Below are 72,089 nucleotides of genomic sequence, written 5' to 3'. Positions count from 1 at the left end.
TTTACAGTTAGAATTTTAGTTCCTTCATGTTGCTGATGATCATCTGAAAGAGACCCCTAAGTGCACTGCATTCCTTCTGTATAACTGCCTCCATTTTCCCACCAAGTCAATAAATGCAAAGTAAATCATTTGGTCAAACCCAAGACTGGTCTTTTGCAAACTGTGGTGAAAAACTGTTAAGCCCTCTGAACAGAAAAAGTCTCCTTTCCCCAGTGTAGATGAACACTAACAGTGATTCATTAGAGTTTCTCAAGCAGATGTTAACCCAACATTAAAAGCCAGGCTACCTGCCGATACAGCAATATTCATTTTTGCTTAGGAAGAATGCAGTCACCATGCACACAACAGCAGCTGTCATCGTGGTCCAGCTAAATAGAATAGTTAAACAGATATTAAAGAGAGATACCCTTCATATAATTATAATTGCAATTAACATCAATAACAAACAAACAAATACACAAATATGAATGCTGCAGCAATGGTGCAAATTAAAGATCTGTGAAGGTCATATGGCTGTGCTAAAAGATAGAGTGAAATATGGTAAAAATTAAACTGAAGTTGTGTCAAGTCAATTTGATGGTGCAATGGGTATTTGTGGAAACTCAATAGCTCCACCTTAACCTGGACGGTTCCTGAGTAACAAGCAGCAGGAGCCCACGAGCAGTGTCAGTGAAGCAGTATAGGCTAGTTTTTTGGCAGTAAGAGGAGTATTGTCACTCACAACAGAATGCTATGGACAAATTAAAGAAAGAGCTGAGTGACCAAAATGACAGGAATGTGCTCAAGCCCCAAGGAGGTAAAGACATGGTGTTATTCACTATCGTTATCTCTTTAGAGCTAGAGGCTATCTGAAATTATGTAAATCTTCCATTTTTGTATTTGAGCTATTGTACACTGGCAGTTGCTGCCAACAAGGTACAATTGAGTTATGGGAACTGACTTGTGTTTTATTTTACATCGATGTGCATGTGGAAATTGAAGTTTCAATTACCCCTGATTACAATAATAAAAGTAGTTAAATAAAAAATAAATTAAGGAAGAAAGGTTGGTGTGAGCAATCAATATGAGAGTTTGGCAGATATTTATTTGTTTCTAGGTTCTTGATAGTGTGGTTGTGAGGCTGTTTTCCTAGTAGCTGGGAAAGTGTGTGCATAATAGGTGATGTGTTTACAGCCAGGTGTAACCATTCTTTTATCACTTCAGACCAGGACCCCCTCCCCCAGCTTACTTTGTTACTAGCCCACACACTTCCCTTCATCCCTTGGAAAGTTTATTCCTGTCTTTTAGTGGCAGGTACTAGCAAGATACTAGGTGTAAAGTACAGCTGAGCTTTTGTTAGATCACTGATTGATGTGTGCGGTTTGGGAAATACTTGATTGGGAAATGTAAAAAGTATGGCGATTGACAAAAACGACTATAATTTTTAATAATGTGATTTGTGAGGCATCTAATAGGTGCCCTAGATATTGCAGAAGGTGCATGCTCTCTCCACATCTATTTATATGTACCCAAACACCCACATACCTGTAGTTATCCAGTATACACATGCACACACACATATGTATACATCCATACACGTGTGTCTGTGTTTATGTCTCTGTATTTACACATTTTTGCATTCATGCATATAGATAGATTTCTATGCTTCTACACAAACACTGAAATGTATGCATTTGTGCATGTATATATATGTGTCATACGGTCCCATACCGCTCAATCTCTAAGAGCAAGAAATCTGGACAAATCCAAAAATAAAGGTGGGACAAAGGCCCAAAAACAGGGAGAGCTTTTAAATATTACTCTGTAAATTCAGATAGTTGCTATAACAGGCTTTGCATTATTTTGTATTTTCTGAGGGATATAGAGTCTGAAATTCAAATGTCTGCAATTATTTACTATTATTAAGTGACTTCAATCATCATTGTGGTATCCCACAATTCCACTGGGGTGGGTGGGTTTACATGATTGTGTATACAAATATTATGTTAATCAGTGTCACAATTTTTAGCCAGTTGTACCTACTTTTCATGGGCCTTTGTCCAGATTTTTGATGTTTTCAGGTTGAGAGGTATGCTTCTGAGATTACATATGCAGCTGAAAAAGGCCTTGTTGTACTTGTGAATACTCTAAATTCATAACTGCCTTTGCAGTATACTACCTGTTGTGTACCAGCAGTGCAATTTTTAGATGATTTGTATAACAAAGAAGATGGGACTTCTTTGTAAATGACTCTGAATATTTTTATTCTTTTTTAAGAAAAATTCAAATTACATGGAAGTGCCAACATACATGCTTACTTTTGAATGAATCACAATTCTTGTGATGGATGGGAACAGCCTAATATGTTTATTCATGAGACAGTAAAACTCTGAGGAATGTGCAGAAACAAGTGTGCCTTCATGTATCCATTTGTTTGTTGGACATGCCAGTGATGATTTCCAGGATAATGATATAATGCAATATGCTAGATTTTGAATAATCCCAAAATATGGCATAGTCCTTATGGGTGGGGAGGCTTGTATTAAGAGCAAAGGTTACAACTAGGTGATATGAGTTACCCAGTGAGATGGTACAGGAGGGGGAGCAATAGGGGAATACAAGATAAATGAGGTTTACATACCTGCTAGTGACAGAGACAACTTGCATTAAGGATTTGATGTTTACAAAATTGAGGAAACTCTGGGATAATTTACTGGTAGTTGCATTGCTAAGTCAATTGATTTAGGGATACATAAATTCAGTTATTACAAGGATATTTAGCTCAATAAGTATTTTTGAATGTAATTAGATATTCAATTTACTCTGAAGGGGACACAGAAGAGGTTTGTAAGTTGACAATGATGAGGTAACTGTATTATGAGATAAACTAAGACCTTTTTTAAGTTTTTGATTGGCATTGAGAAAGATTTGATGTGAGGTGTTCATAATAAATATGGATATGCTCCCACAGTTTCAGAGGTCCTAAATGCATGGTAAGACAAATACTTCAGTGAAGAGGGAGTCATATTGTTGTTCTAATCCCAAGTTTTGATAATTACACAATTATGGATGCTTTCAAGGATGAAACATAGCTGATACTGATAGACAAGGGTGAAGAGTGACAAGGGAGATACACAGACATGGGGTGTCCAAATGTGATGGAAAGGCTTGGACGACAAATAGGCAAGGGTGAGTGACACAAGAAAGGGGAACACCACAATAAGAGACAGAGTGGGGTCACAGGGTCACAGATGCCTGCTCTGCTGATGTATCAGGGAATGGAGGGAAAGGGGAACACCACAATAAGAGACAGAGTGGGGTCACAGGGTCACAGATGCCTGCTCTGCTGATGTATAAAGGAATGGAGGGAAAGGGGAACACCACAATAAGAGACAGAGTGGGGTCACAGGGTCACAGATGCCTGCTCTGCTGATGTATAAAGGAATGGAGGGAAAGGGGAACACCACAATAAGAGACAGAGTGGGGTCACAGGGTCACAGATGCCTGCTCTGCTGATGTATCAAGGAATGGAGGGAAAGGGGAACACCACAATAAGAGATAGAGTGGGGTCACAGGGTCACAGATGCCTGCTCTGCTGATGTATCAAGGAATGGAGGGACTCCATCAATGGCAGTCCAGTGGTCAAGGCTGTGTAGCTACATGACTCCGACAGTCAAATGAAGATGCTGTCTGTGGTGCCAGTCCACATCTCCAGCCACTGACTGACCTCAATCCCAACCAGTCACCCCATCTTCCCCCAGATAACGCAAGTAGACCACTCTGTTTCACTCCCTGATGAGAATCCTATTACCTCCTACAGAGGAACAGCACCAGAGGCTAACAGAGAGCCCACCAGGTTACCTTGTACAAAATGACTTTTGTCACCATGATGACAGACTGGCCTGGGTACTGCTGGGAGCCCAGAAGCTGGTGTGGAGGCTAGTGAAGGGAACGGTGTCTGCTACAGCATATCCTGCTCAACGGCTTAGATTATGGAGTAAATGAGCATAAACAGAGGGCAGTAAAGCAGCAAAATAAAAATGAAAGAAGAAAATGAACAGGAAAAAAACAGTTGTGGTCAGTATGATGTGGTACATGTTTGAATAACAGGCTCTAGAAGAAGAAATATGCAATCAGAAAAGCAATGGTGGTATATCCAGAGGTGCAAATGAGACTTCAGTGCTCCAAACACACATTCAGTGACCTTCTGTGTCTTTACCAGTGTGGTATAGGTTAATCCTAGGCTAGCTGCCCTTGTGGGACATTTTAAACCTGTCCAATTTCCCTTTCAGAGGTGAGAATCAAACCTTGTACCTTGTGTCTGTGAGGTAAACACCTTAACCATTATACCAACTCTAAGCCTCTGGTTCCGTCTGGGAGCTGCTGAGGCGGGGGGCATCATCAGCAATGACTTCAAGCCATATGTAGCATCACCTTAACACACAACAACAAACACCTTGTGTGTGCAATCAGTTTCATATTGCCATATCACAGGACCATCATGGACTCTGGGGTTGATAATGTGTGCACCTACCAACTAGATGGCCCTGTGGAAAGTCCCCTGCATGAAACATTATTTTAAGTTGCACATGTGCCAGATGTGGAAATCATGGTAACTGACTGTATGGTACACAGTTGTATTGTATATAATATTCTCTGCATTTCACACCGCCTTGCAGTTGATGGAATGGTTACTCTTTCAACTGATATAGCAGGTGCCCTGTGGGCCAGATGGCCCACAATGGCAATGTGTGGGCAGTTAATGGCCCTGGGACCTTAGGGAACTGAGCTATATTGCAGAATGCTTGAAGGTGATGGCTCTCTCATCTCCTGTGGGAACTGCATTTGCTTCTGCACATGTATCAGCATCACATCTAGGAGCTGTTGCAGGATTTGGGAGGTCCCTGCTTGTGGCACTCCTAGTATGTCCCCTGTTGGATGTTAGACGGTCCCTGAAGCAAGAATGGTTAATGCTACACAAACCATTCCATCCACTAGGACAGGCATTCCACTTATTTCCCTTGACCTCATGTGAGACAGCACCAGTCAGCCAGTTCCCGTATGCTACTTCTGTCCACATGGTAGCAGTCAATTATGTTCTGGTAATGAAGGTGATAACACGTCAGCTACTGACAGATCCTTCGATAATGAAGAGGGCAGCGGTATATAGCACTGTGGGGAATGACATCCAAAACAGCTGCTAACACATTTCAATCACAAAAGAAGATGATGCTCCTAACGTCATTGTGCAAGCGATAATTGTGTTCCCTAAGAAATTTGCAGAAAAGCTGAAGGCCACTGCTAGCCATGCTATCTTTGTATATTGTTGAATCATGCTGCATGTCTGTTTGGTATCATTTGCATACAGAATAGATCACATTAGTGTAGTCATAATCATTTGCATATCATTATGAGGTCAGTTATATGTGATGCATACAGTCTCATTTTCTGTAGTAGCACAGTCACTCTGTATCTCTCTCAAAATTAGCCTCTTCCTGATCGCTGCACTATTTTGCATAACACAGTATGCTGTTTCTGAATACCGACTACTTTGTATTTCATTATCTATGTATGTCATCATGTAAAAGTGTGTCCACTAAACTGTCAGTTTCAAATTATGTCCATATACACACTATTTGCTATATCGACTTAAAACATTCTGATAGTGGACAACTAAAATTGATACTATGTTGCAACTTTTGTGTTTGCATGTAACTCAGTACGAAGAGAGAGCGAGAGAGAGAGAGAGTTTAAGCATAAGAGGCTACCTGCTTTCCTTGACAAACTCTTCATTAGATTTCAGCTTCACAACACCAGTTTATAATTATTACATTTAATTGTGGAAAAATAAATGTTTTATCTCATTAACAGATTGTTATAAACAGAAGTGTAAACAGTTAAAAACATCCACATATAAAATGTCATTTATTACACAAACGTATGAACTAGAAGACTATTAGTCTTTGAAGTTCTCAATATGTTTATAAATCTGAAAACTTAATTGAAAATAATCTGAAAAAAACTCTTAACTTAATGTAGTGTTTTACTGATGTGAAAAACAATACATAGTTGCTGTAGGAAAAACTGAATAGATCACAGATGTTGGATTTCTGAAGATGGTTGCGTGTTTGTTTGAACCATTAATTTATCTTCAGTTCATTTATTAAAATTTTTTTTTCTGATGTGATACAGGGCTTCAAACCTAAGAACTGCTAATGAAATATGAGCTTCCCATTAATAGGATATTAATTACATTGGTTACTACAGATGGATTGTTGTACTACACACACATACACACACACACACACACACACACACACACACACACACACACACACACACACACACACACACACACACACACGTTATTACCCTAAAATAATTACTCTGTTGCCTGAGGGTAAAATATCTGGTTAATAACTGGGGAACAAAGTACTGCAAAACAGATGAAAGAGAACTTCTAGACTTTGAGTCAAGTTCAGCAAAACAGGTGGATACAAGCTGATCCATGAAAGCATGCATGCAACATCTGTAAAAGTATATTTAAGTATTGCTTTCTTGTTTGAATTACTGAAAAATGATAGGCCCACTCAGATGTGGTATCTGTCATGCAGAGGATTTGGGAGGGCTTTTGGATGCCATTAGAAGTGCAATTAAAAGAACAAACATCCTTTGGTGTGTCAGTAGCGGGATCAGCAGGAAGTACAGCTGCCACATATTACCTTTTCAGTCCAATTCATATCTATAGATATATAGAGATATCTATTAGAGTCAAATTCATTTATATATATCTATATATTTATATATGTATAGACATATAGATATACACAAGTGATTCAGCAAGAAAACGTTATTTCACAGATGACTACGAAAGATATATTTTTCTAGTTGTTGCTTGAAGCATTATACATGAAACACTAATTTAAATTCTAAACTGCCATTTGTTATTTGTTCTGATTAAAACCTGACTCCTTAGAGCAGCACACTTCTGGAAAGAACATAATTATGAGACATTAAACCGAAGTCCTACATGCCAGAGATGGTGGTAACTCAGGTGGATGTAAAAAAAATCCCATGGCACTTAGGGAAAATAGTAGAGGAAGTTCCCTGGAGCCCTGGCCATCACTCAACAATACACGTATAAATAAATAAATAAATGAATGAATAAAAACACATGTATTTACTAAAAAGACCACAAAGCTGTATACATTTGCCTTATTTACTTCACCGAATACTAACAAGATAAGGATTAGTTGCTCACAAAATACTCCTTTCTCAGAGAACAGGACAGTCTAGTTTAAGGCCCTTTTGGTTTTTTTCATCAGATCCTTCACTGTTCATCAGTTTTTCATGTTTGTGTATTGCTCTAACTTTGAGCAGGTTTCCAGGTTTGTATAAACAACAGTCACGCTGGGTACTTTAAACATTTTTCTAGGGTAAATATTGGAAACTTTTACATTATTAAACAGAAACGCACAAATGTAAGGAGGTGTGAAAGCTACGATGGTCTAATGGAGATCATATACTGAAATGAGACTGAAAAGCTAATGAAATGAACTTTGACAATCACCTGGAAAAGATTTATAAAGTATATGTCCTGGAGATTTTATGTAAATGTTAGTTGATGCAAACCACTGGAAGTGATTTTGTTGACTAACAGAATGAAAGTCAAGGACTGGATTATATTACACACATGTTCGTGCTCTGGTCTTTAACAAATATTATATACATCATGATCTAATTATTATTCATATAGATATTAAGCAGAACATTACAAAAAAAAAGCTCTGCATGAGAACTGTTTACCGTTGACTTTAACATTTAGCAGGTGACTTCAGTTTACTTACTATTTTATTAATTTATACATTACTTAACCAGATAAGACAACTGATCAGAAGACCCTATTCAGCCATGAAATAGGCCACAGACACAAAGTTATAATATGTACATGAAGCATGTCTAGATAAAGCTGCTTTTTGCTAAGTGGAGAAAAGTAATACAGATTACAAAATTAGCAAGATTAAAAATTGAACAGTCTTCTGATTACAGCATTACCACAATTCTTTACTGTACACAGACTTACAGATGTTTAGAAAAGAGGCTTAGAGAATGACAATAAAAAATTAGGTACTTGATGTTCCAAAAGTGTGAATTTATAGAACCAGAATAGAAATCTACAAGCAGAAGACAGAAAGTAATCTGCTTGCACTTTTCCACGCTGTTTGTTTATTTATTGAAACAACAATTGCTGTAGGAAAACAAAGCTGGCATGGAAATATGCTAGCTGAAGGCAGCTTTCTGTTTAGCTTCTTCTGTTTGTACTTTTCTGCTCTGGTTCTGTTTTCTTTAAAGCTATGGTTAGTGAATCAAAATATATATAATTGAGAAAAAGCAAGCTGTACCAACTGCCATAAGACTAATGAGTACATGGACTTTTTAAGTACTGTAAAGGCAGTGTGGCTGTCTGTCTCACTGAGACCAGATCAAAATCAAATTGTCAAGGACAAATAAGGTATGTGATTGCAAAACACTTTGTGTGCATGTGTACATGTGTGTGTGTGTGTGTGTGTGTGTGTGTGTGTGTGTGTGTGTGTGTGTGTGTGTTTGTGTATACAGGTTTACAGTCAAAAGGTCGATGTTGACATGTCTGACAGCCACCTCCTTCACCATGGTAGGAGCGGCAGTCAGAATTTCGACGTTCATGTGTACGTCCATTTAGAAGGACGTACACAGGTCAGGGATTCACAGCATTGAATGGGGGATTTAGAAACTATGGTTGACAGAATTTGTCGACTTTGTTGCGTTGAACATACAACCTACTTAATATGTATGAGTCGACGTTATTTGTCGCGGAAATCACCGTTTGCGTAAGTGATTTTCGTGTTTTGATAATAAACCGTGTATACATGTGGACATCCCCATTCATACGTATGCCTGGATGCAGTTGCATCTGCATGCCCGAGAAATAGAGTGTCTGTGTGTGTGTGTGTGTGTGTGTGTGTGTGTGTGTGTGTGTGTGTGTGTGTGTGTGTGTGTGTGTGTGTATACATGTGGACATGCACATTCATATGTATGCCTGGGTGCAGTTGCATGTGCATGCCCGAGAGAGTGTGTGTGTGTGTGTGTGTGTGTGTGTGTGTGTGTGTGTGTGTGTGTGTGTGTGTGTGTGTGTGTGTGTGTGTGTGTGTCTGTGTGTGTGCGCGCTCGTGTGTGTGTGTTTATGTGTGTGTGTGTGTGTGTGTGTGTGTGTGTGTGTGTGTGTGTGTGTGTGTGTGTGTGTGTGTGTGTGTTTGCTTGCAGTTGCATGCATTTAAGAGAAATTTTATGTGTAACACCAGTGAAAGCAACCTATATAATGCTGTTATGTATCAATATTTGGTCGTACTCAAAAAATATAAATATGATATGACAATATGATGATTTTAATAGGTGGATCTTTTTTGCTTTCAGTTCTCAGAAATATAGTTGCATTTGATTTAACTGTCAGTTTTCCAAAATGTCCAGTTCATAATGCTTCATCTTCCAAGGCTGAAATGCTCTTTAATAAGGTATACCTTTCACTTTGTTTGTTCTACTTTAAATCATGTCCACATGAAATCTAAATACTCATATCCAGCCTTGGAATCAGAAACTGTGGTGCAACAGTTAGCATTGTTGCCTCACAACAAGAGGTTGTCCAGTTTGATTTTCAGCTGGACCGCCTTCTGTTCAAAGTCTGCATGTCCTCCCTGCGGTCAAGTGAGTTTTAAAGACATGCAGGTAGGTGCATGTGTGTATGTGCATGCCTTCTTTGAAGGTCGGGTGCTGGGCTGGCAACTTGATACCATACAAACATCACTGTCAAACAATCTGTGGACTGGTGATCCGCTGTGGCAACGCCTAACCAGGAAAAGCTGAAAGACAGTTGTATATCCAGCCTCAGACATTTTTTATAGGTTCATAAGTTCAGAGGTTGTTGCTGGGCATCAGACTGGGTAGATCATTTGTGATCTACCCACTGCAGTTCCCACAACCTGCTACCCCTTTCAAAGAATATTTGTGAGGTGAGAAGGTGTGTGTGTGTGTGTGGGGGGGGGGGGGTATTTGCCGTTATCCATCTTGTCATCCTGGCTGTGCTCAACAAGGATAAAAGAACTACTTTGTTTTGTTTTTTTTCAAAACCAAACACAAGCAGGTTTCTGGAACTGGTAGAAATAAAATTCAATAACAGAAGGACAACCAGCTTGTCAGCTAGTCAGCCGATCCCAAGAATTCTAAAAACACTTTTATTTAACCAAAATGCAAAGTCAAGGTTAAGCACTTTCATCTACTTACAAAGACATCGTCCGAACTGTGACTTTCAACTAAAACTCATCCCTTTCAAACTACACGACCCCCACAGCTCTCAATCAAAAAATATGACATTAATACTAATTACTTAAAGGGCACATGCAACAGTTAGTTAGAATCATATCCTCAGTAAAAATAAATAACTCCAGGGGACTATAGTGACACTATAGAAGCTCATTTTTAGTTCACTTGAAATTAAAATGTTGTCTGGGTGGATTGGCTGCATTGAGTCTAATTTGCCAATACATTTCCTGGTGCAAGAGTTTATTTTGCCAGTACACCCCCCCCCCCCCCAATATGGTTTGACCTGTATTTGTTCCAAAATTAAGAAAACAAACTTGTTAAAATCAGAACATATATTGAATGTTTGGCTAAAGCACTATTCATGTCTTGATGTTTTATACTATATAGAAACAAGCGTTCAAGGCATTTTTGATTTTGCCTACATAAAATGCAATACATGAAGTACATGTAGCCAAATAAACAATTCTCTGTGTAGCACAGTTGTGTCACTATACATGTTACCAACAATTTTGTTCATCAAATACCTTGATAACTCATGTTAATATAGGGGCATTGTGGGCAATGATCACACTTCTGTGTTTCTGAAACAACCTTAGTTACAACTTCCAACCTCTCAAAGAAATTTTTGATGTTTCCTGTATTTTTATATGTAGGATTTTCCAAAACGTAGTTCTTAATGGACTCATCACACTGCAACATGTGCCAGTTCTTCCGCACGATAGATTCAATCTCCTTGGTGTCCAAGATGTAGTGCCCTTGTTAATTAGCTGAGGAAAACAGTAGGACAAAGGACAGTTTTAATGATCTACTTATGCTGAGGGATCAGTAAAGGACACAGTACTGAGATGGCCTTTACCAAGGATTTTAATGATCTACTTATGGTGAGGGATCAGTAAAGGACACAGTACTGAGATGGCCTTTACCAAGGATTTTAATGATTTCCTTATGGTGAGGGATCAGTAAAGGACACAGTACTGAGATGGCCTTTACCAAGGATTTTAATGATTTCCTTATGGTGAGGGATCAGTAAAGGACACAGTACTGAGATGGCCTTTACCAAGGATTTTAATGATCTCCTTATGCTGAGGGATCAGTAAAGGACACAGTACTGAGATGGCCTTTACCAAGGATTTTAATGATTTCCTTATGCTGAGGGATCAGTAAAGGACACAGTACTGAGATGGCCTTTACCAAGGATTTTAATGATCTACTTATGCTGAGGGATCAGTAAATGACACAGTACTGAGATGGCATTTACCAAGGATTTTAATGATCTAATTATGGTGAGGGATCAGTAAAGGACACAGTACTGAGATGGCCTTTACCAAGGATTTTAATGATTTCCTTATGGTGAGGGATCAGTAACTGACACAGTACTGAGATGGCCTTTACCAAGGATTTTAATGATTTCCTTATGGTGAGGGGTCAGTAAAGGACACAGTACTGAGATGGCCTTTACCAAGGATTTTAATGATCTACTTATGGTGAGGGATCAGTAAAGGACACAGTACTGAGATGGCTTTTACCAAGGATTTTAATGATCTACTTATGGTGAGGGATCAGTAAAGGACACAGTACTGAGATGGCCTTTACCAAGGATTTTAATGATCTACTTATGGAGAGGGATCAGTAAAGGACACAGTACTGAGATGGCCTTTACCAAGGATTTTAATGATCTCCTTATGGTGAGGGATCAGTAAAGGACACAGTACTGAGATGGCATTTACCAAGGATTTTAATGATCTCCTTAAGGTGAGGGATCAGTAAAGGACACAGTACTGAGATGGCCTTTACCAAGGATTTTAATGATTTCCTTATGGTGAGGGATCAGTAAAGGACACAGTACTGAGATGGCCTTTACCAAGGATTTTAATGATTTCCTTATGGTGAGGGATCAGTAAAGGACACAGTACTGAGATGGCCTTTACCAAGGATTTTAATGATCTCCTTATGGTGAGGGATCAGTAAATGACACAGTACTGAGATGGCCTTTACCAAGGATTTTAATGATCTCCTTATGGTGAGGGATCAGTAAAGGACACAGTACTGAGATGGCCTTTACCAAGGATTTTAATGATTTCCTTATGGTGAGGGATCAGTAAATGACACAGTACTGAGATGGCCTTTACCAAGGATTTTAATGATTTCCTTATGGTGAGGGATCAGTAAAGGACACCGTACTGAGATGGCCTTTACCAAGGATTTTAATGATTTCCTTATGGTGATGGATCAGTAAAGGACACAGTACTGAGATGGCCTTTACCAAGGATTTTAATGATCTCCTTATGGTGAGGGATCAGTAAAGGACACAGTACTGAGATGGCCTTTACCAAGGATTTTAATGATCACCTTATGCTGAGGGATCAGTAAAGGACACAGTACTGAGATGGCCTTTACCAAGGATTTTAATGATTTCCTTATGCTGAGGGATCAGTAAAGGACACAGTACTGAGATGGCCTTTACCAAGGATTTTAATGATCTACTTATGGTGAGGGATCAGTAAATGATACAGTACTGAGATGGCCTTTACCAAGGATTTTAATGATCTACTTATGGTGAGGGATCAGTAAATGATACAGTACTGAGATGGCCTTTACCAAGGATTTTAATGATCTACTTATGGTGAGGGATCAGTAAAGGACACAGTACTGAGATGGCCTTTACCAAGGATTTTAATGATCTACTTATGGTGAGGGATCAGTAAAGGACACAGTACTGAGATGGCCTTTACCAAGGATTTTAATGATCTACTTATGGTGAGGGATCAGTAAAGGACACAGTACTGAGATGGCCTTTACCAAGGATTTTAATGATTTCCTTATGGTGAGGGATCAGTAAAGGACACAGTACTGAGATGGCCTTTACCAAGGATTTTAATGATCTCCTTATGGTGAGGGATCAGTAAATGACACAGTACTGAGATGGCCTTTACCAAGGATTTTAATGATCACCTTATGCTGAGGGATCAGTAAAGGACACAGTACTGAGATGGCCTTTACCAAGGATTTTAATGATCACCTTATGCTGAGGGATCAGTAAAGGACACAGTACTGAGATGGCCTTTACCAAGGATTTTAATGATCTACTTATGGTGAGGGATCAGTAAATGATACAGTACTGAGATGGCCTTTACCAAGGATTTTAATGATCTACTTATGGTGAGGGATCAGTAAAGGACACAGTACTGAGATGGCCTTTACCAAGGATTTTAATGATCTACTTATGGTGAGGGATCAGTAAAGGACACAGTACTGAGATGGCCTTTACCAAGGATTTTAATGATCTACTTATGGTGAGGGATCAGTAAAGGACACAGTACTGAGATGGCCTTTACCAAGGATTTTAATGATCTACTTATGGTGAGGGATCAGTAAAGGACACAGTACTTAGATGGCCTTTACCAAGGATTTTAATGAACTCCTTATGCTGAGGGATCAGTAAAGGACACAGTACTGAGATGGCCTTTACCAAGGATTTTAATGATTTCCTTATTGTGAGGGATCAGTAAAGGACACAGTACTGAGATGGCCTTTACCAAGGATTTTAATTATTTCCTTATGGTGAGGGATCAGTAAAGGACACAGTACTGAGATGGCCTTTACCAAGGATTTTAATGATCTCCTTATGGTGAGCGATCAGTAAATGACACAGTACTGAGATGGCTTTTACCAAGGAGTTTAATGATTTCCTTATGGTGAGGGATCAGTAAAGGACACAGTACTGAGATGGCCTTTACCAAGGATTTTAATGATTTCCTTATGGTGAGGGATCAGTAAAGGACACAGTACTGAGATGGCCTTTACCAAGGATTTTAATGATTTCCTTATGGTGAGGGATCAGTAAAGGACACAGTACTGAGATGGCCTTTACCAAGGATTTTAATGATCTACTTATGGTGAGGGATCAGTAAAGGACACAGTACTGAGATGGCTTTTACCAAGGATTTTAATGATCTACTTATGGTGAGGGATCAGTAAAGGACACAGTACTGAGATGGCCTTTACCAAGGATTTTAATGATCTACTTATGGTGAGGGATCAGTAAAGGACACAGTACTGAGATGGCCTTTACCAAGGATTTTAATGATCTACTTATGCTGAGGGATCAGTAAAGGACACAGTACTGAGATGGCCTTTACCAAGGATTTTAATGATTTCCTTATGCTGAGGGATCAGTAAAGGACACAGTACTGAGATGGCCTTTGCCAAGGATTTTAATGATCTCCTTATGGTGAGGGATCAGTAAAGGACACAGTACTGAGATGGCCTTTGCCAAGGATTTTAATGATCTCCTTAAGGTGAGGGATCAGTAAAGGACACAGAACTGAGATGGCCTTTGCCAAGGATTTTAATGATCTCCTTAAGGTGAGGGATCAGTAAAGGACACAGTACTGAGATGGCCTTTACCAAGGATTTTAATGATTTCCTTATGGTGAGGGGTCAGTAAAGGACACAGTACTGAGATGGCCTTTACCAAGGATTTTAATGATCTCCTTATGGTGAGAGATCAGTAAAGGACACAGTACTGAGATGGCCTTTACCAAGGATTTTAATGATCTCCTTATGGTGAGGGATCAGTAAAGGACACAGTACTGAGATGGCCTTTACCAAGGATTTTAATGATTTCCTTATGCTGAGGGATCAGTAAAGGACACAGTACTGAGATGGCCTTTACCAAAGATTTAATGATCTCCTTAAGGTGAGGGATCAGTAAAGGACACAGTACTGAGATGGCCTTTACCAATGATTTTAATGATTTCCTTATGGTGAGGGATCAGTAAAGGACACAGTACTGAGATGGCCTTTACCAAGGATTTTAATGATCTCCTTATGGTGAGGGATCAGTAAAGGACACAGTACTGAGATGGCCTTTACCAAGGATTTTAATGATTTCCTTATGGTGAGGGATCAGTAAAGGACACGGTACTGAGATGGCCTTTACCAAGGATTTTAATGATTTCTTTATGGTGAGGGATCAGTAAAGGACACGGTACTGAGATGGCCTTTACCAAGGATTTTAATGATTTCCTTATGGTGAGGGATCAGTAAAGGACACAGTACTGAGATGGCCTTTACCAAGGATTTTAATGATTTCCTTATGTGAGGGATCAGTAAAGGACACAGTACTGAGATGGCCTTTACCAAGGATTTTAATGATTTCCTTATGGTGAGGGATCAGTAAAGGACACAGTACTGAGATGGCCTTTACCAAGGATTTTAATGATTTCCTTATGGTGAGGGATCAGTAAAGGACACAGTACTGAGATGGCCTTTACCAAGGATTTTAATGATCTCCTTATGGTGAGGGATCAGTAAAGGACACAGTACTTAGATGGCCTTTACCAAGGATTTTAATGATTTCCTTATGGTGAGGGATCAGTAAATGACACAGTACTGAGATGGCCTATGGCCTTTCCTAGGGACTTTAATAATTTCCTTATTAGTGCCATGTATAGCTACAGTATAGATTTGCAGGTTGTTAACTTAGTAAATACGCAATAAAATAATGTATCAGTTGAGTAACATATTCGCTTCTCCTTTAAATGATTTAGTCTTTACACATCACAATTTCTTGGAGTGTGACATGCCACCTGTAAACTACAAAAACTTATTTCTTCAAACATACATAATTCAATCTGTGTTTATAAGCAGTGTATTTCTAAGCATAACTTTTTATAGCATATAAATGCAGGTAGACACTGGCATGTGACTTATTCCAGGATTTTCTAACATAAAAACACAAATACAACATGCATGTACCAGCTTGTACTACAGTACTCCCTCCCCCCATTCACACCATCACTAGCCTTCCTACCTTTAAAAAATCACTCCACTCATACCTAACATCCACATGGAAGTGCTCCTGCTCCCACCCCACATAATCATTCTCCACTTTCTGCAGTCTTCCACCTCTCACTTTCTCTACTGCAGCTAGTAATCAATTTCTTAATAATACCTATCATCCTGAAAGCCTTCTGCATCTATCTACTCACTTTCAAAAAATTATTTAAAAAAAAAAAAAAAAATTTTCTTTTTTTTAAGATATAATTTTGTTTCTTTTTTTTTAAATTTTGTTTTTTAACTTTTCTGATTGTAACCGCTGTACCTTGTTATGTCTTGTATGCTATGTAATGTAAATCTCTGTAACATGTAATCTTTGATGGAGCTTTTCTCCCCAGGACTCCATTGAAAAAGGGTTCATTTGGCCCAATGGACTATCCTGGTTAACCAACAGCAAATAAATAAATAAATAAATAATAAATTGCTTATTTCATTCAGCAGAATTATGGGCATATAGATCTTATTTAACATTAGAAAGAGAAATACATTGCTTTGTGACATCTAGGCTCAGGTAAAACAAATTCTCACCATTATGTACCCTTTCAAAATGCACAATTTAATAATATTGGCAGACTTCTTAAAATGTTCTTTAAATTATGCTTTTTCTTAAAACAAAAATGGGGTTTAGCATTCACTATATGAAGAACGTCTGTATCACCCTGTAATATTTTCCAGTTAGTTTCTGTAATGTTTTTAATACTGCTGACATCAAAACTTTTTTCTAATGTAAAACCTTTGCACATAATTAAAACCCTTACATTTCAAATTCCATTCTACATCCATCTACAGGGTTATTTGAAACATAGACGCAAATGGTCCATAATATACTGATGTAGTGATGGAATTTTCTTATCTGCAATTTATCTCTTATATCCCCTTATTTCTTCAGCTCAGTAGTGTGTTTATTGAACACCCTATCATTAGTCGACAATGCAGATGCTTGTACCATTTGAGACTTAACTTCATTAGTCTTCAAATTGGAAGGATGCCTGCTACCTGAATGTAAAAAAAAGTATTTACTATCTCAGATTTTTATACAAATTGCATTATTTTTGTGAAATATATTGTCCAAAATTAATACACCTAGCATTTCATAAGAAAAAAATTACAGAATTAATATAGGTCTATATTAAATCAGCGAAGGCTTAAAATAGCGAACACTGATTTATCAACCCTTTAAAAGTGAAAGCTTGAAATCCCGAAGAGACACGGAACAGCAATTTCTTTCCCAGGGGAAAAAAATTGCTGGGCCATTTTCGGGACTTTGCCATTTCATCCACTGTGGTGCAATCTCAGAGTTGGTATATTTAAGTGTGGGGGGGGTGAACTTTTTTTTTTTTGTGGAAAAAAAATCGCTGTTCCGTGTTTTTGGGATTTTAAGCTTTCACTTTTAAAGGGTCGATAAATCAGCGTTCTCTATTTTAAACATTCACTGATTTAATATAGACCCATTATTATATCAATAAAATTTAACCAGTGCCTCCATGGTACCATTACATAAAATAAAAATGTCACCAAGAAAGTGAAAATAGTATCTGAAATATTAAAAGAAAACAGAGAATAAAATAAACTATTTATCCAAAACTGCCAAAAAACAGTTTATACATAATTGTCCCCAGTCCAGTGCCATAACGGATGGTAAAACTTATCATCAAAAACAAAAATTCAATTTTTTAAAATGAATTATAAAAGCACCTATATGTATTAATTTCTGTATTGAAAACATTCACATATTTTATGTAATATAACCCTTACTGAGACAATGCTCATATCATGGTGTAATAAATTATGTAAGGCCTCTACATTCAAAACAGCAAAGTACCATTCTGATGTATCAAGTCCTTTTATTAAATCCTGTATCTTATAGTTTCTTTCAAAACTGCCCAGTGTCCCATATTAAAATGCAGTGTTTGAACATATTTTTGTAATTTATGTTTAGTGTAAACAGATGTTTGGCCACAACTGGAATGAAGGTAGGGTCTTTTTTGATAAAATTTAGCTAATCCTATCATTATGGGAATTACTACTTCATAAATTTCACTTTCACTCTATAATTCTTTAACTTGTTTAATCAATTCTGAAATCGCTGCACCTTGGGGAAGTGAATTTTGTCCTGCTGTCATCACTGCTTGATTTTGACCAATTGTGCATTACTTCACTGGTCATCTTACAACTACACTACTGCAGTTCTAACCTCTAAACCTACAGACTTGAACAGCTTGACCAGTGATGTATATGGCTGGAGTTTTTAAAAGTCATTGTTCTTGCTTTTTACCTTGATTTATGGCACTCCCCACCCATCGAGTAGACAATCTGACAGGACAAGAAGTGAATAAATGTAAGGTGTTGAATGAAGCTAGGATATCCTGCCTGCCTAAAAAGCAAGGCTAGGAAGAAAGACTTCTGGGAATGAAATTCACAAGGAAAGCCTTGAAGGTTATGAGGGGAATACGTAAAATGAATCAGCTTGCATTGATTCAAATTTTAATTACTGCTGCTCTAAATGGGTCACATGAAACAATATCTGGACTGTTGTGCTTTGTGACTTCTATGCCCTAATTAATCTTCCTGCTGCCTGCATTATTGACTACTTAGTAATGATTTTCTGCTTATTAACAGAGTGCTGAAGAAATCCTTCTGCTTGCTCAATGTTGTATAAAATGATATGTCACCTAAATGAATGAGCATTTAAATGTGTAAAGCCTTAACTGTGATCCCATGAGTTCAGTTTTCTGATCCAACATCTATCTACCCTTTCTTCTGTTATACCAATGTACCATCACTCATGAATGTCTTAACATTGCCACATTGCCACAATGATAAGCTTACTCCCAAAGGGTTCCTAAAATTTCCATTTAATTTGATCAAGCCAGCTTGTTATCTGTTCTATTCTGCTGTTTAAATGTTTCTGTGATTAACACATTAATCTTCTTTCTGTTATTTTTATTTCTAGCACAGCTGTATATACAGCAAGTCATAACTTTATAAAAAACTGGAGATCCTTCTTGCTCTTTGTATCCTTCTCTTACACACACACACACACACACACACACACACACACACACACACACACACACACACACACACACACACATAGATACACGCGAGGGCATGAGCGAATACTCACACACAGACAAAAAAGTAAAAGGTTAAAGATCTTTTGACAGTGCAGGGTGAAACATGAAAGGATTCTTAGCCTCATAAGGCTAACAAATGTGAGGATAGAGAACTGTATGCACTGGAGTTTAACATGTTAACAACCAGAATGCAGGATCTTATGCTATTTATAGTCAAACCATGTAAATGCATTTTAATGTCAGTGTAAGATGCATATTTCTAAGTCCTGCTGTTAATAAATACAGAATATAAATTGCAACTATTTAAGCTGCTGGTTCTCACACCTTGTTATAAAAAATATTTATGAATGGTTAAGCTTAATTTTTAAATGATTATTTGGACAAATTCTCAATACGTTGTCCTGTTTGCATTAGGAGGTCCACTCATTCTGTGCAGCCATAGCAAAAGACAGTTGGATCAACAGGTTCTGATATTAAAAGATTGAAAATAGTATAAACATAAGCTGAAAATGCAAATCACTTCAATAAACTACTAATGACCTCTTTATTAGAGAAAGCTTCTCGGAGTATACTGATGGAAACTTTGCAGCCTTCCTGCTTTAGGATAAAATGTGTCATTTCTTGGTACAGTTCCTTCTAATAGGACTTGACTTACATTAAGCTCACCAAGACTAATCTTTAATTTCACAATGATTTATTAACTACTCCACCTTATTTATTGTCCCTCTTTCAGAAATACATTTTTTAACACAAGAAAGCAGAGTTAAGGGAGATAATGTTATATAGCCACAGATAGACTAGCAATAACTTGGTAAAATGTCGGAGCAAAGTATCATTGCCCCTTTAACAAATGGTTAATTGTGGGAATAGTGCCATTCTCTCTTCTATAGGCTGTTAATTATGAGAACTGTAGCACTCTCCTGTTTTAATTTCTCCAAGTCTTTTGGGTTTCTAATACCATGACAGGAATGAGCCCCATTCCTAAGTCAGGGTACAATCAAAGTTCACAAAATTAATATTGTTTCAGTCTTTTATGTTAGTCAAAAGTGCTCTTCAGAGCACCCGCAATGTGACCAGAACTGACTTCTTCTATAATTTATATGAAGTTACATGTACTGGTTGTACATCAAATTTTTACTGTAAATTATTTTTTATTAGACTTGTTGCTCCTACTACTATTAAAACTGTCTGGATATCTTTCTTCCTCATTGCTCTCATTTCTGCTTGCTAATCTTTGGCTTTGTGTCTGTCTGTGTTAGGACATTGTAACCACTGGTTGTAGCAATTTCAATGATCAGTGCTCCTTTTGTTTTTTTTTGTTGTTGTTTGCTTGTTTGTTTGTTTTTTTTTTTGTTTGTTTTTCACATTTCTTTTTTGAGCTGTTAGTAATGGGTGATCCCATGTAATATAAACATCATCATTCTCTATAATGCTTTGTGGTCCATGTTTCCAATGCTTCTCAGCTATTTCTACATTGTAAAGTTTGCACAATCCGCAATGCAACAGTCTTGCCACATTATTATGTCTTTCAGTATACTGGCCCTCTGCCATTAGTGTATCACACCCAGCAACAAAATGTGCAACTATTTCCAGTGATTTTTAACAGAACATGCATTTATTTGTTTCTCCCACATGTTCATTGGACTTTGTAAACAAATGTGCACATAGTCTACTATCTTGGGCTGCCATTCTTAGCCTTTCATCTTTTGGTTTCAGTTCACCTCTCCTTAACTATTACTGCATCAAGCCTTGGTCAGTATGAGGTTATTCCAAGAGATCTGTACTTGCTGCTATATTTATTGATTTTCCAGTTTTCTTTTCTTTTTTATCTGATCCTTTTCCTTACATTCTTTCTTTTGCTGTTTGGCACATTCAGTTGCTGTCTGATTTTTGTCTTCTTCTGCTTTGATTTCTATTCCTACTTCACACTAAAACAATTCTAATAAACTAAGCAAGTATGCCATTTTAGACTTATTTTCCTTGAGTTTTAACATTTTCACTATGTTTGAATCAGGTGAAGTCAGCAGATATGCATGCAGGCCTAAGACTGCATATTTATACATGTAATCAATTTCAAGGGGGCCCATACCTCCTTCAGAGGAAGGAATATATAATCTTGGTATAAATTGACTTTTATATATCATTTGATAAGTGTGAACCATATTTTTTGTTTTCCTGTCCAGAAGAATTTAGTACTATAAGTTAGAACAGGAAGAGCAAATTGGTTTGCAGCTTGGACTTTATTCCTAGATGTCAGGGCATAGGTTCATAGGTTCATAGGTAGGTACTTGGCTATCAGCCCAAGGGCCTAAGTAAGCCTAGCCAACAAGGTTCCCCTGGCTTACGCCACCCAAGAAAGTTATTTTCCTGTGCCCCTGTTGAGCAGAGCCACAGAAGTGATTCCCGGGGTGTATTTCCTATTTCCCATCCACTCATCAAAATTTTTCTTGAAGAGTGCTAATGAGGAACTTTGCTTGACATAGATGGGTAGCTTGTTCCAGAGTATGGGAAGTCTCTGGGACAGAAATGTATTCCTCCAGCATGTCCTGTTTATTGTGGTAACAAGGTTTAGGTCCCTAGCGCATGTAGCTTGGAGGGATTGGGATTTCTTTAGGTATAATGTCCAACAGCTCTGGGTTTGACATAGCTTTATATGTTAGGCAGAGATCACATCAGAGTAGGCGATATGCTATGGAGTATAGCTGGAATTTTGTGAGACGGTCAGTGTAGGGCATCAGTTTTAGGCCAGTAATCCTCTTTGTGAGGTACTTCTGTGGCCTTTCCAGCTGCTGCAGATGTCTTGTGAGGTACATTCCAAAAGGGGCATTGTACTCTATAATGGGTCTAAAGAGTGTCGTGTAGAGGGAAACAATGACCTCTTTTTTCCTGGATGAAAACCCTTTTGTGATGAGGTGTGCCACGCAGAAGGATTTCCTGACTACTGTGGCAATGTGATTATCAAAGGAGAGACTACTGTCCACCTGGGTCCCAAGGTCTCTTATCACACATTCAGCATTAATTCATGGGTACAGAGTTTTTACCAAAGGGGATGACAGTGCACGTTTTGGCATTGAGCCTTAGGCCATGGCTCTGACACCATGCATCTGTCTCAGTGAGGCTCTTCTGTAGGATGTCCACATCATTTGGGAACTTGACTATGGCTCTTAGTTTGTAGCCATCTGCAAATTTTGTCTATACACACTGAGCCGAGTGGAGGAGGGACATTGACTACAACTCTGCTCTGAGATATATATAACAAAAAGTATCCTGTTTTTTTTGCTTATTTTTACTCGTTATTGCTTCTAGCAATTTAAATATATAGCAGTTTTTATTGCCTACTGCATACTTTTTACCGTATTTTATTGCTATTAACTAATTTACACGGTTAAACTAAAATTGTCTGCCTTACAGGGCCTGATAACTAAGGTTTTTACTGTCGCACTGTTTGTAAAGCTTTTTTAGCTATTTTGACTGTGTGAAAGGTATTAACGGGAATTTTTCTGTACTTGTTAAGCATCTATTTGTTTGTTCTGATTTCCTGCCAAGGAGTGTATCATATAACTGATTTGTTTGCAGTTAAAAGCATGCTATTTAGTCTCCTGGCTCCTTTATCTGTTTAAAACTTGCATTTTGTGGCTCACTGATGTTCTTCTGCTGTGATAAACATTTCTGTGGTGTTTACTGTCTAAAAGAGTGTAGGCTAGTAGCTTTAGTATTGTCCCAGTTCAGATTTGCTGTCTCTGGGCCAGTTTATTTTTGCAGTGGTTGTTCTGAGGACATGACCAGGCCATCTTGAATTAACAGAAGCCTTTCTTTACATTCATGGCAGGATTGTGTTGATTGGCTGCTGGCTGGTGGAGGTTGGATGGTCTAGGGCTTGGAGTAAGCACTCATTGGTTATTTTGAGCTGTTTTTTTAAAGGTCTTTAAGGTTGTATCTTCTGGTATTTAAGCCCTAACTTTGAGAGGATTTTTGTCTATACACACTGAGCCAAGTGGAGGAGGGGCATTGACTACAACTCTGCTCTGAGATATATAACAATAAGTATCCTGTTTTTTTTTTTTTTTTTTGCTTATTTTTACTAGTTATTGCTTCTAGCAATGTATATATAGCACTTTTTATTGCCTGTTGTATACGTTTTACTGTATTTTATTGCTAATCTGCATGGTTAAACTAAAATTGTCTGCCTTACAGGGCCTGATAAAAAAGGTTTTTCTGTCACACTGTTTGTAAAGCTTTTTAGCTAGTTTCACTGTGTGAAAGGTATTAACGGGACATTTTCTGTACTTGTTAAGCACCTATTTGTTTGTTCTGATTTCCTGCCAAGGAGTGTATCATATAACTGATTTGTTTGCAGTTAAAATCATTCTATAGAGTCTCCTGACTCCTTTATCTGTTTAAAACTTTCATTTTGTGGCTCACTGCTGTTCTTCTGCTGTGATAAACATTTCCCTAGTGTTTACTGTCTAAAAGAGTGTAGGCTAGTAGCTTTAGTATTGTTCCCCACCTCCCTTCCTGTTGTTGTCTTGCTGTTATACTTGGAGACTTTGCAGTTGCCTGCCCCTATTGTAAATTTGATCTGGGACACTCCTCCCAGTCTTGTGTCATTAGCTCATTCTACCTATACAGAGAGAACATTTGAGAAGGCCAACCCACTTAGTTTCCTAACCTTGAGTTATGTCCTGCTTCTCCTCTCTCCCTTTCCTTTACAAAAAAAACTTTGCCTAAATCCCCCTGTGTTCTGCTTAACTGTAACAAAAAATGAATGCTTCTTTCCTGCCTTTCCTGTAGCTAGTCTAGTCCAGATACAGATTTGCTATATACAGTACTGTTTGTAAGCTTCTGAGCCCCACCCCCAAGCCTGTCCGTGTTGGAGGGAAGCCTGCTAGCTTATCAGTGGGAGTGGTAAGCACTAAGTAACCTATCTACCACATAAGGAGTAGTTTATGGCCCAGAATTTGTAGTTATTGGCTGTTTGGGCAGTTTTTGCACCTCTCTCAACATTCTGATTTAAAAGCCTGCATTTGCACGTGTTTCTTTCCTGTAATTAGTCTAGTCCAGATACAGATTTGCTGTATCCAGGACTGTTTATAAGCTCCTGAGACCCCCCAAGCCTTTTTGTGTTGGAGGGAAGCCTTCTAGCTTATCAGTGGGAGAGGTAAACACTACGTAACCTATCTACCACATAAAGAGCAGTTCCGGCCCAGAAATTGTAGTTATTGTCCATTTGGGCAGTTTTTCCATCTCTCTCAATTTTCTGATTTAAAAGCCCACATTTGCACTTGTTTCCTTCCTGTAACTAGTCTAGTTTAGATACAGATTCTTAGTTTTAGCACTTGAATTTGGTTATTCGTGTTCAGCACTTGTTCAGAACTTGTTGTAAACACTAAATAAGCTACAAATTACAGCACTCAACCTTCCTCATTTCCTAGAGGAAAACAGATTTTGTACTTACTTTCCTCACTTGCTTAGAGAAAAACAGCTCTTGTAGTTACTTTCCTAACTTGTCTAGAGGAAATATAGTTTTTTATTCAGGCATGTCCAAGGATCAGCTCCCAGTGTTCTCTCCTATCTATCTGATGAATCTGGGCATCTTGGGGCAATGTAGCAATTGCCTCATGTACACAGACAACCCTCTCCTCCTACCACCCAACACTACAACCTGTAAGAGATGCACTTATCTAGCCAAACTGGAGGTAAAGCTCTTTCCAACCAAGACTGAAATTGATAGTCAAGAGAAGAAGGTAAACACTTGAACCACACCACACTCATCGCATAGTCCCACTAAACCTACACCACCAAAATCCATACATAGAAACACAAAAACATTCGCGGAGGCTCTCAATAATAATCTGCTCAAGTAACAGAGACCTCCAAAGCAGAAATGCAAGCAACCTCCACCCCCCCCAACACAACCCAAATGACACATAGCCCACAGACTCAGTCTGCCACTCAACCACAGCCCATAAGGCAAAATAATGTACCCAACACACTAGTCATATGTGACTCTATAGTCAGGCACACTAATGTCTCACTCACCAGGCTAAACAAGGAGAAGGTTACTGTCAGCTGCCTGTCAGGTGCCAGGATCCACCACATAACCCATGCACTCAGGTCACTCCATAACAAGTTCAAATATGACTCTGTCATTGTCCATGTTGGTGTGAATGACTTGAAATGTACCTCCCTGGACTACATGAAAATAGACATGGAAGAGCTCTCCGATCTTGTAGCCCAGGCAGGTATGACCCTAGCCCTGAGTAGCATCCTACCATTGCCCAGAAGATACCGCAATACAAGGACAAAATGATTGACTTCAACAACTGGCTAAGCTTCTGGTGTCATTCTAAGGGGATCCAGTATTTGTCTGCCAGGGACGACATGGTTGACAGACCACAATGCTTTGCCAGAGATGGCCTGCACCTGTCACCCCTGGGATTCCAGATACTGGCTAAGGCTCTTGCCACCCCTATAGTGCCTTTTGTAGGCAAGGTTCAAATGACAAATTCATCATCGTAACAGGAACAGGCAGGCAAAAACAGAGGGCAATGCTACTCAATGCTAGAAGTCTAAATCTCAAAATGCACTCCCTTGAGGCACTCCTTAAAATGGAGAACATTGATATCTGTACAGTGACTGAGACCTGATTCAAGGCTCCAGAGAGCACCCCTGCATTACCAGGTTATAACTCATACCACACTTTTCGGCCATCTAACCTGGACCGGACCACCAAAGGCAGAGTTGTGTCCATATTCATTAAGGATATCCACACCTCCAGGCTAGTTGCCCAGCATAATGCATCCAAGGTTATCCAACTACAGCTAACTCTGGGCAAAACTGCAATCCAAATTGTAGCTTGCTACAGATCTCCTACCACGCCCCAGGATTCCCACTCCTCTTTTCTTGATATAATGGAAAATATTAGGGTTCAATCAAACACCCTAATAGTGGGCAATTTCAACTATCCTACCATTAACTGGGAAAACTACTCATGTACCAACTCCTTCACTCAGTGCTTTCTGGAATTCCTAAATTCCAATGCTCTGGATTAACGTATTCACACCCCCACCAGGGGCAACAATATCCTAGACCTAGTCATTACCAACATGACTGACCAGTGTTCCACACCTGAAGTCAACTCCTCATTGGTCAGATCTGACCATAAACTAATCACCCTAGATATCCACATCCTGCCCCCACCCACCATTAAGGAAACCATGGTAAAAAATTTCTCCAAAGCCAACTTCATGCTTCTTAAGACAGAAGTGGTGAACTTCACGAGACCCATGCAGATGGACAATACAGTTACGACTGCTGAATCTTACACAAAGGCACTCTATAAGCACTTACACAAGTGCATCAATTTTGCTATACCAAACAGAACCAAGACACTATCCTCCAAAAAAAGGAAGCCAGTCTGGTGGTCCCCTGCCATAAACAAACTCTACAACAGAAGGAAGAAACTGTTGCAAAATAAAGTAAAATCCCATGAGAGGAGGAGCTCCCTGATCAGCCTCAGTCAGAAGCTGAGATCCCTTATAAGATCCTCCAAAGCTAGCTATGAAAACAAAATCGCCACTGATTCTAGGGATAACCACAAAGCATTCTATAGCTATGTCAAGAATCTCAATGGCAACACCCAGATCTGCTCTGAGTTACAGCACAACAGCATGAAAATTACAGAACCAACCGATATTGCCAACATCCTGGCAGATAGGTTCAGTGCTAACTTTACCCCTCTCTCACCCTAAAGGGCCCATATCTATACAGGAAGAATGCAGAGTCCCTGTAATCACAACTAAGCAGGTAAAAGCTGCACTCTCTAAAGCCAAAAACACAGCATCCATGGGACCAGACAACATCCCAGGCTGTGTTTTACACAAACTTCAGAACGGACTGGCTCCCCACCTAAGCACCATGTTCAATCATAGCCTAACGTCAGGCTTTGTGCCCACTGAATGGCGCACAGCAACAGTTATCCCACTCCACAAAGGGGGAGTCACCACTGATCCCGGGAACTATCGCCCTATTAGTCTGATGAGCCTGGTCTGTAAGGCCATGGAACGTATCATCATGGAACTCATACGCAAAGACATTGGTAACCTCCAAACTCTGGACTCCACCCAGTTCGGGTTTGTGAAAGGCAGATCATACCTGCTGAACCTGATTGACTTCTTTGAGGCAGTCACCAAAGCTGTAGACGAGGGCAAGGTGGTTCACACAGCCTATCTTGACCTCACCAAGGCTTTCGACACCATCCCTCATTCTGGAATTATAGCTAAACTCACTAGGCTAGGTATGAATCCCTACGTCACAAGATGGGTTGCCAACTGGCTCACTGACAGAATCCGCACTGTAAATGTTGCAGATGACCAAATCTAAATTCAAACCAGTGACAAGTGGAGTACCACAGGATTCAGTCCTGGGACCTCTCCTGTTTGGTATCTACCTCTCTGAAGTACAGGCTAACACAGAAGGCCTTTGGCAGTTTTCAATATTAGTGTTAGGCTTCTGAAATATTATTTGCTGAGTTTTATTCACATTTGTTCATGTTTTATTGTTAATCCTTCATCTATTCCCAAATATTTATACTCTCCCTCCTCCTCAGTTTTTTTTATATCACATTCCTATCCTAGATTAATACTTTCTTTGTGCTGCAGCTTTTTTGTTTTAAATGTTGCTTTTGCAAATTTATCAAGACTATGACAGTCATATATTAATTAAGAAAGATTTAACCATTTACAGTTGCGTTTTCAACTTCTTATCTGATGAACAATGCGATTTGAAGTCATCCACAAAAAGTAGATGAGATGTCTTTGAACAAGGCTGGTTTCTGGGAGTTAAATTGTAACCATAGCCTACTCTGTTCAGCAAATACCTAAATGGGTTAAGAGCAAGAAAATACAACAGAGGTGACAGAAAATCACCCTGGAATATACCCTTTTGAATTTTTATCCCTGGGATAATAATTTGTCCTTTGTCATAGCTCAACAGTAGCATGGTTTTCCAGTGTTTCATGGTCACTGTAATGTAATTGATCAGTGTAAGGTGTATCTTATACATATGTATGCATTTCTTTAAGCATGAATGTGGAATACTGACAAATGCTTTTTTTTGCGATCTATCTATGCCATACTTAGAATCTTACCCTTTTTACAGTTCTCTATTATGGGTTTATTTAGCAAAAATTATCATTTTCCTTTTGTTTTATTGCCATAACTGAATTTTTTTTTCAAAATGACTATAAACTGTGTTTGCCTCAGTTCCAGTACATAGCTTGTATATTGTCGGGAAGTAAGTTATTGGTTTATAGATTTTAGGATGGTTTGCATGTCCATTCTTAGGGAGTATCATTTTTTTATAGTTGTTAACCAGTTTGGTGTCAGTTTGAAATGAGCAAATAAGTAATTCTTACTCAGGGCTAAATCCTTGTGCAAAGATGTTAACGCTTTCAGCCAGAAGTTAAGTAGTGTATCTGGGTCTAGGGATTTTCATTTAGAAGCTTTTCTTAATTTCATCTCAGTTTCTCTACCATTTCTTCATCCCACTTCATATCCTCAACATTAGAGCTCCTTACTCTTTCTATTAATTATTTCCATTTACCATCTTTGTTATGTTCAACACGGTATTCATAAATACTTCTCTAAAATGTCCCTATTTCATCTTTTCTTGGGGTGGTGTTTCTATTCATTTTGCTTTGTTTCCCAGTTCTCTGTAAAATATTTTTAAGTCATACAAAAATTTTTACATACCGTTTAAGTTTTTCTGTCTATGCTGATATTTTTTAATTTATTATTGGCAATAGTAAATGATAACTCTTAATCTGTTTTGATACTGTGCATTGTTTTTCCATATATATCCTTCTATGTATTTTTGATATCTGTTCCCTTTTGAATATTCTTCTAACAGTGATACTTCTTGTCATAATTGCTTTATCATTTTCTCTATTCAGTGCTTCCATGCTATAATTTCACTTGCCCTCTTCCTTTCATTTGTTACTCTGTTTTTCAGGTAACATTTTATCTGTTATTAGTTTAGATGCACAGTAATAATATTCGTTTTATTTCTGTTGTATTATGTGAATTTTTAAAATAGGCACTGGAAGGACAACCACGTAGAAATCCACCTATTTATTGTTACACACACACACACACACACACACACACACACACACACACACACACACACACACAATGTGCACTCCAAAAGCAACACAGGCAGAATGCATTAACTGTATCACTGCTTTTTCATCAATTTGTTTCATGTCTGGGTTTTTTAAATGAATAATTGAATAATTAATTGGATTTTTATATATATGAAGGGGTTTGGGAGTTGGTACGCTCATCTGATGAAGTATTATTGACGAAAATGCAGTGATACAGTTAATGCGTTCTGTCTGTGTTGCTTTTGGTGTGTACAGCGTGTGTGCAACAATAAGGAGGTATCTATTTTTTGTTTACTAGTACATTTTTCTGGCACCTTTTCCACATTTTTTATTTATGTGAATTTTTCTTAATAGTGTTCATCTGTTTTATCAATCTTCTAACATTTTAGGTCTTATCTACTTAATATAATCTCATTCTTAATTTATCTTAATATGTCTATCCATCTGTATTAATTTAAGCAGGTCTTTCCTTAAATCCTTTTTTTCTGGATTGAGACCGTCTTCTTTGCTATGTTTCCTGCAAGTAATCTACAGAAAGCTCTATGACATATCCTCTTCAGATGCACCCTGCTTCATATGTTGCTCTTTCATATTGTAACCCTTTGGTCCATCAACATTACCTGTGCTGGAGTTGCCACTGTTTCCTGCTCCTTCTGTTGCTGTGACTGGACTTTCATACTGGTCTCCTACAGAAGGGTCTAGAGCATCATCGCATTGCAGATCTTCGTCAGATGCTTCCTATTACACTTGTTCCTTAATCAGGGCCTGTACTTCCATCATGCTGCAACATTGCCTTTGTTGGTTTGTCCACATTAAATCCTTCACTTCTTACATAACCCATAACGTCAATCTCTATTTTGTTAAATTCTGTCTTACTAATCCTGTTATCTTCATTTCCTCTTTGTTTTCTTATTTTTTGTCTTGTGAAATGTTCCAAATCTGGGTACCTTTGTCTGTATTTCTCTTCAAATACCTTTGGAGCTGTTTTTTTGTATTGATTAGCTTGGCTTTCTTCTTTGCATAAATATTACAGCATAGCAAATCTTTTTCTTTCCCATGTCCATGTTTCTTTTTTATACCCTTCAAAAATCTCTGGATTTTGTTTGTCATATTTTCACACATCATCATCTGTTGCTTCTTTTTCCTTGTGGCCCAAATTTTTCTTCATCTATGTAATGTTTATTACAAATCTGTTTTATTAATGAATACAAATTTCCCTTGGAAGCCTTTGACAGTTTTTCTTGTGCAAGTATTTTTCTTTTCTTTAATTTCCCTCTTAATCTTTCTAAATGTATTCTATCTGGAAATTCTGGGCTTCTTGCATTCTATTAAAAATACATGATTTCTTTCTTATCATCAACAGTCCATTTTGTCATATTTATGGATCTTTTTTGGTCTGTCAGTTTTTGTGTTTTTTGTGGACTACTACTTTCTTCTACAATGTGGGGGGGGGGTCATCTCCTATGAGCCTGGTCTAACCCTGTAGAAAGAATATTTCAATGTCATGAGGATTCTGCACTGTCTTTTTTACAATCATGGCCCCAGTATGTACACCAGCACTGGGCACCTTTTAATTTTGTCATTTTTATTTTTAACATACCTTTCTCCTGATGTATGCCATACAAAATGCTGTCTATACTTCGGTGACATCTTGATGAGATTTTGTAAAAACAGAGTCCACCACATGAAGGTACTCACCAAGACTTCAGGATGAATTCAGTTCCAGTAATAATACTCTCCTTTCCTTGTTGATTTAATTTCTCCATTTGGACCCCTAAGTGGGAGTAGTAAAACTCTCTCCTGTATAGGTGGTTAAGTGTGGGTATAGTACCACTCTCCCTTCTATAAGTTGAAGTGGGGCAGTATTACCCCTCTACTCTATATAAGTGGTTAAGTGTGGGTGTAGTATCACTCTCCCTTCTATAGGTTGTTAACTGTGGTAGTAGCATCCCTTTCCATTCTATAGGTCCTTAGATGTGGGAGTACTAACACTCTCCATTGTGTTGGTGGCAGCGTGAGTTACGGTCAAGTTTGATGGTATGTTTAGTTGAAGAAATCAGGTCAAGCTGTTCCAGCACAGAAGTAAACGCAGCCCTAGGGTGAGACGGTCAGAGGTGAAGGACAGGGTTGGACCCCCTGAGGGTGCACCTAGTTTCAGTGGGAATACTATCAGCACAGCAAGCTACACATATAAGAACGACCCCTGGTGTCTAAAATCTCTGACTGAAAAATACAGCTAGACAGCCCTAGAACTGGAGCTTATATCCTTTGAGAGTGCTGAAAGGACAGCTGGGGCAAGCTGCTCATCCTTTAGAGCCTGTGATGTTAAATATCTAGAAGGATCCATAGAGTTAACTGATGCTGCTATGTATCTTGGAAGGGAGGGGGCTTTTTGAGCAGAGTATGGAATGGGAAACAAAACAGGTATCAGTGAACACGGACTCTGTGTGCTTCAATCACAGACTTGCCAGTCTGCTATGCTTAAGGGCACAACAGTTTTCCCTAACATTTTGTCCTTATGCAGCTCTCTTGGTGTTCCTCACATTACACAAAGTGGGTCCTTCTCAGTGTAATGTAATAGGGTAGGGAGTTCTGCAGCTAAAAAAATAATACCTTTCTGTGACCGACACTTTGTCTAGACATAGCTAAAAAAAAATACCTTCCTGTTGCTGACACATTCTCTAGATGTAGCCCAGATTGTCTAGATGTAGCTAAAAATAATACCTTACTGTTACTGACACATTGTCTAGACATAGCTAAAAAAATAATACCTTTCTGTTACTGACACATTGTCTAGACGAAGCTAAAAAAATAATACCTTTCTGTGACCGACACTTTGTCTAGACATAGCTAAAAAAATAATACCTTCATGTTGCTGACACATTCTCTAGATGTAGCCCAGATTGTCTAGATGTAGCTAAAAATAATACCTTTCTGTTACTGACACATTGCTTAGATGTAGCTAAAAATAATACCTTTCTGTTACTGATGGGTCTATATTACGAGATCAAAAAATCCTTTACGCGAATACCTAAACATCAACCCCATACAGCGAACCGCGAAAATCCTGAACGCACTAAACTGCGAAAAATAAAATATCGAACTATCATAGTCGGCCAACCCCACCACCCGCTACATAGTACCTACCCAAACAAAATAAATAAGCCACATACATACACTAACCAAACCCTACTTCTAACCTAAAGTAAAGCACCAAAACCCTATTTCTAACCCTGCACTAAACCCCATATACACAACTAAATATGCACTATCCTTAACCCCTCCCTAACACTAAGGTCCGTAACTACCGCACACTTCCCCTACAGACATACACCCAAACAAAATAAATAATCCACATACATACATTTAACAAAACCCTACTTCCAACACTACACTAAACCCCACATACACAACTATCTATGCACTATCCTTAACCCCTCCATAACCCTAAGGTCCGTAACTACCGCACACTTCCCCTACAGACATACACCCAAACAAAATAAATAATACACATACATACACTTAAAAAACCCTACATCTAACACTACACTAAATCTTACATACATTACCTATCTATGCACTTACCGTAACCCTAAAGTCCTATCTATCGCGCACTTACCTTATGGAGCTATACCGCAGACAGGCCAACCAAAACAAGTCGACATTCCAGAATTCGCGGTTTTGGATGTTCGAGGTTCATGTACTTCGCGCAATACGGGTCAACGTATTCATATTTGTGTGAATGGGTTTTCGATCTCATAATAGGAACCCGTTACTGACACATTGTCTAGATGTAGCTAAAAATAATACTTTTCTGTTACTGACACATTGTCTAGACATAGGTAAATCTGTTACTAATAAATTGTCTAGAAGTAGTACCCATACCATCCTCTGAATTATACAGACATTATTGTGATAAGAATGAGCAACAAAGAGCTTTATTTACAACAGAAGAAAAATTGTAGAGATTGACCCTGTAAAACTGTGTCATACAAATCACAGAAAATTGCCGTTAAGGACACTAGTACTAAAATAAATTACCAAAAAATATTTTACAATAACAAAAACTGCTTGTCTACTTTTATTTTAACCCTTCAGCTGCAACACAGAACTTCAACAGTTCCACTACACATCCTTAACTCTTCTCAGCCTGCAAAAGCTCAACAAAAACAAATTATTTTGCATAAATTGAAGGAGCCACAGTCTTAGGTTATGGATACTCCAGTTTGTGAAAAATACAAGATAACACAACACTAGTAAATCATTTTTGTTAGGGTCGGGACCCCTCTGCAAAGCTTCTCACCCTCTTACTTTATTATTCTTAATCTGAGGTCATTGCACCTTTGAGAAATAGTACTCATTGACAAAGTGTTTGGAACTCGTCTTATTCTTTCTCCAGGATGCTGCAAGTTTGGAACATGAGTTATGCAGACCCATTCGAGCAATAGCACCTCTCTCATTTTGGTCTCGAACAAAAGTAACGAGAGGAATTGAAAACTGCAAACTGAACACTTGAGCAACTGTGACACAGCTTTAACACTGAAAGTGAAATAGAAGTAATGTTGACATGTTAATATAGACTGTTGCTGCATTATCAGGGCCAGCCAGAATGTAACCATTAATTATAATGACAGTGTCATCTCGTTGCAAAACAGAATATGGTTCTACAAATAAAAATAGTAGCAGAATAACCTTAAATGCTACATTGTCAGTGTGAACTTAAATGAGACACCAAATCATGCCTAGAGCAATGATTTATTTTATTAATCTATTAACTAGGTTAACCCACTAGGTACAGCTGCTGATGAGTAATCCAGGTACTTACTGGTTAATTGTTTTACTCAAAAATAACCCAGTAGGTAAATGGAGACTGAGAGAATTAGGCTCAAGACTACAAGATGATGCTAATTAAGACCTCATAGAGTTCATTCTGTGTGCTAAACTGTCATAGAATCATAGGAGGTTACTAGGCTATTGGCCCTGAGGGTCTTATATGCCTAGCCAAGAGTTTAGCCCATGTCTAAACAAGTCACCACTCAAAGCCCCTGTCCAGCAGGGACACAGATGGAATCCCAGGAGTGTATTTTCTGTTTCCTATTCAGTTATCCAGGTTGCACTTACAAAGGGATAATGAGGTACTCTGCTTCACGTGGAGAGGGAGTCTGTTTCACAAATGGGGGAGTCTCTGAGACACAAATCTGTCCCGCCAACAAGTCCTATTGATATCACAGACTAGGTTGAGGTTGTGGGTATGGATTGCTCGAGTGGAGCTTGACTTGCAGATATACAGCAGTCCCATCAAGGCAGGGTATGAGATTGCTTTCTATGCCAGACAGAGGTTACCTCTGAGGAGTCTGTATGAAACTGAGTGGAGGTACAGGGCTTTTAGTCTATCTGTGTAGGGTAGATGTTTGAGGCCCTAGATTCTCCTGGTGAGGAACCTCTGTGGTCTGTCCAGCTGCTGCATGTGCTTTGCAAGGTAAATGCCAAAGGGGAGCATTGTACTCAATAATTGGCCTTATAAGGAAGAATACAAGGATGTTATGACCTCTTTGTCCCTGGATGAGCTACCCTTACTTATGAGGTGGGCCATATAGAAAGCTTTATGTACAATGGAAACAACATGGCGGTCAAAAGTCAGGTTGCTATCAACCTGGGTGCCCAAATCCGTCACTACTGATTGTGTACTTAGGACGTTGTTATTAATGTGATAATATGTGGTGACTTCACTCTCCCCAAAGGGGATGATGATGCATTTTTTGGCATTCAGCTTGAGACCATGTTTCTGGCACCAGTCATTTGTTTGGGTGAGACCCTCTTGGAGGACGTCCACATCACTTGGGAAATTGATGACTGTGCCCAGCTTGCAGTCATCTGCAAACCTGGCCAACCATAATCCACTGCTTTTGGCCTGCATCTAAGAGAAGTATATCCCGAATAACAGAGGCCGCAAAATGTTTGAGGTGGCTTCCCCTATTTTGATTAGGTGGGTTCTAGCAGTGAAACAGTTTGCTACCCATCTGCTAACATATGGATTGATGCCTAGTTGAGAGAGTTTATCTACTATGCCTTAGTGGGGAATAGTGTTGAAGGCTTTGGCCAGGTCAAGGTAGGCAGTGTGCACCTTCTTCCCCTCGTCCATGGCTTTCCATGCCCTTCCCTTGACAAAACCAAACTGTGTGGGGTCGAGTGTTTGGAGGTTGCCAGTGTCCCTGTTAATGAGGTCCATGATAATCCATTCCATGGCTTTGCAGATCAGGCTACTTAAGCTGATGGGTCTATAATTTCCTGGATCTGTGGATGCTCCACCTTTCTGTAAAGGGATGACAGTGGCTGTCCTCCACTCAGCTGGGACAAAGCTGGTACTCAGGATTTGGTTGAATAGGGTGCCTAATGGTGCTTCAAGTTCATGCAGGATGTAGCCTGGGATCTTATCAGGTCCCATGGAGGCTGTATTTTTTTTGTCTTTGAGAGGCAGTGATGACTTGTTCCCTAGAAATAAGTTGTGGGGGGAAGGTACTGAGGATGTCCTGATTTACTGATGGGGGGACAGAGGGGAGAAGCTTGTACTGAATCTTTCAGCCAGTAGATTGTCTATATCTACAGAATTTGTGTATATGGTGCCATTGACCACCAGTTCTGAACAGATCTGGGTGCTTGCTTTGAGATTGCAGACACATGTGAAGAAGGCCTTATGATTGTCCCTAGTAGATGTGGCCAATTTGGACTCAAAGTTGGCTTTAGAGGATTTCATTAGTGCTCTTATTTGCATGTTCAGGCTAAGGAGAGATTGCTTCCAATAAGGCACCTGCTCCTTCTTGGTCCTGGACAGCAATTTTTTCCTTTTGTTATATAGTTTATTTATTGCAGATGTCCACCAGACAAGTTTACTCTTCCTTGCGGAGGATGATTTTGTCCTGTCAGATATTCCTGATTCCATGCATCTATATAAATGCTTGTATAGTACTTTGGTGAAGATTTGGACACTGGTGCCAGTTCCTACAGTGGGGGAGGGGGCTGTGTTGCTGTTTATACCATCCCTCAGGTGGGTGTAATCAGCTTTGGAGAAGTTTTTTTGTTTGACCCTAGCTAGAAGGGGCTCAGGGGAGATGGTAACTTCAAAAGTGACCGTTTTATGATCGGATCTTTCCAGGGAGGATGATACCATAGGGATGCTGCAGGGAGTACTCATGTTAGCTAATATCAAGTCCAAGACATTATCACCTCTTGTGGGGGGTATCAACTAGCTGTTCCAAGGTATTTAAACTTATAAAATTGAGGAATCTCTGGGCATTTGTGTTCTGGCATGAGCAATTTTTCCAATCTATGGTTGGGTAATTAAAGTCACTCAGGATCAAGGTTAAGGGTTGAATCTTGATAGATTTTAAGAGGTCCAGATTGGTGGAGTGGGCATCTTGAGTTAAATTTGGGGGCCTGTAGCTAGCTATAATTTGAATAGGGGTCTTGTCAACTGTTAACTGCACCTGGAGTCTCTCCTGGACTTCATACTGTTTGACCAGCCTGAAGGTGTGTGTGCCTTTAATATATATTGAAACTCCACCTCCTTTGGCGTTGCTGCCCACATTTTGGGGTCTGAATGTATGATAGAATGAGTAACCTGGTAAGGCTGGGGTGCTCTCCGCAGCTTTGAACCAGGTTTCTGTGACTGCTCAAATTTCAGCATCTTCCAGGGTTAAGAATGCTTGCAATGAGTGCAGTTTCATGTTTAGACTTCTAGCATTTAGCAGCATGACCTTTAATTTGCATTTTGCTGAAATTTTTATGTTGGTAGTATCTACCTCATGACTTTTCCTAAAAAAGGTACTATGGGGAAGCAAGGGCCTTTGTCAGAAGCCTGAAGCCCAAGTGAGACAGATGCAGGCCATCTCTAGTGAAGCATCGTGGTCTGTCAATCATATCTTCACAGGCTATCAGGCACTGGATCCCCCTGGAATGACACCAGAAACTAAGCCAATTGTTAAAGTCAATCATTTTCTGTTTGTATTAAGGCACCATTCTGGGTGATGGTAGAATGCTGCTTAAGGCTAGGGACATACCTGCTTGCGACACATATTCAGTAAGCTCAATCATGTCCCTCTTCATATAGTCCAGGGAGGTACGTCTCAAGTCATTCACACCAACATGGACTATGACAGAGTCATAACAGTACCTGTCATTCCAAGACTATCAACTGTTTATTGAAAATTTATTTTAAATGTTGAAAACATTCCTCTCAAAAAGCCCACACAGAGTCACAGGGAGATACAACTAAGAATAAGTTATAAAATAGAAATTAGCCTGAGTATCTGTTTTCCAAAATCAGTGCTGGGAAAGATCTCAATAAGATACAGAATGCAGATAAGAGTCAGCAAAAATGTAGTAATACTGAAATGCTGATCCTTTACACAACTGGTGTTGATGTAGTACAAAAAAGCCCATTTCTGCAAGAGGTGGAGTTGCAATCTGATATAAATATTTCTTAGACATTTAAATATTACCACAGAATTGATTAAGTATTGACATCCGTTAAAGTTCATGAACAAAGGGATACTGTGACAAACAGACGTACATGTTTTGTTTACAAAAAATGATTTTGAAAAAGAAAACATTCGCAAATGAAATGAGAGATGCTGTGACCACTGAAAAACAGGGGTCCCCGGCTGCTGAGCCTGAGTAGGAACTAGCTATTGTTAACAAAGAAACAGAAGCAGTGAATCAATAAGCTTATCATGCTATGTTTTTCAGGAAAAGCCCCTTCAGCAGAATTAGAGACTCAGTCATTTATTTATTTTATTTTATTTATTTATTGACATTTGTTTACCAGGAAAGTCTGACTGGGCAGTGGTAAACATTTCACTGGATGCCCAGGGAGAAATGCTCCAGTAAGGACAATATTAAGACAGTCATAGACTGAAGTAACATGTGAGATGAATAAGTAATTCAATCAATTTATTATAGTTGCTATAGCAAATTAAAATAAATTAAATTTACTGACAAAGACATACAAACAGGAATAAAATAGCTGCTATAGGAAAAAAATGAAGAGAATGATTAACTGACAAAGACATTATAACACTAGAGTAGCAGGAAGCATATCAGGCATCATACCTCTCAATTATCCAGATTTTCACAGAATGTCCAGACTTTTGCCTCATATTTTTGGTCTATTCCTCATAACATTTGAATGAACCAAAGACACTAGATGCAAGGTAAAGGCTGGCAATCAAACGAAATATCCAAATCCAAGTAGAAACAGATAACCAGCTACAGCACAGCAAAATATATTGTTGTTGGATGCACAAAAACTTCCAAAGCTTCCAAATATATATATATATATATAAAACAGTTTAATTCTTCATAAAACAGATAGATTAAAAACAAAGGTAAGCACTTTTACAGCCTTTTACTACCGGCTGCTTGATCAGCTCTAACAAGTAACAAACAGAACAATGTATAAAAAGGTACAACGTTACCTCATCAAATCACACGACTTTAATAAAGGCCTTAAAAGGACCATCTAATTTAAACCTATTCCCTTGTCAGCCTATCAGCCTGCATTTCTAAAATTCACTTAGTTTCCAAACATTCAACCTTGGTTTGGTATGACCCCTCTTTAATTAAATTTAGGCAATATTAACATCAATTGGCTAACCTTCTGCTCTGACTTCCCTACCATCAGAATTAACCTATATGGCTACTGCCAACTTAATTCTTCTCCCACTTTTCTTCATAAACCCACTAAATCCAGTTCCATCATTGACTGGATTCTTATCTCTAATCCAAACCTCTATCACCACCCTGAATCCCTATCTGACTCTTTTAGCGACCATTGCCCAATACGCATCCTAAGATCCCCCCCACCTCTCTAGACCTCATAAATTTAAGAAATGCTGAAAGGTAACTAACGTCAACCATGAGACATTTAACAATTCTCTCTCAGCTATAGACTGGTCCTTCCTCTCGGTCCTTCCTCTCAGCCTACCCCTTGATTAAGCTGTTTTACAATTCACCTCTATCTTCCTTAACACACTGAACTGCCTGCCCCTCCCAGAACTCTTTGAGTCAAATCTAAATGTTCTCCTTGGTTCACCAACTTTACTCAGTCTCTTATACAAAAAAGAGATTCTGCTGGGAAACTCTAGACTAAGATCAAATCTCACACAAAGTATCAAAAATACAGGGAACTCCAGAATCTGACAAAAAAAAGCACATAAACAATGATAAAATGGACTTCTACCACACACCTCAAACTATAGAACCCAGAACCCCCAAAAGTTCTGAAATACTATCAACCAAATTCTCCACCCTGGGAATCCCTCAACTCCCAACCCCTGCCCTAATAACACACCCCAAGAAGCTGCTTCCATTTTCAATTCATACTTCATTGATACCGTCAGTAAACTCATGCAGACTTCCAACCCAACTAATCCCTCACCTCCCACTACCCCCGACACTACAAAACTCCCCCTTCTCACTAAACCCAGTTCCTACCTGCTACATTAAAAGCCTCCTTCTCAAACTTAAACCATGTTCCCCATCAACTCATAAATTGCCATCTCTCTTCCTAAAGGCCACTGCTAAATCTATAGCATATCCTGTCTCCATCCTCATAAATCACTCAACCAGAGAATCCACTGTACCTACTCTCTGGAAAAATTCCGTACCATACCTATCCACAAAGTCAGTAATTCTACAGAACTCTCTAATTATCATCCAGTTGCTTTACTTTCTCCTCTCTCTAAAATTCTTGAACTCTGTATTCATAAACAAATCTTGACCTACCTCACTCAAGAATACCTGATCATTCCTACCCAGCATGGCTTCCGCCCCCACCACAGCACCCCTACTGCTCTTATTTCCTTTAGTAACACCATCTCCCTAGCCAGAGACAATAATAAACTAGTGTCCTGTTTCTTTTTAGATCTCTCCAAATCCTTTGACACTGTCTCCCACCCCATCCTCCTCTCCAAACTTTCCCAACTCAACGTCTCCTCAGCAACTATTTCTTGGTTCAGCAGCTACCGCACAGACAGGCATCAATCCATCAAATGCTCTCTGCTCTTTCTCCCCTCAAAACAGGTACCCTCCAGACTCAATTCTAGGCTCCCTTCTTTTAAATATCTTCACTAACGAATTATACAAATCATGTCCCCAGTCATCCCTCATACAGTAAGCAGATGACTCCACAATCATCTCCATTGCTGACAACCCCTCTGATCTGCTCGCCATCACACAACAATCCTTCAACCTCACTAAAACTTGACTTACTAAAAACCAACTCATACTTAACCCCAAAAAGACAAAACGTCTTCTCTTCCTACCAAAATCCCTCTACCACCTGAAATCCTCATTTACCATCTCTTCCCTTAACAGCATCACTATCATTTTTGAAACCCACACAAAGCTCTTTGGAGCAATCATAGATGACCAACTCAAATTTGACCTCCATGTACTTCTCTACATCAAGAAAACCCACCAGAAGCTTGGCCTACCTTATAGAAACAAAAGGTTCCTCACCCCTGACTCCAGAATCTCACTAGCCCAAGCTTATCTTCTCCCCATCCTCTTCTATACTTTGCAAATCCTAATTAACTTACAATCTTCACTTCTGTCCAAATTCAAAACCACCTACAACAAATTTGCTAGATTTGCAGCTAATCAGTTTTTGAACTCACACCACTGTCATGCTCTCAGGACACTGAGCTGGCTAACGTTTCCTAAACAACTCTTATTTACTCAACTTCTCATCATCCACTCTTTCCTGAACAAGCCCTCCTCCTACCCCAGCTTCTTCTCACTTGTCTCCCCCTATAACCCCCTCAATCCCTCAGAAGCTCTGACCAATGTCTCTTACAAATTGACAAACCTAAAAAATCTTGTGGACAGAATCTGTGCAGCTATTCCCCAGCTATTCAACAGAACAAGCTTCCCATGACCCAAAGAAATATCACCCATGTCCATGAATTCAAGAAAACACTCAAGCATTACCTAAACAGCACCTGGTTTTGTCACTGCAGCCACCCTACCTGAACCTGTCCTTACTCCTCCACTACTTTCTCTATTCCTCCCTTTCTTTTCTATTCCGTATTTTCCTCCCTGCCCAAGAAATACTCTCATACTAACTTACCTTCTGTTATGACAAGACAGTCACCTACTGCTCGCCATGCTCCTTCCTCCCTTTCCTCATATCTAGCTCACTCTAACTAACCTCCTATTATGACAAGACAGTCACCCACTGCTCGCCACGCTCATTCCTCCCTTTCCTCATATCTAGCTCACTCTAACTAACCTCCTATTATGACAAGATAGTCACTTACTATCCTCCATGCTCCTTCACTTCTTAATCCTGGTAACCTGCTGCCTGCACTCCTACCCTGAAACATGGCTCTCATATTAAATTTCTACACCTCCTGTAGACTACAAATGAAAATGCTTGAAATAGTGAAGTTGTACACTGAAAACAGTCCAATCATGGTTTTGTCTGCTTTTGTTATTACCTGTCTCCTCACTTACTACACTGTATAAATGTATATATTGTATAAAAGGAGATAAATGTTTCTTTTACTGCTTGTGTTTTATGCCTTGGATAGGGCCTGTAACACTTGATCTACGGAGATGTGAGGTGCATGATGTCAAAAGGGCCTTTGGGGCGGACAAGGGGTGAAGTTTGCTCTGAACCTATCTTCTAGCAGGTTGGCAAAATCAACAAGATCAGTGTATGTGATACTGTTAAGTACTAATTCGGAACAAATCTGGGCTTTGCCACGGAGGTTCCGGATGTAACTGAAGAAGACTTTATGGTTTCCCTTTGTTATGGAGGCTAGTTTCAATTCATAATTGGCCTTGGAGGTTTTCACTAGTGATCTAATTTGCTTGTTGAGGCTAAAGAGGGAGTTTTTCCAATTTGGAATTTGTTCCCTTTTACACTTGGACAACTGTTTCTTCCTTTTGTTGTAAAGCCTGTTGATAGAGGATGTCCACCAAACAGGTTTGTGTTTCCTTGAAGAGCAGCTTTTAGTTCTATTAGGTATGGCTGAGTCCATGCAGTTGTACAGGTGCTTGTAAACTGCATTTGTGTACTGTTCAGCATAGTTGTCTGCATCCTCTGGTGGCGGGGTGTAAAGCTGCAGATACCCTCCCTTAGGAGGTTGTAGTCAGCTTTTGAGAAGTTTTTTAGCTTGATTTCGGCTGGGGGGGGGGGTTGAGTGGGATAGAAACTTTAAATGAAACAGTCCAATGATGTGATCTAACCAGGGAAAAACATGCTATGGGAGTGGTACAGCAGTCACCCATGTTGGTGAGAACCAAATCCAGAATATTATCTCCCATTGTGGGGGATGAGATGAGCTGATCTAGTGTGTTAGAACTGATGAAGTCAAGGAATCATTGAGTGCATTAGTGCAAGAATAGTTCACCCAGTCTATGGTGGGGTAGTTGAAGTCACCCTGCATCATGGAGGGGGGGTCTATATATTAGCTATAACTTGGATGGGTGTCTTGCCAACTGCCAGTTGTACCTGGAGTAGTTGCAGTGTGTCATGCTGGCAAACCAGTCTGGAGGTGTGCCTGTCCTTGATGAATATGGAGAATCCACCACCCTTAGTCTTCAAGACCTCATTTTGGGGTCAGAATGTGTGGAATGAGGTACAGCCTGGTAAGGCAGGAGTGCTCTCTGCAGCCCTGAACCAAGTTTCCGTGACCGCACAGATATCAGCATCTTCCAGTGCAAGGAGCTTCCAGTGAGTCCATTTTCAGGTTTAGGCTCCTAGCGTTAAGAAGCATTACCTTCAATTTGCTTTTTGACAGATATTTTATGTTGGAAGGTTTGTCTTTGGGACATTGCCTAAAAAAGGCAAAATGGGGGAGGCGAGAGCCTTGGCAAGGATCCAGAAACCCAGTGGTGATAGGTGAAGGCTATCTCTGGCAAAGCATTGAGGCCTGTTGACCATGTCATCCCAGACAGACAGATACTGGATCCCCTTGGAATGACAGCAGAAACTAATCCAAATGTTGAAGTCAATTATTTTTTGTTGGTATTGTGGTATCATTCTTGATGAAGGTAAGATGCTGCTTAAGGCTAGGGTCATGCCATATTTTGGTTAATTTTTGTATTGTACATTACTGTATCATGTAATTTTCTAGCTTATTTGTTCTGTGGAGCTTTTCTCATTGGACCTCCACTGAAAAAGGGCAAAAGCCCAGTCAGACTATCCTGGTCAACAAATGTCAAATAAACAATAAAAAAAAAAATAATAAATTTATACAGTTCCAACACCATAAACTTGAATTGATGTGAGTTGCCATGCTTTAATACATGTTTACTTAAAGCATTTCTACTGTCCTGTTTCTTTATCTCATACAGATGTTCACGTATCCGATCTTTCAAACATCTGTTAGTTTTGGCCACATAATAACTGTTGAAAAGTGCACAGAAAGCTAAGTAAACAAGGTCACTACTTTTGCAATCAGCATAAAAGTGAAAAGTGTCTTGTGGCGGGGTGCATATAGGTAGTGCTGCTATGTATGCAATTACAAAACTTACAGGTTTTACAAGCATATGTACCCTGTCTGCTCGACAAATTTTTCTTTTTACTAAGAGATTTATAACATAACATCTTCTTCAAAGATCTATTATTTTTATAACAGTAATGTGGTGAGTCACCCAATATATTCTTATATCTCGTATCAGACGTTAAAATATGCCAGTTTCTTTTTATCACTTCACAAACCATATCAACAACATTTGAGTACGTGATACTCATTCTCAGTTTACTTCCATTAGCAATTTCATGGAAACTTGTGGGTATTTCATCATAAGTTTGCACAGAAAAATATGGTCTCGCCTTGTTACCTCTGTGTTGAGCAACTTCATTACAGACTGTACTAATCTCATGCTCATATTATCCCCTCCTTAAAAAATCATTTCTGAGGCTCTCAAAAGATTCTTTCATGATACCATCACTAGCATTAAGATGTGCACACCTATAAAACTGCCCTTCTGTGAAAGCATTTCCCATCTGGTAGGCCAAAGTTTGCTAGTTGAATGCCCAGGTATCTGTATGCTCAGGGAGGGGATGATGCAGTTTTAGTGCCATGGTTAGGGACTAGACAGAATGGATTCTAAGCAATAGGCAGCTTTGGGGGGACAGCACATTATGGAGGTGGTCAATGGGGTCTTACAGCATTTAAAAGGCTAATTAGGATAATATCTGCCATGACAGCGTTGACCTTTCTGTTACCATATGCTTGGCAATGGTCCTCACTAGTGTGACATAATATGGGGGTTCTTTCAGCTTACCAGGTCAATGGGAAATTTGTGAAGGAATTCTTATATATTTTGAGACATTAATCTTGTTAAGCTTGTTTATAGGACAAGCAGCACTGAGATATGCCTAGTCAAAGGGACGCAGATCGATTGAAATGTTGGGAATGGATGAATTAATTTGCGTCATGGTGTTGGCTGGGTGGTCATTTGGTGGACAGCTTTAGCAGGATCTTAGAGTACAGAATGTTAGATGGAGAGATATTACATGTGCACAGAGTGTGTAGGTCAGCTGACAGAAGGAATTCATCTAGTTATATAAACAGCAAGCAAGAGGTTGTATATGGTTTGCAGCAGAGAAAGGGTGGGGTTGGATGGGTCTCCATTTAGGAGTGTGGTTAGCTGCTGTGTTTTACTCCTACAAGAAGGAAGTAGTGCCAGCCAGATGGTGGGCATTACAGTTTTGGGTCATTTTTGTATTGATTTTTGGGCATGACCAAGTGTTAGATAGAGGCAAGAATATACATGGGAGTAGCTTGATGCCAGGTGGGTTAAGGTATGGATACAGGAGGTAGATTTAATTTACTAGAGTTATATTTAGGAAGCTATGAGTGCATGGATTTTATATATACTATTATGGAGTAGGCTGAAACTGTTAGAACTGCAGAGTAAGGTTATGTTGGGCAATGGATTGAATGGATTACTTGGGAATTTGTATCTAGTTTAAGACCATTGGGAATGGTTAGTCAATGAGAAGTGCAGGTTGCGGAGAGCAGCATTATTTTAGTGCCGGTTTGTATACTGGTTCTTCATAAGTGTTTCGGTATGGTATATGAAGTTTGCAATGGGGCACTGATGTGGAAGTTAAATGGAACAATTCAAAGTATGTTTGACAGTTCTTCAGGGGTTTGTTACAGCTTTCAGTCAAGCTGGGGTGGTAAAAAGGGTAGAACACCGGGTTCAGGGGGTAAGGGGGACATACCTCTCGACTTCTTATAGCAATAAATCTAGACAAAACCATAAATAAAAGTAGGACAAAGGCCCAAAAACAATGGCAATTTTTAAATAGTGCTCTTACAAATGTAGAAAGTTGATAGAATAAAAGGTTTTGCATTAGCATGAATCTTCTGAAGGAAATGAAGTCTGAAACTCAAATGTCTGTCATTATTTTCAGACTTCAGTCTTTAATGATTTACCACTAATTTGCCAGAAAAAAACAATTTTGTGAAAAATGGAACAAAACTATGAGGCAAAATCTGAACATTCTGTGAAAATCTGTACAGTTGAGAGATATGAAGGGGGAAAGGCTGCTATATACACAACCGGGTGGGGGAAGGGAGGAACCCCCTTTCGTTGATCAAAGGAGGGCCTTCTTTTTCTCCTTCCTTCTTGCTGTAAGGATGGGGATGACTGATGGGTTATGTTGCTCCTTGGGGGGTTTTGGTTGGTATCAGCGAGCAGTATTTGCTGCTATGTTTTCGTCTGCTGATTATACTGAGGTGAGTGTTGGGTTATACTGCTCTCATTGGGCTAGGTGAGATTAGTGAGTGTAATCTAATGCTGCTAGGTTATGATATATTTGTTATACTGAGGTTAGCGGTCTCTACGCTGCCAGTGCAAGCCATTATTGTAATGGAGGTGAGCGATATCTAACTCTGACAGGTTCAAGCTATTATTATTGACTTCGAAATCATAAAATATTGGTGACTGTTAACTTTGTTATGAAATGAAAATGTTTAAATTTCATTTGGATTTCTCAATAAAATTTGGTTGCATTGTCTATGTTAGTGTGGTTACTTGTGTTTGAGCAGTGTTCACAGGCAAAGGAATTTATGTGAGCATTGTTCTAAGTAATGTAACAAGAACACATCAAATTATTTTTGTTTTTTAGATTTGCTCATTTCATTCTATATTTTAGATGCCTTAACAGTTTATTTTCATGTTGGCAAATTACTTTTGAAAATAGTGTTTAGCCAATTAGAAATACTCTGAAATGACATCCGCCCACCTATGTGCCCAGTAGCAGCAATAAAAAGCCTGATCATGGAGCCTCTAGCCATTTTTACAAAGCATAGTTTAGAGGAAGTCATTTGAAATTTGCCCTCTTCTATACAATTTATACAACTTTGGAAAAAACATATCTAGTGGTATTATTAATTTGCAAGAATGTATATCTTGTACTGTTAATGTAGAGGCACTTTATGTATTTATTACACATGAAGCAAGAACTGAGTTTATAAGAAGTCTGTGCACCCATGAGAAAAAAATCACAAGTAGTGAAATAAATAATACATGGATTTTCTGGATGTAGCCGTAAATAACAATGCATGTGTTTTTACACTCAGATTTATTACCAAGTAAGAGGTACAGTTATGAAGCAGCAGTGAAATTTCATTTTGGAATTGGGACAGTAGTTGTGCGCAGTCTTTGTGGTGATTTTTTAAAACTTGAAAGATCTGTTGGAACAATATGGTAAAACGTTACAGTGTCACTACAAGCATAATGAGGTTGGCATTTATCCATATGAAAACTGTTTTAAAAACACTAAACTAGTTTAAAACTGTCAGACAGGGTGATGTTAACAACTAGCTTGAAATGAAGGAATTTAAATGGCAAACACTGCCAGATGTAAGAGACCACAGGATATCTGATGTTATTTCAATCAATTTTATTGAACAATAGGTCACTAATTAATTAGATAGTTCACTGTGTATAGATTGTTCCATACAAGAGGTCCATCCAATGATCGAAATAAGTACCAGCATGTACAAAAGCACTCATCAATCATGAAATTGTTTGACAAAAGCAGAGCTGTTTTCAATATTTTAAAACTGATTACTTTCATTTTAGCAAAAAAATGAATTACTATAACTTTTAATATTACTGGCCCTGCTAATAATGGCAGAATTATAAAGTGCCCTGACCAGGTCAGTAAAAAAAACATCTATTTTAAGCTGCTAATAGGCAAAATGAAAGTAAACATAATATTCATGTTTAAATAAAGTTATCCATTGGAAGGCCCAGTGGATACCAAAGCCTCTAATCTTAATATTTTTTCTACGACACAAGCATGAGCCAAAGCTTGTAAATCTTCATTTATTCATCCATTCATTTTCAATATCCACTTTAGATTCATAGGTGTTTACTAGACTAATGACCACAAGGGCATTTCTAAATCCAGCCATGCATCCCAAATATATGACATGTTTTGGTACCCTTGATAAGTGTAAGCGGGGGTTTGAGAGGTGAAATATTTACAAACAGGTGCCTGGAATATGAGACATTTACAGACTGCCTGTGTCCATTAGAGATATAGGTGCCAAACCTGGGATGAATTTCCTTTTCCCTATCCAACTGTCCAAGTTACACTTAAATTGGGTTAGGGAGGAACTCTGCTTCACAGGTATGGAGACGATGTTCCAGAGAAGGGGTAGTCTCTGGGATACATACATGTCCATCCAGCAGGTCCTATTTATATCACAGGCAAGGTTTAAGTCTTTAGAATGGGTGATTCTGATCCTGTTTGTTATGCGGATATGCAGGAGATCCATCGGGGGGATGGGTCTGACAATGCCGTGTATGCCAGTCATAGATCTCCCCTCAAAAGACTGTAGGAGACAGAATACAGTGATAAGGCCTTGAGGTGGTCTGCATTGGACATATTACTTATGGCCTGTATTCTTTTACTGGAGAACCTCTGTGGACATTCCAGTTGTTGGATATGCCTGATTAGGTACATACCAAAGGGGGCATTGCACTCAATGATAGGTCTGCTGAATGTCAAATACAATAGAAAAATGACTGCCTTGGACCTAGATGCCATACCTTTGTTTATAAGTTGCACAACATAAAACAATTTCCTCGCTACTGTAGACACAGGATGGTCAAAGGCTAGATTACTGTTTATGCGTGTCTCCAAGTCCCTGACTACTGGTTCAACTCTTAGAGGTGTGTTGGCAATATGATATTTACCAGGAATGGATGACTTCCCAAAGGACACTATTATGCATTTCTTAGCATTTAGTTTTAGTCCATGGCTCTGGCACCAGTTGTTTCGCTGTGTCAGCCCTTGCTGGTGAACATTTGTGTTAGTGGGTGATTCAATGACAGTTTCTCGTTTGCAATCATCTGCAACTTTAGACAGCCAGAGGCCATTGACATTGGCCTTGAATTTAGAGAAGTAAATGCTAAAAAGGAGAGGTTCCAGGACCAATCCCTGAGTGATACTGCTTGTGACTGGCCTTTTGTAGAGGTGGACTCCCCACTTCTAACTTCCTGGGTTCTGTCTGTGAGCCAGCTGGCTATCCATCAGATAACATAAGAGTTTGTACCTAATCTCTTAAATTTGTCAACAATGCCTGAGTGGTGGATTGTGTCAAATGCCTTGGCCAGGTCAAGGTAGGCAGTGTGAACCATTTTACCCTCACCAATTGCTTTGGTGACCTTCTCAAAGATGTCCACAAGGTTAAGCAGGCATGATCATCTCTTGATAAAACCATATTTGGTTGGGTCCAGTGTCTGGAGGTTTCTTATGTCATTATAGATTATTTCCATGATAATTCTTTGCATGGCTTTGCATATGAGACTAGTGAGACTTATACGTCTGTAGTCTTCAGGGTCTGTAAATGTCCCACCTTTGTGCAAAGGGATGACTGTTGCTGTTCTCCATTCATGAGGCACAAAGCCTGTTTGTAGGCTGCAGTTAAATAACAATTCCAGAGGGCCTGATAGATCATGTTTCATGTTATTTAGAAGGCATCCTGGCATATTGTCTGGCCCAACTGATGCAGTGTTCTTGGCCTTAGACACAGCATTAAAGACCTGTTTCCTAGTGATAACAAGGGGAGTTATGTTTGATTGTATTTCCTGAGGGAAGGTTAATGGGGAGAGAGGGGTAAAGTTAAAGCTGAACTAGTCAGCCACAATGTTAGCTATATTTTCTGGCTCAGTATAGCTGGCTCCATTTACAATGAGCTCTGCACACAATTGTGTATTACCTTTGAGGTCGGAGACATAGCTAAAGAATCCCTTGTGGTTGTCCATGATCTGGAAGGCCAAATTTACTTCAAATTTTGCTTTGGTAAATTCTGTTTGTCCTCTAAGTTGTTGTTTAGTTTGACAAGAGTGCTTTTATCCTGATGGGTACTGCATCTCCTAATTTTTGCCATAATTTTCATCCTTCTGTTATACAGCCTATTGATGTTGTAATTCCACCAGGGTGGCTTATTGTTTGAGTCAGGGTTGCAGGATGTAGAGCTTTTTCCAGTAAGCAGTGGGTGTGCAGTAGGAATAACTCTAAATGGAACAAAAATCCATCATAGGTTCACATCCATTCACGTGCAGGCTAGACAAAAACCTATGGAAATCTGAACATCACCAATTAACCTGCACCCAAATCATTGAGGTATAGGTGGAAACTGGATCCCTAGCAAAAACCCCAGTAGACAAAAGGATGATATACAGACTGAGTTTAGAGGATACCTCATCCAGGAAGCAAACCAGAGAAGCAAGTTATTCAAAGTATCAATACCCCATGCAAACATAAAAATATGGCAAGTCAGACTGGAGTATCAAATATATAGAAACATGAGAGCAGTCAGGCAGGCAAAATGTTCTTACAATATAGAAGATGTACTGAGATAGCAATGTCTAGACATGGTGGCCAAGGATTAAGACACAACAAAAACAACAATAGGAGAATTCAGTTCTCTAAATTAAGGTTATAAATGTGTATGTGTATCAGCAAAAGCTGAAATGCTACAAAGAGTAATTTATTTATTTTTATTTTATTTATTTTACATTTGTTAACCGGGAGAGTCCGACTGGTTTACAGAAGAAGTACTTACTTAAAGAAGTTTACAATACTATAAAAATATGAGGATTATTTTAGGGTGTGATAGAAACTTAAAATACAATGTGTTTTTCTTTCTTATTTCAGACTGTTAACACGTGTAAAGCTATGTTAAAGCTCTGTGAAATCTGCAATGTGTATGTTTTCTATAAAAAAGGAGATGAAAGGAAAGAAAATGTATGAAACGTAATTAAGATGTAATGAGTAACTTTCTGCAGTTACAGGAAGGACTTAATTGCTTGCATAAAATGATGTCATAAAATAGCTTTAGCAAAGCCATAGTTAGAACATCTGGTGCTCTTGAACAATCCCCAAGCTGATTCTCCCCCTTCATCAAAAAGTTCAAGATAAAAAAGTCTTCCTGAAAATGACAACAAACAATTGTCTTCCTTCAAAAAGAATAACATGCTGAGCAGTAGCCACATTAATTTAAGAAATTGTGATATCACCCAACTTCTTAAACAAGTGCTGGTATTGCACTTGCACCCCATCAATAAATAGTGATTAAGCACCCTTACAGCTTGCACCTGAGGCAGCCACCATCTTTCCTCACTCTAGTTATAGGTTTGATCTTGATTCAGGAAGCAAATGGACCATAAAAATACAATTAGAACACCCCTCAGAGAGATAGCTAACCAGAGCTAGGAAAGTAGTAATTAGTATGAAAATTGATTATTTTGTGAAGCTGGAGGAATGGAAGAACCTACTTTTCGATGTGTGATAGATATTTCTGTGGGTAAAAAATAATAAGTTAGAATATGTATTTAGAGCTGAAACCAGTGTTTGTCAGTCAGTTTTGCCTGGAAGGTCTTTGTATCCATATTGATGCAAGCATCTGCACTCTACCTTGTATGATATTTTAGTACTTATCATAGCTAAGGGTTCAATGCTGATTATATGTGTGCAACTGTTTTGACATATGCATATTTAGTCTGTATCAGCAGTGTCTTTTATCATATGTGTAACGCTTTTACTTATTCATTTATATCATTTTTATCTCTGGTATTTAATCTGTATCAGCACTGACATTATTATTGTCTATGTAAATATTTCATTTATTCCTTTATAATATTTTGTGGCTGGTATTTGTTTATTATTTTATTATTTATAATCTGAAGAGAGGGTATTATTTAACACTGTAGGTTGCAAAGTTGTGGTATACACCACCAACTGTTCAGATCACTCATCATTTTATTATGTTGTGTTTATTATTATTTTATTTGTCTATTAATACAAACAAGAAAAGGGTGACTGGAATGTGGGTCTTTAGCCTAAAAATCTACAGTTGTGATTGAACTACTTGGCCAAGACTATGAAAACTGTGGGTTAATGGAGAATTTTATTAATATTCCATGTAAATTTGTGTGTGTGTGTGTGTGTGTGTGTGTGTGTGTGTGTGTGTGTGTGTGTGTGTGTGTGAGCATGTTTGTGTGAAAGAAATTTGTTTGAAAGGCAACTGCCATGGGTAGGGGCACTGTAAGACATTGGGGTCACAGAAAGAGTGGAGAGAAAGAGGCCTTGGGTGCTATACTAAACATTCAACTTTGTAAGTGGTTAGTATGTTTTCCTAGTCTACATTAGCCTTGTCATCAGATATTGATTCATAGTTATGGGATTCAAACCCCATCAGTGCCAGACTGGATATCACACAGGTTAAGTAATATTTTCACAAAGTAAGAAAAAGTATGAAAATTTAAACTACAACTGGTTTGCCAGAGAATTGTATAAATAGTGCATTATTGTTTTAATAGCAGGTTATTTGGTGAAAATAGCGTAGCATGCTGTACCCTACTTGAAAGAGTGAAAAAAATCATATAAAAAAGTGAAACATACACACTCTGATCTGGGATCTTGTGGTATTATTCCTAGTCAAGTGAATACAGATATAATTCTGAGTTGATACAATGGTTGTCATAAAGAACAGCTATATACTGCAATTATAGTGATATATGGTAACCGTGGTATGCAACTGTGAATTAAAACAACCACATTCACTGTATACTTCACAGCATTTAGGTAATCAGATGTAATTAAAGACAGCAATGAGGCTTAATAGGGACAGAAATAATGAATGAAACGAGATGATAAGGGATGCAGACATAATGAGGGTGTATTTGTGGTAGCAGAGTAAAGGACAGGAAAACCAGTTGCAGGAATGAAGAACTGAGAGCAGGAGAATGAAGGTGGCATACCAGAAGAGCGCCTACAAGAAGCAGCCATTCTCATGTGAGACTATCTCCACACCTGACTATATATACAAGAAGGATCCTTGTGTCTATAGTCAGCGCCTGATGAGTAGAACAAGACATCCCCTGCCCAAGAGCTTATATTATTTGAGATTGTTAAAAATGTGCTATCACTTAGAGGAGAAGAATGTAAATAACCTGCTTTCCCTTTAGAATTTGCAAACAATGAAGCATTTAGAAGGTCTCTTGTACCTTCTGAGCCAAAGTAGATGTTTGTCCTGAGGTCCGCCCTGTTAGAAGGAGTAACTTCTATCGCAAGTACTCAAGATCAGAGCAGAGATCTAGCAGGTGACTGAAGTGAAAGCTGAAGGCTTCCTCAGTTTGGAAGGAAGGGTGTTGCTTACACAGAATCTGGAGTGAGAAGCAAAACAATAAAATCACTGCATATGAGTACAGAAAGACAAAGGTGTACTACACACACATGGGTTATAAAAACAGAGACTATGTTCTCCCCCTGAAGGAGTGAAGTGTTGGAGTTTTGTATTTCAAAAACAGCATCTTGCACACATTGACCATAAGCACAAGAACTGTTTGGACCTTAGTTAGGACTGACTATTCCTGATTGCATGGAGGGAGGAGATATTTTGATGTGATAGGGTTTTAAAGCCAGAACATGGAGGATCTTGCAGTTGCAGACACCTTGTCTGCAAGGTAATAAATGTATGAACTGTATTCATTGCTCCTACTACTCCTGACTATGCAGAATGAGAGAACTTTCCTGGTTTGATGAAATTGAGTTTTGCATTCGTAAAAGGGCACCTTTCAATAATCAGTCTGTTGCCAATACAGGCTTGACAGCATACGCTAGCAGTAATACTTTGTTCAGTGGAGTTTTACAGCTAAGAAGGACACCACTAAGTTATTGGCTACAAGTCAAAAACTTTTTGAACCTGTTAGGAGTCCACTGGATTGAGAGTGCTACTATCCTAGCTGGTTCTTTTAAAATGCTAAGACAAATACTGCTATCTCCTAATGCAAAGTGTGTAAAAGAAACATAAGTCCAGGGAGGCATATAGCACTCATCCTTTAACCTCCAGAATCAGAGACAAATCCAGAAATAATCACAGACAACCAGGGACACTTTTTAAAATATTAGTATTAGCCTGAGAAATTAATTAGATATTAAAATATGATTTAACATGCATTTTTGAAGTAAAAAAAAAACTGTATAACTAATTATTGTCATTGTCTGCCCAGTAACCCACTGATGTTTCTCCCAAAATTGATAGGTTTAGGATGGATTAGGAGAGACAGACCAAAATTATGAGCCAAAATCAGGGACATCCTTGAAAGTGAGGAAGAAGCCTGGAAGGCAAGAGCTATATTTGTAAGCTAATGCCTAATGACAGAGATGGAAGTCATGCGATACATATTCCATGTAGAACGACAGCCTGAATAAACACATCTTAGAAGCCAAAGACACATTCACAATTTCTGCATTATTTACAGAGCACACAGCAGTATAAACCTTGGCTCTAGATGATTATTACTGTTAAAGTAACACCCTGACCCCATGTGCAAAAATGGGAAAGGGGTTGTGGATGGATGGATGATAAATGTTACTTCTCAAAAACATAACACATCCCTTGCATCTTATGTCCTTCATTTCACCTTACAGCAGCAGGCAGCTTTATGATATTCTGAATCCATCATCTATTCCATTAAGATATAAAAGAACTGTGTAGGTTGGTTAAGTTCTACCCCCCCCCCCAACACCCAGTTAATCCACTGGTCATCAACTAGAATACTTCCTGAGTAACACAGACACAGTAAGTATCTGATACTGACTTTACTCAACTAACATAAAAATATAGAAAATCCCAACATAACCTTTGTAGTTGTTTTCTCTGTCTTTCAGTCCAACTTACACCAGCTGCCAGCTTTCTAAGATCAGTTTTGTACACTTCACTGGGGATGTTTGCCTCCTCTAATTTGCCCCTCCCTCATTTGCCAGCACAGCTGGTCCCACCTATGTATAAAGGTGGAGAGAACAGACGATGTATAAATGTGGACAGAGCAGAGGATGGGTTATGCTGTGACCTGGGCAACATGTGAAACCTCCTTCAATACCAGGCATAAGCCTGCATTGTTCCATTATTTCGGAATAGAATTGGTTGAGAAGCCACATGTTGCATATAATGAATTGCTGTTATGGTGGGAAGGAGTCAGGAAGCCCAGGCTTGTACCAAAGTGTAAATAGGGGTTGATGCGCTATCTTGAGTATTAAGTTGCATGCCAGGTTATTAACTATTATCAACTGACTACAATGGCTTTAGAGAACAATCGAAGAAGGCTGAAGACTGGACTGTAGAGTTAAATATATGGCTTATGAAAGAGACTAATTTGGTCAGGGAAGAAGCAAGCTGACTTGGATCTTAGTATTTATCATGCAGGCATACAGTCGGGTTACATTAGTCAGTGCAGGAGTAGCGCAGCACATTGATAACAACTGTGGCTGGATGAAAAGTGAAGTGCTTTCCTGAATTACAAACATTCTGATGGCTGGTAACTGGCAACATGGTATTACGTCCAAGAATCAACAGACTGAGGGCATCATTGCTCCACTATAACAGAGAAACTGAGGCCTTAGACAAATTTTATACTGCCTTGGTTTGGGTAAAGCATGACCTGAACCTAAGGTGGACAATGCATGGATAGCTTTAAACCTGACTATTTCCTGACTCTTCAAACAAACTAGCAAGAGTTTTAAATAAGATTCTCACCATGGCCATGAAATGTGCCAGTCCCTTTCAGAGTAAGAGAGAGAAAATAGAGAAAAAAACAGAAAATGAAGAAACTTAAATGATCTTCACAGGGAATTTATGAGGGACATGCACTGCTGACTGACTTTGCCTCTACCATTTTCGAGAAGGAATAGTGCCCTGAACATGAATTCTCTGTTTAAGTCAATTTATACTCTTTAAATGACTCCTTTATTCTTAGAATCATGCGGGTTTGCTCCTTTGTACAGATTATTGAAACATTTTTTGAGGGGAAAATACACCAAGAATTATTTTTTGAGGGAAAATGCATCAAGAATTGCTTCCATGTTGGGATATTGGAAAAAAAACTGGTAGAGTATGGGTTTCCAATAAAAAAGTGTATTTTATCTGTAATCTGGTTGTCACCCTAGTTAAGCTGTACACAGATTAATCAGAAGGAGCTTACTCATCTGTATGATGGAAAATTGAAAAGGCAAGATAACCAGAGGCTGGGTTATAGTTAGAGCTGAAATAGATTTATATCCAGGAACTTGGACGGGGCAAAGTTTTATAGGCACCCTGATGAGCTATTTAGTAGGAGACCCAAGATTATCTGAAAACTGCCCTGAGTTGTATGAATCTGTCTACCTTATGCATAGAAATGGATGCAGTTATTGGTCAAAGAGAGTGACAGAAGGGAATATACATATACAGCGAGAATGAGGCACAATGAGATGGCCTCCTAAATAAGGGGTATTTCTCAGTCTTGTTCTGCAATGGTGCAAGTTCAGTTCTGTGTCATAAATGTTGGTGGGGGGATGTCTGTAATACTGAAGTTGTAACTAAATAATTTTGAATATCTTTTACTGATCTTTAAAACCCTAGGCAATGGTCCATTTAAAGAATCCTTTGTCTCAGTATGTTATCCACACCACTAGGGGAGGAGCCTCCAAACAGTCCCTGACTTAATCTCCTCATTTCACATGCCAGAAATACTTACCTTGGTAGTAGCTTAATATATAGCAATGTCTGGATAGTTCTTGGTTTGTTGTTCAGTGTGTTTTTAACTGTTGTATTACTGAAGAAAATTGAATAATGCTTGTTAAAAAAATCAAGGAAAAATATAGTATCTAATAGTTTTCAATTGACAATCTTGTGGTGTCATGAAACAACGTTAAGAGCAAATCATGTTTCTTGATTCTGCCCCCTTGTGTCTTCTCAATGCATACAATGTTTCTTTGGCCTTAATTGTCCTGCTCATTAGTACCCGGTCATATCCTTGCTAATTTTATTTTCATTTGTTAACCGAGCCAGTGCACTAATCCTTTTGGACCATTTTCTGACCCTGCCTGGCAGCATGCACTTTATGAAATTCTACAAAAATATAACAAAAACTAATTTCAGAAACCTGTAATTCAATCAAATTAATGTTATAGAACCATTTGCATGCAAAAATTATTTACATCATGGCAAACATTTATAACAATTTTAATCACATGCACTAGATACACTATTGCACAAAAGTAGACAATGTGACTATTCTTCTAATAAAATCAAGACAAGTTAAAATTCAAGTTTTCATGGCAATTTATTCTTCAAAGGCAGCAGGCACTGCATTTGTAGACAAAACATTGAACTGCAAAGTTGCTTGCCAGCAGTAACCTCTGCATTAGTAATAATTCTCTTTAATGTGGAATTATTCAGATGAGTTCTACTTCTGCAGAGACTGTGCATATTGACAGCATATGTTATCAGGTGGTTAATATTTCTTACGCTCTCCTACTCATCTATTTAAACTGTGCTACACATGGCTGGATCTTATGGTATGTTACTAGTAAACGTTATACAATTTCATGTAGTTCATCCAAAGTAACCAATAAAGTACATGTAGTTAATTCTTCATAACAATAAAGGATTAACACAGTCAACAAAGTGGTTATAACTGCTGGTGGGGGGCCCTCTGTGGATGAAAGTACCTTATGCTCTCATCTGGTCATTATCAAACAGTCTTTAATTTGGTTTTGCAGGATTTGTGTGTGTGTGTGTGTGTGTGTGTGTGTGTGTGTGTGTGTGTGTGTGTGTGTGTGTGTGTGTGTGTGTGTGTGTGTGTGAATTAAGTTGGAATACTTTGGCTGTTACGTGTTTCGTGTGAAACAAATTTGAAATATGTGACTTTGGATGTTATTATTATTATTATTATTATTATTATTATTATTATTATTATTTGACAAAGACATCTAAGAAGGATGTAGTCAATAATATAGATATAATTACTGGGTTGAGGGAAGTGTCTGTAGATATAAATATACATATAATCCAGCACTGGCCAGATGCATTTTCAATGAATGTCAATTTCAATGGAAGAGAGGTTTACTGTTGCTAAGTCTGTTTTCAATGGGAGTCTGTTTTATTTAACAAATGGCCATCAGTGTTTGTGCTGTAAAACTTGAAAGAAAGGTTTTAAATCAGATATCTCTCATCATTGTAAAAGTAAAGAAGAATATAGTACACACACTGACAGGTTTGAGCAGTGTTTGTAGTAACTGGGGAGACACAGCGCAGTAATGAGACACTGGACTGACTGCAGGGGAGGGGTGCCTGGTCCATTAACTTGTCTAGGGCCCCATTTAACCATGATCCAGCTATTAGTGCAGTAGAAAAAGTTCTCTATTGTTAAGTAATATGGGAACATTGTATTATTTGCCTTTGCAATTTAAACTGCTGAATTCAAATACATTTTCTATAGGTGCTAACATATATTTTAAATTACAGACGGAGATCTGGATATCTGGTACTTCTATGGGATAACAACAGAATGAAAAGGTGAGTGCCTAAGCAGGGATGTGAGAAGGGATAATTATAAAGGGGGCCAGTATATAGTGCTGGCCTTACAGAAAAGCAAGGGTGTAGGTTGAGGGAGGGAGGGAGTCTGAGTTGGGGGGCATAAGACATGACAAAAATGTGGTAAATGTCATCACTGAATATTTAAAATCATTTGGATGAAGTACTTTGAAGATGTAAACAAAGGCAGAGGACATTGTTTAGGCTGGGTTCCCAGGTACAAAACAGACAGAGAACCTTTATTTAGGGTGGGTTCCCATACACAAAACAGGCAAAGACTGTTGTTTAGGCTGGGTTCCTAGGCACAAAATGTTTGCAGTGAGCTGCTTAAAAGAATTTTTTTTTCAACAAGCTGCAAAGCTAACTGAGAATAGCAGAGCCTCACCCAGTTTATGTGCTGAAATGGTGCCTGCATTTGACTTTGTCGTGTGGTCTGTGCAACAATGGGGCACTAGAAGGGATGAATTGAAAATTGTAGTATGTCAGCCTATTCTAAGAAGATAGACAATTAGGGAGCTTAGAAGGGCTTATGCCCATTGTTGAAAAGAGAGCCATTTATTCTCAGCATTGAACAATAATGTTCTAGATGGGGAGCATACTGTGGTGAGGTGACATAATGCTGGAGGTAGTCTGTTCAGAGTTGAGAATGCCTTACAGGTCGTTGTTATTAGTGGCACACTATACTGAAGATGTGCAAGCAGTATGGTTTTATTATCTCTGATCTACTCTCTGGTTCTAGGAAATGTAACACCTTCGGGCCCAAAAGAGTAGTTTGCTGATTGCCAACTTTGTTTTGTCTGTGTGATGCTAGAAGTTAAGTTTTTAATTAAGGCAGATGGCAAGATATCTAAAAATGTTGGTTGCCACTTGGAGGTTCTGAGTTGTTATCCAGTTTTACAACTTTCTGAAACACACACACACCCATATATATATATATATATATATATATATATATATATATATATATATATATATATATATATATATATATATATATATATATATATATATATATATATATATATATATTGTTGTATACTGAAAAAAAAGTTGCTTTTGTTTTTCTTGATTTAAGTATGAGTTGCATATTGTCTAACTTTGTGAGATCTTGCTCAAGTTTCATTTTAATGGCTGAGGGTGAGGAGCCAGATCAATAAGTCACCAAACAATTTTCATAGAGGATTATTGGGAATTTCAGATGGTTAATAGGTAGTTTGTTTACAAGTAATGAAAACAGGAGAGGATCCAAAATTGAACCTTGAGGAGCATCATTACTGATGGAGGAGGTATCTGGCATAGATGAGCAAATTTTGACATAGAAGCATCTGTCTGAGTGAAACTCCTTGAACCAGAAGACTCCCTTCTTGCTAATCCCTGACTCTAATAAGTACATTAACAAGCAGGGAATAGCTGGCCATGTTGTCAGCATTGGTAAGATCTACAGTAACAGAGTCCATAAGGTTTCTAAGAATGTCATCTCTCAGCATCCAGACAGCTGTAATTGTGTTTCTTCCATTCCAGAAGATATGTCAGTGCCTGTACAAATGAGTATGGGTGGTATTTATTGTCATTACGTTATTTGCTCTGTATATGAATGAACGCAGCAAAGCTGCAGTTTACAGAAGCCATTTACCCTAATGTGCAATGGCTGTGAATAAGCATTAGCATATGAAAAGTCATATTAAGATGTAAAGGAGAATTTATGTAAAATGGTGTATACTAATGAAGCATTCTCTCATCTATTTGCAATTTATAGTGAAATTCTCCTGCTTTTCTATGCCATTCATGGATACATTATATAAAGAGGAGTCTAGACTATGCTATCTACTTTGCAGTCCACAAAGATGCTGCCACTTGCTGCTAGTCTTGCTATTTCTCATTGTGATCTGCTTATCTTGTCTGAGCCAAACCCATTTGCACACCATGGCACTTGCCAGCCAAGAAGGCAGAGATATAAGCAGAGAATAACCCATTATTATTTTGAAAGTCAGGAGATACTAGATAGGTTTAGAGTGGACAGATATATTATAAGGGTCTTAGTGAGTATTTATGACCCCCACAGGGGTACTGGAGGACTGTGTGGACTTCCTATTCCTGTGGATACTAAGGTTTGTATAACCCTCAGTATACTTACCATGGGGATCTTCAAGAGACAGACTGGTGGCACATTGGGGGTCTCAAAGGCTTCTGCCTCAAGGATATTGCAGCAGTTCTTGGATGCACTTTGGCACATGTGAATTAGTACATCTATTTCCCGGTGTCACCTCAGGACCAAACTAGGATTCTGCATGCTTTTTATGTGGTGGCACATTTCCCTGAGGCACTCAGTGGAATAGATTTCACCCATGTTACAGTTAGGGCCCCTTCTGGTCTACTAGATGAACTGTATTGCAGTAAGAAGGGCTACCTTTCCATTAATTGTCAGGTAGCATGTGATGCATGAGGGTGCATCACCAAAGTCTCTGCCCAGCATACTGTCAGTGCACACAATTCCCATATCTCACTCTACTGCATCTTCCTGCACAGTAAGATGCCCAGTGGTCATCTTGTTAGCAAGTGGAAAATATTTTTTTCTTTTTTTTTTTATTGTATTTAAATAGTTATTCGTGGTAAAATGTATTGCTGAGTAATAACCACTTTTTTCTTTTTGTCTCTCCTTTTTTATTTCAAGTGGAGCTGAAGAACTGAAAAAGACACCTACAACACATAGGTTCATAGGCTCATAAGTGTGTACTAGACCCTGGGGCCCTTACAAGCCTAGCCATAGGATTACCATGGCATAGTGCCACCTGACCTTAGTTCCCAGTGTCTCTGTTGAGATGAGCCACTGGTGTTATCCCCGGGGTGAATTTTCTGTTTCCCATCCACTCATCAAGATTTCTCTTGAAGAGGGTCAGCCAGGTGCTCTGCTTGACATATATGGGAAGTATGTTCCATAGCATGGGCAGTCTCTGGGTTATGAACCTGTCCCTGCAACATGTTCTGTTAATTGTGGTAATGAGGTTGAGGTCTCTGGAGCATGTGGTGCGGCGGGATTGGGATTTCTTTAGATGTAGCATTTCTAACAGACCTGGGTCAGACATGGCTTTGTAAGTCAAGCAGAGATCACCTCTAAGTAGGTGATATGAGACAGAGAATAGTTGGAGTTTTTTGAGTCTCTCCGTATGGGACAAGTGTTTAAGGCCTTGGATCCTCTTTGTGAAGTACTTTTGCAGCCTCTCCAGTTGTTACAGGTGTCTAGTGAGGTACATGCCAAATGGGGTATTGTACTCGATGATTGGCTGAATGAGGGAAGAGTAGAGGGAAACAATTACCTCTTTCTTCCTGGATGCAAAACCCTTAGTAATGAGATGTGCCACATAGAAGGACTTTCTGACCACAGTGGCAATGTGGTGTTCAAAAGAGAGGTTGCTGTCAATCTGTGTTCCCAGATCTCTTATAACGCCTTCTGTATTCAGTGGACTACCATCAATGTGGTAATTCATGGGAACCGGGTTTTTCCCAAAGGGGGTGATGGCACTTTTTTTTTTGGCATTGAGTTTAAGGCCATGGTTCTGACACCAGTCATTGGTCACAGTGAGGCCATTCTGTAGGATGTCAACATCACTTGGGGAGTTAATAATAGCTCCCAACTTGCAATCATCTGCAAACTTTGTCAGCCAGAGTCCCTTCATGTTGGCGTGGACTTCAGAGAAGTAGATACCAAACAGGAGAGGACCCAGGACTGAACCCTGTGGGACTCCACTCTTGACTAATCGGAGTCTGACTTGAAGTCAGCTACCTTCACACTGTGGGTTCTATCTGTGAGCCAGTTTGCAACCCATCTAGTGATATAGAGGTTGATGCCAAGCTTAGTGAGTTTTTCTCTGATTCCTGAGTGGGGAATGATATCAAACGCCTTGGCCAGATCAAGGTAGACTGTATGAACCACCTTGCCTTCATCCACAGCTCTGTCGACTGACTCAAGGAAGTCAACCAAGTTCTGCAGGCATGATCTACCCTTCATAAAACAAAACTGTGTGGGATCCAGAGTTTGGAGATTCCCTATATCCTTGTTTATTAGGTCAATGATGATGTCTTCCATAGCTTTGCATATCAGACTCATCAGGCTAATGGGGCGATAGTTTCCAGGGTCTGTATTTGCTCCTCCTTTGTGGAGAGGGATGACTGTAGCAATGTGCCATTTGGCAGGGACAAAGCCTGAGGTGAGGCTGTGATTGAACAGGGCACACAGGTGAGGAGCCAGTTCACTCCATAGTTCATGTAGAACACAACCAGGGATATTGTCAGGTCCCATAGAAGCTGTATTCTTGGCCTTGGACAGTGCTGTTTTAACCTGTGCAGCAGTAATACTGAGTGCCTGGCAATCTACTGGTATTGTGATTGATCCTTTGGAGGGGAGGTAAAGTTGGCACTGAATCTGTTGGCCAGGATATTGGCAATATCTGTTGGCTCGGTATAGGAGGTACCATTATGTAGTAGCTCAGAACAAATCTGGGTATTGCTGTGGAGATTCTTTACATAACTATAGAAGGCCTTGTGGTTGTCTTTACTATCTGCTGCAATTCTATTTTCATACCTAGCTTTAGAGGATTTGATGAGGGATCTCAACTTTTTGTTGAGGCAGATAAGGGAGTTTTTCCAGTCTTGGGACTTCACCTTATTCTGCATCTGATTCCTCCTTCTGTTATACAGTTTGTTTATGGCAGGGGACCACCACATTCACTTCCATTTTTTGGAGGAGAGTGTCTTGGTTGTATTGGGTATGGTGAGATCCATGCATTTGTGTACATGATCGTACAGTGCACTGGTGTATGATTCTGCAGTCACGCAACTATTCTCCATTTGCATGGGTGCTGTGAAGTTATCTATCTCTGTTTTTAGGATCCCAAAGTTAGCTTTGGAGAAGTTTTTCATGGTGGTTACCTTTGCTGGGGGGGTGGGAGGGATATGGACTTCCAAGGTGATTAGTTTGTGGTCGATCTAACCAGGGAGGAGCAGACTATTGGTGTAGAGCAACGGTCCCCCACAAAGTAATGACCAGGTCAAGAATGTTGCTACCTCTAGTGGTGGTAAGAGCAAGCTGGTCCAGGGCATTATAATTAATGAACTCCAGAAAACATTGAGCAAGTGTATTGGTACATGAGTAGTTTACCCAGTTAATGGAGGGGTAGTTGAAGTCGCCTAGTAAGAGAGTGTTATGTTGGACCCTAATATTCTCCAGGGTGCTTAGGAACATGGAGTGCGAGTCTTGGGACATGGTTGGGGAACTATAGCAGGCTACAACCTGAATCACTGTCTTACCCAATGTTAGCTGCACCTGAAGTATCTCTGATGCATTATGTACCATTCTGGAGGTGTGCACATCCTTTATGAATATGGAAACACCACCACCTTTGGAGCTTCGGTCTAAGTTCTGGGGTCGAAAGGTGTGGAATGAGTTATAGCCTGGTAGTGCAGGGGTGCTTTCTACTGCCTTGAAGCAGGTCTCTGTTACAGCACAAATGTCGATGTTCTCTATTTTAAGGAGTGTCTCAAGTAAGTGCATTTTGAGATTTAGACTTCTAGCGTTGAGCAACATGACCCTCAGATTGCATTTGTTTGTAGCTGTTATGGTGGTAATTTGGTCTTTGGAACACTGCCTAAAAAAGGCACTATGGGGTAGCAAGAGCCTTGGCCAGTATCCAGAAGCCCAGGGGTGACAGATGCAGACCATCTCTGGCAAAGTATTGAGGTCTGTCAATCATGTAATCCCAGGGAGACAGATACTGGATCCCCTTAGAATGAACCCAGAAACTTAGCCAATTGTTGAAATCAATCATTTTCTGCTTGTGCTGTGGTATCATTCTGGGTGATGGTAGGATGCTGTTCAGGGCTGGGCTACATAATCTGAGAGCTCCTCCATGTCTCTTATCATGTAGTCCATGGAGGTACATCTCTGGTCATCCACACCCACATGTACAATGACAGAGTCATATTTGTACCTGTTGTTGAGCAACCTGAGCGTATGAATTATGTGTCGGATCCTGGCACCTGACAGGCAGCTGACTGTTACTTTTCCTTATTCAACCTATTGAGTGGGACATCAGTGAGCCTCACTATCGAGTCACCTATGACTAGTGTGATGGGGATGCTGTTTTGGCTTAGGGGATTTGGCTGAGTGGCACACAGTTTAGGAGAGTTATGTGTCTCGTGGTCAGTGTTGTGTTGTGGTGGTTGAGTGCATTTCTGCCTTTGAGGTTTCTGCTGCTTGGGTAGATTTTTATTGAGAGCCTCAGCGAAGGTGGGTGTGTGGTTTGTGTTTTTATGTGAAGGCAGTGCTGATGTGTGTTCTGGTGGGCTATGTGTTCCATGTGGTGTGGCGCAAGTGTTGACCTTCTCCTCTTGACCAGCTATTCTGGTCTTGACTGGATAGTGTGTGGCTTCCAATTTGTATATAAGCACATCTCTCGCAAATCTGAGTGTTGTAAGGTAAGAGGAGAGGGTTGTCGGTGTACATGAGGCAGTTGCTACATTGCCTCAGGATGCCCAAGTTCACCAGGTTAATAGGAGAAAGCACAGGGAACTGACCTTTAGACATGCCTGGTGGGGTGGGCATTGATAATAAGTACTAGATCTGTTTCCTTGTAGAAACTTGTGTGCTACAATAATTGCTACAAGAAGTCTGGTAAAGTGCTAGACTAATAAGCTAGTATAAGTGCAGGAGAGGAGAGAACTAGTAGATCTCAGGAAAAATTGAAGAGCAGGCTCTGGCACTGTTTAGAAGCTTTCAAACAGTCCTGTTTACAGCAAGTCTGTATCTGGACTAGACTAGTTACAGGAAAGGCGGGAAACAAGACCAAATGCGGGCCTTTAAACCAGAAAGTTGAGAGAGATGGAAAAACTGTCCAAACAGCCAATAAACTACAATTTCTGGGCAAGGAACCACTCCTCTTGTGGTAGATAGGCTACCTAGTGCTTACCACTCCCACTGATAAGCTAGAAGGCTTCCCTCCAACACAAAAAGGCTTGGAGGGACTCAGAAGCTTACAGTCATGGACAGAGCAAATCTGTATCTGGACTAGACTAGTTACAGGAAAGGGGGAAAACAAGCGCAAACACAGGCTTTTAAGACATCCCTATCCCAGACCCATATTGTCATTGAGGAGGACTTTGACCTCCTGAAGAGTCATTTTAGGGGCCTGGGTGAATCTGGGGGTGCACAATATTATCATGTCATGGGCAAATCTGGTGGCGAAGTGACCCATGCTGTCACTGCAGCACCCAGTTCCAGTCCTACTATGACTAATGGTGACCAGTCAGCAGCGGTAGTAATCAATCCCATGTGGTAGGCTCATGTACAGCATATGACTGAGCAAGTAAAGAGGTGATATCTAGTTCAGAACTATGGAACATCTCATCCAAGTTAATGTTTTCTTTCTTGCAAAAATAACATAGAGCATAACTGATGCATGCAGTGATATCTATGGGCTATGCTGTGTATTGCATGGTTACTGTCATTGTTCATCAGACATTCTTTCTCATCTTTAAATTATTTATTTTTATTTCAGAACAGGTACTCATATTATTGTTTGTAAAAGTCCTGCCTGAGTGCTCACTGACTCCTGTTTAGTGATGTCATGAGGCATCATATAAGCAATAATCACATTTTTAATATGAGTTCATACCTTGCATTTGATTAGAAAAGTATTACTGTTTTTTATATTATGCATTGTTTCCTCAGTTTGAAGTATGTTGTTTGTGAGGTACTACACATCAGATTAGCTTATTTTATCATACACAATAATTTTTGGCCTCAGAAAAAAATATATAATCATGTATGCAGTGATGAGGGTGAAGAGGCAGTAGTCTTTGTTTACATGTCAGGATGCTCATTTTAATTTGTAATTTTCTCATTAGTATTTGTATGAAAACTTGTGTACAACTACTTTTAAGTTGTAGTCAACTGCAAACTGTAACAATGGTAATGCATAGAACATTAATGGTGTTAATAACTTAAATCTTATGTTATGACATATAGCTTTCACTCCACAGTTCCATGAGATTTTAAGCAGTGCCAATACAGAAATGAAATGCATACAGTTGAAAATTGCATTAAACCCCCCTCCTTTTTTTAAATAGCTTATTCCCCTTCAAGTTAACTATTGAACTGTGTTTGTGAAAGTCAAACTGTAGTAGCAGAAATGTCACACTTGATATACAGTAGGTCAAGGTCAAATGTGCCATACACATATCATAAAAATAAGCTAGGTGATGGTGCAAGTAATTTTAAAGAGGGGCTATCATTACAGCTGGATGTTGAGTTGGTCCAGTGCCGTGATCTACTCGATGCAGGTGATCCTGCAGACACTGACTTGACAGTGATTCAGGACCTTGATAGGGACCTCAAATGAAAAATTCTGCTAGGTGCAGATTAGGTGTAGATTAATGCTGACATGGCCTGCATGGAATCTGTTGTGCTTGTTCCCCCTAACTAATTCCAGTACGTTCTTGAGAAGCACTTGTAGCCTCATGTAATCTGCCCCATGTGTCTGGACAGTACCACGTCCTCCTTGCCTTCCAAGATTGACTCTTACTTGAATCTGGTAAGTCCTAACTAGTGTACGAATGAAGGTGACCAAGGCTGCATGGTGTGCCACCATTCTAAGCATCAGTGTTATCGTGTCATTATCTATACTCTATGCCATTTCCATATAGTGCTGGAAATCCTTATGTGCACCCAGGAGGATTCTGATCATTCCCAGATGACTCTCTCTAGCAGTGTTCTCAGCCTTAACAATGGCACGGCACATTTGCTGCTAGGCAGCCAGTGCTTTATGTGTTTCCTAGGGTAGCTTTAACAAATTCTTGCATGTAAAGGTGTCACTGTGGACACTGTTATCTCTGAATGTCTGCCATCATCCTGAAGGTATTTGCCTGGGTTTGGAACACTGGTGTAGAAGTGCATGAGTTTTCTTCATGTACAACCATGAGTGTAATGCCAGTTACACTCTGTGGATGTGAGATCATACCATTAAACTTGGTGACTCTGTGCCACTTTTCTGAGACTTCCTTATAAATATAACTATGTTATCATCGTCATCATCATTGTCATCATCATCATCATCAACAGCCATTCCGCTGCTGATATCCTCTGAATGTATTGGTACAGTGGAGCTGTTTGTTTCTGCTGCTGACCCTGTATAAATGATTTCAAAACATTACTAATAAAGAAATATCATACACTGTTATATGCTTATTAAAGAGGTGAGGGGCATAGTCACCATGCACACTACCTTCATTGTCATTCTGTGTAGATGTGGAAGGTTCACCTATTAAAAGTGTTTAATGTAATCATTCCAGGTCAGTATTAAATTCCTCTATACAAATATATTTCACTGCTTTTAAACAAACACTCCTAAGCAGATGAGTGCTGCTGCTGAAGAGGGTGGTAACAGCCAGTGTCTGCACCACCTGCAATAATTCCAGTACCATCATCTTCTGTTTCATAGTTATCCCCACAGACGGAGAGGAGGTATTCCATATCCAGTGTTAAAGGGAAAATTGATGGAGCCCCCCCCCCCCCAGGACTGGCACATGCAATTGTATTCTGTCTCGATTTGCTTCTAGCATGTCCTACTATGTAATTTGCCCTCTTCTTGTACTCTGTTTACATCCTGTGTCTTCCACTGACTGCATTAAAGGCCAGGACAATTTGATTACAGGCTTTTGTTATCTCAGTTTATTTGTCCCCTTTGCCAAACAGATGTTTACTGTGTATCCTAAGGGCTACCATGAGGACATATTTTTTTCATGGATGAAGTTGTCCTTTCTCTGTCATGATCCCTTGTTTTGCATCATTGCTGCACATTCGAAAATAAGCCACAGTCAGACAACACAACAATGAAAGTATGCCTACCACCATCCTACAAAAAAGTTAGGTGACACAAACCCCATAATTATATTTAAAATCTCAGTCCAGCCAAGTAAAGTGCTATAGTAATGTTTTCAGTATCATAAATACATTCATATGTTCATAGGTTCATAGGTGTGTACTAGGCTAATGGCCCTGGGGCCTTTACAAGCCTAGCCCATAGGATTACCCTGGCATCATGCCACCCGACCTTAGTTCCCAGTGCCTCTGTCAAGTAAAACCACTGGAGTGATCCCTGGGGTGAATTTTCTATTTCCCATCCACTCATCAAGATTTCTCTTGAAGAGGGCCAGTGAGGCGCTCTGCTTGACATGTATGGGAAGTCTATTCCGTAGCATCGGCAGTCTCTGGGTTATGAACCTGTCCCTCCAGCATGTTCTGTTGATTGTGGTAATGAGGATGAGGTCTCTGGAGCATGTGGTGTGGAGGGATTGGGATTTCTTTAGCGGTAGCATTTCTAATGGAACTGGGTCAGACATGGCTTTGTAAGTCAAGCAGAGATCGCCTCTATGTAGGTGATATGAGACAGAGAATAATTGGAGTTTTTTGAGTATCTCCATATAGAACAAATGTTTAAGGACTAGGATCCTCAATGTGAGGTACTTTTGCAGCCTCTCCAGTTGCTGCAGATGTTTAGTGAGTTACATGCAAATGGGGCATTGTACTCAATGACTGACCTAATGAGGGAAGAGTAGAGGGAGACAATGACCTCTTTCTTCCTGGATGCAAAACCCGAAGGACTTTCTGACCACAGTGGCAATGTGGTGGTCAAAAGAGAGGTTGCTGTCAACCTGTGTTCCCAGATCTCTTATAAATGTCTTCTGTGTTCAGTAGACTACCATCAATGTGGTAATTCATGGGAACCAGGTTTTTCCCAAAGGGGATGATGACACATTTTTTGGAATTGAGCTTAAGGCCATGGTTCTGACACCAGTCATTGGTCTCAGTGAGGCCTTTCTGTAGGATATCCCAACTTGCAATCGTCTGTGAACTTTGTCAGCCAGAGTCCCTTCATGTTGGCCTGGACTTTAGAGATGTAGATACCAAACAGGAGAGGACCCAGGACCAAACCCTGTGGGACTCCACTTGTGACTGATCGGCAGTCTGACCTGGAGTCAGCTACTTTCACTCTATGGGTGCTATCTGTCAGCCAGTTTGCAACCCACCTAGTGATATAGGGGTTGATGCCTAGCTTAGTGAGAACAGTAAGGCAATCATTTTGTTAACAAATTCATCCTTTCCCTTCCCCTTACCATTGTCATGTATCTGTAATACTGCTGCTACCATTGTCATGTATTCGTAATACTGCCATTTTTCATTCCTCAATGACACTCAGAAACTACCAAATAAAAAACAGCAGGAATTGAATAATTTTTGCAATGTTGTTTAGGTTAAATGATATGCAGGAACACACCAAAACCACTGGATACACCACACAGAGGAATCCAATGAATGAAACTTCTTTTTACTGGGAGAACTGGAACACAAGCTTTCGCATAGTAACACTATGCTTCTTCAGGTGTTATAAAGGCTAATCAGAACACTAATTGAATAATTAAGCATTCATGCTAAGCTAGTTTAAAGAGGTATCATTAATATCCATGTAATAAATATTGTCAGGAAACGGCAGTGTAGTATCATTAATGAATAGCAAAACATGCCGTTATTAAAATCAGCTTTATTATCGCCTTCTCAATAAAAACATCTATAGAACCTACTAATGCACAAAACCTATATAACAAAGTTGACTATAAAAAGGTAAGTAATAAAAACCACCAGTAACGGCAACAGTGAAAATAGAAATAAAACCATTGACTAAACAAAGAAGGACACGCCTTCATCATAACCATCATCTCACCATAGCATATAAATATAGCGACTGAAATATGGTTGAATATGTCCAGTTATACAAAATAGAAAGACTTAAATAAGCCCAAGCAACGGTATGTAGTAACATGAACTGGAAAGTGAAAACAAACATAATTAACAGATAGATATGTAAAATTACGGACAAACCTAAAGATACATGTTGCATCACCAGGAAAAGGTGAACCTATAGGAGGGCACTAAACAATCTAAAAACTGCTACTTTTCTCATATTGAGAACTGGTTTAACTGAGACATATTGGTTAATGCCTGGAAGTAAATGGCCATCAATTCCAAAACCATAAACTTGAATCTATGTCTCTTCAAGCCCTACATAAAAAAGCCTGACAGGGAATGCATATGGCCAAATAGATTAAGTTAGTACTATTGCAATCGCTGTAAAACCTGGGTTTGCTTCAAATTATCACAGGTCTTATAGCTAAATGTTGGATGAGCACCCACAATATTCCTGGTAAATGGATCTGCAACAAATAGTTTCCTAAAGACCTCCTGTTTGCAATCATCTATGAGTTTGAAGGAATGATGTAACTATCTTATTGCCAGTGAATTGCAGCTTTAAGTCTAAAAACTGCTTTGAAAGGGGAAATATCTGCTGTGAACATACATTTTGACATTTTGTAATCAGGATGTTTAAAGAAGGAACAACTGATCCTGGAATATAAATATGTTGTTCTCGGCAATTTATCAAAATCTGCCTGCTTGCTGTAACTAGAATTGCTAACCATGATTTCTCTGATGGCCAACAACCCTAAATCATTGAAAAGATTCTTGACATCCATGGTAACTAGCAACATATTAGTTCTACTTCTATTCAGCTGAAACCCTTTAAGAAATTCAACTAGCTGATATGAGTCCTTCAAGATGACAGGAATATCATCCAGCCCTTCCACAAAGGAGGAGATAGTGGAAGTAATCCAGCGCTCACCAGCAACAATGGGTCGCATAGGTACTGGTGTAACCCCCTTATGGATTTTGGGTAGACCCTTAATGATGGGCAGGGTAGGAAATTCAATTACAAAATGTTCATAGAGTTCACAGCTGATCTGTCCACACATTAAGAGATCGTAAAGATTATCATGTACTACCTTCACAACTCTACTGACCTGATCTCTAGTGATGGCCTCATATACTTTGTCATCTGACAGCATATCAGTCATGGTGGCAATGTACTCAGAAGAGTCCATAACAACCACTGCTCCTCCTTTGTCAGCTTGTTTGACAATAATGTTTTCATTATTCTTAAGGGAAACAATAGACTCCTGCTCATCTTTACTAACATTATAAAAGTTGCATCTCTTCTTGCTATTGCTTAACTTAAACCAATCATAAAAATCACTCTCACACATTTTCTGAAAACTCTCAACATAGGTGTAAAGCTGCTCTTGGTCTTAAAAAAACTTTTTACAGTATTAGTGTCCAACACCTTGCTGTCTTTAAAGAAGACTTTAAGAGCAACATTACGACAAAACAGTCTCAAGTCTATTAGGATGTCACTTAAATGACTGACCTGTGAGGGAATAAAGTTCAATCCCTTCTCTAGAATAGACATGTCTGGAACAGACAAAGTATATCTAGATATGTTGTGGACAAGGGAAGAAGATCTCTGATTATTTGAGCATGTCGATATGATGCTCAGTTTCTGTTGTTTGGAAAATTTTCTACTGACCCCTTTCTTTTCCTTGGGCCTCTGCTGCTTGACGCCATGCTAGCTGCTCCTTGACTGGAAGCGGTAAAAATGGTTGCTGACGGAAGAGCACCTGTTGTCAAAGACATCTTGGCTGCCTGCTGGTTGGTGCTGTTGTCAATATCACCCCCACCAGTTGTCGTGGTAGAAAAAACAGAAGGCACCGGTGTAGAATTAATGATGTTAGTAACTGAAGGAGGGGCTACTTGAACAAAACAAGGTTCAGTGTTGGAACTGGCTGTAGATATCACTGAAGGACCAGCATTATGGATGAACCCATCATTAAATC

The sequence above is a fragment of the Protopterus annectens genome, chromosome 5.part1 (genome assembly GCF_019279795.1).
Source record: "Protopterus annectens isolate FY-2018-M chromosome 5.part1, PAN1.0, whole genome shotgun sequence".
In the NCBI taxonomy this organism is placed as follows: domain Eukaryota; kingdom Metazoa; phylum Chordata; order Ceratodontiformes; family Protopteridae; genus Protopterus; species Protopterus annectens.
The sequence above is the reverse complement of the archived record's forward strand: the minus strand, read 5'-3'. Positions refer to the sequence as shown.